This window comes from Bos mutus, chromosome 29, assembly GCF_027580195.1.
Source record: "Bos mutus isolate GX-2022 chromosome 29, NWIPB_WYAK_1.1, whole genome shotgun sequence".
NCBI lineage: Eukaryota > Metazoa > Chordata > Mammalia > Artiodactyla > Bovidae > Bos > Bos mutus.
The window spans coordinates 28,375,398-28,446,996 of record NC_091645.1 but is presented as its reverse complement, the minus strand read 5'-3'; the positions used below and the strand labels follow the sequence as shown (position 1 = coordinate 28,446,996).

The window sequence follows — 71,599 nt, the reverse complement described above, 5'->3', positions numbered from 1 at the left end:
AAGAGTTGGACAAGACTGAGTGACTTTCACTTCTCTTGAGAAAGAACTAAAGGTCCTTGACATGACCATATTATTATTATTTTGGTCTCTGTTGACTGTTTTCCTTTATTTCTGGATTTCTCATTTGTCTGATTAAACTTATTCTTTGACTAAAGTTTCCCACAGACAAAAGGCAGACAGAAGACATGGAGGGGTGTGTTGGGGGAAAGGACCATAGGGTCCTGCCCTGTTTCACAAGTGACCCAGAGTTTTCATTATTTTTTTAATCTCATTTTTCCTTTTTAAATAAAATTTTCTTTTCTATTCTGGATGCTGGACTACAGCTAGTGGAGAACTCACTTTCCAGAATGGTGTCAGAAGAAAATCTGCTGACCCATCCCCACACCATCCAATGAAATAACTAACTGGCAAAAAGGATCTTAAATACAACCATTCTAAATCTCTGAAAATTGTCATAACGGCATACAGCAAATCAGGAAACTATTTTTTTTTCCAAGAAAATCTACTAAATCTCTGTAGGAACAGTGAGAATCTGGGCAGGTGGTGCCACCAAAAGTGGGATCCAGAGGCTTGCCACTCAGAAGCCACTGAAGAGGCCAGGTTGATGGAAGGAAAGTTCGCTTTAGCTGGGATGCCAGTAGTCCATAAGAATATAAGAATCTGAAGCTCTCCCCCAAAAGAACAACCTTGATTTTAAACAGAGTGTGGGGATGTTCAAGAAAAAGGGCACCCTCAAAAACAATGGAGATTTTGGTGATAAGTAAAGAAAAGACTCTTACCTCCCTGCAAGGACCACCGTAAACTATAGGTTAGCTAGTTTACCAGAGAGACCCAGAGAGAGAAACAGCTAAGAAAACCCTACTTGGGGCAGAACAGATTTGAAAGACTGGCCTGAAGGTTGACCTTTGCAAAGGGTCAACCCTTTGAAAATAATTGGATCAGACTCTGAAGATTTTCATGTCCCAGGAGGCCATCAGCAGGTAAGCATGAAGTCCACAGCTTGGTGTAATGACAGTTTCACAGAAAATCAGGGAAAGATCTGGCATACCCTTCTCATCCCAGGATGACTGTGACCATGCACTGAACTGTGCCCTCTAAGAGTGACGTCAGAGCTGACACACTACAGGAGAAATAGATTTCACTACATTTGAAATAGATTTCACTACATTTGAAACCGCTGGGGTGTCATCTCGGGCGGCTCTGAAGAGCACTGGTACTATAGTCCCTCATGTCTCAGCACAAAAAGAATTCGGTGACCGGCAGAGTGATAGATGAGGTTCCCAGGTGGTGCGGTGGTAAAGAATCGCTCTGCCAATGCAGGAGATGCAAGAGACGCAGGTTCAATTTCTGGGTCAGGGAAGATCCCTTGGAGTAGGAAATGACACCCTACTCCACTATTTTTGCCTGGAAGATTCCATGGGCAGAGAAGCCTAGTGAGCCATAGTCCACGGGGCTGCAAAAAGTTGGACACAGCTGTACTACTGCGCACACACAGCAGAGTGATGGATAAGAAGTGATGTATTAGAATAGGATGCTTGTGAGGCTTACAAGTAGTGGACAAGAGGGTACCATGCCTTGAGAACTTATGGGGCTACAGTTTTATAATCAAAGGAAAGGTGGGGAAGTGGAGAAGAACTTCTTGGTCTTTCTTGAATAGACATGATGTTTCTGTCATCAGCTCCTTCTCCAGTTGACCAGGGGAATTTTCTTGTTTCTACATGGTCAAGCTAGGCTCACAAATTACTGTTTCTGTGTGTGAGAGCACATGCCCTAGGGATCATTAATTTACTGAACTCACCTGGTAGGCTGTGGGTCTCATGCCTCCATTGTTTTATTGTTTCGGGGCATGTCTCATGCTTCTGTTTCATGGTTTTGTTGTTATGCAAGCCTGCTTGGTTTTGTGATTAAGCAAACCTGCTTTCTTGAGTAATCATTAGCTTAGGGGGTCTCTCACATTTTTTTCTACTTACAATCCTCTAGTGGGATTAACTAATCACCGACTTTGTCCCTTTGTGCTGTCCCTGTCACAGTAGTCCAACCAAGTCACTAAGCAAATAAACAGAAAATCACAACAAAATAACAAACGCTGGGAGGCAAGGTGAAAGAGCAGGAATCAATAGCCAGAATTGCAGTGATGATTTATTTAAATGTTCAGTTTTCAACCCCATATCATGAGAAATGCAAAGAAACAGGAAAGTATGACCCATACACAGAAAGAAAATAAAATAGGCGATAAAAACCTCCTATGACTGGGGGGTGGGAGGTGTGGAGGGGGAGATGCTGGTCAGAGGGCACAAATTTTCATTGTAAGATGACTAAGTTCTGGAGATCTAATGTACAGCATGGTGACTATACTTAACAAAACTGTATCGTGTACCTGACACTCGCTAAGAGAATAGATCTTGAGAGTTCTTACAACATACACGCACACCCAAAGATAACTATGTAAGGCAGATTTTAAAAAATAATTTTTTTATTTATCATTTGCTTTTGGCTATACTGGGTCTTTGGTGCTGTGTGCTGGCTTTTCTCTAGTTGTGGCAAGCAGAGGTTACTGTCTGGTTGCAGTGCTCTGGCTTCTTATTATTGGTGGCTGCTTTTGTTGAAGAGCACAGACTCCAGGTGCATGGGCTTCAGTGGTTGCAGCACATGGGCTCAGTAGTTGTGGCTCCCAGGCTCTAGAGCACAGGCTCAGTAGTCATGGTCCATGCACCACATGCTCCGTGGCATGTGGGACCTTCCTGGACCAAGACTGAACCTGTGTCTCCTACATTGGCAGGCATATTCTTTACCACTGATGCACCAGGGAAGTCCCATAGATGTTTTAATTAGCTTGACTGTGGTAATCATTTCACAGTGTGTACATACATGAAATCATCACACTGTATCTTTTAAACATACATAATTGTCATTATCGATTATACCTCAGTAAGGGCTTCCCTGTGAAACTAGTGGTAAAAAACCTGCCTGCCAATGCAGGAGACATAAAGACATAGGTTTGATCCCTGAGTCAGGAAGATCCCTGGAGAAGGGCATGACAATCCACTCCAGTATTCTTGCCTGGAGAATCCCATGGACAAAGGAGGCTGGCAGGTTACAGCCCATAGCGTCACACAAACTCACACTATAGAAGCAACTTAACATGCACACATACCTCAATAAAGCTGGGGTAGGGGTTTCAGCTGAAAAAAAAAAAAAAAAAGCGCAGTCTAAAAGTTGAGTTGTTGTTCAGTCACGTAGCTGTGTCCAACTCCTTTTTGATCCCATGAACTGTAGCCCAACAGGCTTCTCTGTCCATGGGATTTCCCAGGCAACAATATTGGAGTGGGTTGCCGTTTCCTTCTCCAGGAAATCTTCCTGACCCATGTCTCTTGGATTAGTAGGCAGATTCTTTACCACTGAGCCCCTGGGGAAACCCATGTTGAAAGATATGTCAAACGTTTACTGATACTTAAAGAAAATCAGATATCCCAAGTTAAGGAATTTCGTGCTTTTCTATGTATGGGAAGATCCAAGAATCTGAGCTCACTGAAATCTTTCCTTTGCTATGCACCTCAGCTATCTGGGGCTAGTATTACATCCTAAATTCCCTCAGGGCTCACCAGTGTTGCAGAGAAGAAGCCAATTGTGACTCCATGTTGGAAGCCGTTTCTTTGACTTGCTTTTCATTGCTGCTGTTATTACAATCATGCATAATGGCTTGCCTCATAGGACCCTACCTCTATGCCTGAATGTTAAACTAAAGTGCCTTTGTTCAGCTCACAGAGAGATAATCTGACCCTGCCCATGTGTGAATGGCTACAAAAAAAGAGATTAACACACCCCTTCCAAAGGCTGGCCCTTCCCAGAGATGTTTTGTAAGACTGAAGACCCTTTTTACTTCCTCACTGCCTCTCTATTCTGCCTTTTGACTTTAGTTCCTCATTGCTTCTCTCTCTCTGACTCTATAAAAGAACCTGTCATCCAGACCCTGACAAGATGGTCGCTTTGAGACATGAGTCTGCCATCTTCTCGGTCAGCCTCGGATTTATTGGCCTCTCGTGCAGTGAGCAGAGAGAGCTTGGACTCGGTAACAAACTTGGAAAACCAGCCAATAAAACTGAGAGATGAGATGTTGAGGCAAGGAATACGACTTTATTTGGAAAGTCGGCTGACTGAGAAGATGGCAGACTAATGTCTGAAAGTAGCCATCTTGTCAGAGTCTGGATGCCAGGTTCTTATAGAGCCAGAGAGAGAGAAGCAATGAAGAACTAAAATCAAAGACAAAACAGAGAGGCAGAGGCAGTGAGGAAGTACAAAGGGTCTTCAGTCTTGCAAAACATCTCCAGGAAGGGCCGTCCTGTGGAAGGGGTGTGTTAATCTCTTCTTTTTGTCTAGCTATTCACAGGTGGGCAGGGCCAGATTATCTCTCTATGAGATGAACAAAGGCTCTTTAGTTTAATAGTCAGGCACGCAGGCAGGGTCCACTGATGCAGGCCATTGTGTATGACTGTAATAACAAAAGGAACAAGAAGCAAGTCAAATGAATAGTTTCCAACATGGAGTCAGAATTGGCTTCTTTATAACAATATGGTTGGTTCTGTTTCTCTGCGGAACCCTGACAGGTACATTATCCAGAAAGCTCAACAAATTCTTAATAGGGTAAACCCAAGAGAGATTTACACCTAGGATTATCATGGTAAAAAAGTTTAAAGATCAAAAACATCGTGTAAGTAGCATGGAAAAAAAAAATGACCCATGACATACAAGGGACTTCCTAAATAAAGTTAAAAGCTGACTTCTCTTCAGAATTAGTGGAGGCCAGAGGACACCATGACACTACCCCAAAGTGTGTGCAGAAAGTGAAGAAGAACTGAAGAGCCTCCTGATTAAGGTGAAAGAGGAGAGTGAAAGAGTTGCCTTAAAACTCAGCATTTGAAAAACTAAATCATGGCATCTGGCCCCATCACTTCATGGCAAATAGATGGGGAAACAATGGAAACAGTGACAGACTTTATTTTCTTGGGCTCCAAAATCACTGTGGATGGTGACTGCAGCCATGAAATTAAATTCTGTGTCCCCTTCCCTGAATTCCAAAGGGCAGGTTCAGGCAGTTGCCAATCATGGAAGGGATGAAATGCAGAGATAAGGGAGGAACAGTCAGAATGCAATAGTTGTAGCCTTGGGAGCAAGGCTCTGGTCCCCGCTCAAGGCATACACAAAACAATAATTTTGAGCTGTTTTTCAAATAGAGAAACCCCTCCAGGTGGGAGAGGCAAGCTGCCCAGAGGCACATAGACCCAGACAGCTGGAACCAGAGGCTAAAGATGACCACTCTCACTGACCTCACCACCATCCAATTAGAAGAATGTCCATGAGCTGATCAGACCCTGTTCCTTGAACACTATAAAACTCATTAGTCCCTCTAGGTTGGAACACACAGTTTTGATGGCTCTGGACCCCTTTGCCTGGCAAGACAAAGAAGCTATTCTTTTCTACTTCACTCCAAACTCTGTCTCTGAGATTGAATTCGGTGTTGGGGCACAGATACCTATTCAGCTTCACTCTCTTCTGTCCTCCATGAGCATACTGACTGAAGAAAGCTGCTTTACCAAGTGGTTTTTCTAGTCTCCCGATTATGTGGTTTCTGGGGGCCTCAGGTAGGAAGAGGGACCTTCAGCTTAGCTCAGCCCTGTGGGATTCAGTCCCTGGGAGCTTCTCTACAAAGAATCCAAGTCTAGGGAAGCTTCCAGCTCAGTGGGTGTTACAATCACATACTGCTCTCCTTGATGGAGAGTGCTGACATTAGGCGGGGTTCGGGGGGGACGGGGAGCACAACATGAGGGTTGTGGTTGGTTTTATTTGGGGGGAATGAGGACTATAGCCCAGGAGATTGCATTTCAGATAGCTCTGAGAAACTGCTCTACAGAGGTAGGGTGGAGAAGGTCAGTATACATGTGATTTGGTGTATACTTTGGTGAAGAGGGAATTCATGCATTCAAGCACATTTTTTTTTTCCCAGAAGATTTCTGCTAGTCAAGAAATTTTTGCTACATCATCATGAAGGATTCTAGTACTTTTCTAGATATGGGGAGATATAAGAACTGGGCTCATAAAATTGGCTCCTGAAGATATCTATCTAAAGACCTGTTCTGCCAGTTTTCCCCAGAGAACAGAATGTCTCATTTCTGTTCTTCACCCTGAGCTTTTCAGGGGGGTATTCAAAGTCAGCAGCTGTAGCAGTACATAATTTAATCCTCGTAGAGGTAGATGGCAAGTGCCCATGGCAAGTGCTGATTTAAGAGGGAAAGATCTCCACCTTGGGGTTATGAAGATGGCTAAAGACACAGCAAGTAACAGTCGGACAGGGGAGACTGATAGCAGTTTATTAGTCGTGTGTGAGTCTGTGTGTGTGTGTGCTCAGTCGTGTCCAACTCTTTGCAGCCCCATAGACTGTGGCCCACCAGACTCCTCTGTCCATGGGATTTCCCAGGCAAGAACACTGGAGCGGGTTGCCATTTCCTCCTCCAGGGCATCTTCCTGATCCAGGCATAGAAGCCATATCTCCTGCATTGGCATGCAGATTCTTTACCACTGCACCACCTGGGAAGCCAGTATTAGTCACACAAGATGCCCCAATTATGTGGCAGGATAACAAACGGACACACTCAACTCTATCCTTTCCCCCTTATCCTTCCCTGAAGAACTCTAATTTCTTCTAAGAGGCTTCCAAGCTTTTTCAAAACCTGGCCTCACAGAGGGTTTTTGGCAAGCACAAACAGAAGTCGTCTAGGACAACTTCGGGCTTCTCAGCTGGCTCAGTGGTGAAGAATCCACCTGCCAATGCAGGAGACACAAGAGACATGGGTTTGATCCCTGGGTCAGGAAGATTCCCTGGAGGAGGAAATGGCAACCCACTCCAGTATTCTTGCCTGGAGAAATTCATGGACAGAGGAGCCTGGTGGGACCCCCTGTCCATGGGGTCCCAAAGAGTTGGACATGACAGAGCAACTAACACTTTGGAACTTGAGGTCTTGTAGACTGGTGAGGTAAAGTTTCATTCATTGTTCTTTTAGGGGATTTTCCTCCTTCTCTTAATTGAGAGTCATTCCTCTGCATTTTCATTTTACCGAACTTCATCTGTCTCTATGAATTTTGGAGAAACTATTGTCTGCTGTGGTGTTGAAGGAGTATTTCTATGTGGGAGCATCCCTGTGTAGTCTGTGTCCAGTATTTTTGTTACAAGGGCTGGTTTTAGTGTGGATGCCAGCCATGTCTTTCCTCCAAGTGCGCTGGCCATATGCCCTTGGTAGACTGTGTGTGTTGTGTTGGGGTTTTAGAGCCTGTGCAGGATATGAGGTGGGGCTTCCTGTCCACACTGTGCTGTCCCTGCTCTGGCAAGGGTGGGGTCTGCTCCCCAGTGGCTGAAGTAGAGGTCCAAGGGTCTGGTTTGATCAGGCTCCATTGCTGTGGAATGCATTCCTGGCCCCAGAGGAGAAGATTGCTGAAGCGAGTGAAGCCTGTGTAGGCGCAGAGGGTCCAAACGTTCCTGCCTAGGTATCCGTGGTTCCGTTCAAGTCAGTTCCAACTCCAAGCCTTTTCTGTTGTGTTGATCTCAGATCTAGGGTATGCCTACGGTGCGGAGTGGTGGTGTAAGTTTGGAGGTCGGGGTGTTGTGGCTGCAGGAATTGAGGTGACTGACATTTCCCAAGACCTGTCTTCCCCAGACCCTGGGCTGTAGCTAAACCAAGTCCTCTCCCAGGGCCTATCTGATGTTCAGCGCTTAACCACTGCACCCTCTGTGGCACCACCCAGCCTCTTGTGAAGGTGGTGGCCACTAAGGCCTATCCGAGTCATAGGCCAGCCACCCTCATCTGTCTGTGCTGAGCGCTTAGTCACTACGTCATGTCCGACTCTTGCAACCCCTTGGACTGTAGCCCACCAGGCTCCTCTGTCCATGAGGATTCTCCAGGCAAGAATACTGGAGTGGGTTGCCATGCCCTCCTCCAGGGGATCCCTCCAGGGGATCTTCCCAACCTAGAGACTGAACCCAGGTCTCCCTCATTACAAGCGGATTCTTTACCATCTGAGCCACTTATGCACGCTTGTTCCTTGGAAGAAAAGCTAAAACCTAGACAGCATATTAAAAAGCAGAGACATTATTTTGCCGACAAAGGTCCGTCTAGTCAAAACTATGGTTTTTCCAGTAGTCATGTATGGATGTGGGAGTTGGACTATAAAGAAAGCTGAGTGCCAAAGAACTGATGCTTTTGAACTGTGGTGTTGGAGAAGACTCTTGAGAGTCCCTTGGACTGCAAGGAGATCCAACCAGTCTATCCTAAAGGAAAAGACTTTCCTGCCGGGGTCCAGCCCCGGTGGATCCAGGGAATTCGAAGCAGGGACGGCGTCGGCGAGGATCAGGAAACAACTGCTTAATTAAACTTTAATTAAGGATATAAAGAGTAATGGAATAAGGATAGCTCAGTGAGGAAATTCAGTGGAGAAAAGAGGCTGAATAATTCAGCCAGAAGGTAAGAGAAAGAACGACATGGTGAGACCAAGTTTCGGTGAACAAGGCCCGCACTTTATTTTCCAAAGTAGTTTTTATACCTTAAGTTATGCATAGAGGATAATGGGGGAAGGGGTAGAGTCAAGCAGCAAGCCAGGCTTTCTTCCTGCAAACTTATCATATGCAAAAGCTTAGGTGATTTGCATCATCTTCTGGCCCGGAGGCCTGTTAACATTTTAAGACCCTTTCTTCAGAAAACTTATTTTTCTCTAAAGGTGATAAGTCAAGCGCCACCCTCCAAAAGCATTAGATAAAGTTGCATTCCTACAGAGCAAAGGTGTGGTGGGCTATAACAAGAAAAAGAATTAACTCAAGGGTCCCAGGTTACAAACATTAAAGCTACTATTTACACCAATTATATTAATCAATACACTGCCAGGGACACAGCAGGTAAGGGATATGGAGACTTAGCAGCAAACATTGGCCCAAGAAGTGAAAATCCCTTCACCAATACAATTTCTAATCAATCTTTTAACTGCTCAAAGGAATCTGTATTTAGACAGTTTAGAACATCTCATGCCTCTCACAGTTTGGAGGCTCTGAGCAATCACATGTGGCCGGAAAAACCTATTCAGGCAGGCTAGAGGACTTCCAAGGGAGTTTGTAAGTTGAAACACTGTCACACCCAGGAATTATTAACTGGAGCTGTAAGCTAACTCTTTTTTCAGAGAGAGGTAGTGGGGGACAGCCCCCCGTAAAGTCAGAGGTGTAGGTGAAAGCACAAAGCAGAAAGTAGGCAGACTCTGGTTTTGGGGGTAGATTGCTCGAGAATTTCCAGGGAGACTCCTGAGGCTTGATCCCGCCTTTGCCTATGCCAAGCCTCCTTCCTCATGACCTTTGCCAGGGACGGAGCTCGCTCCCCGCACTTTCCAGTGATGCTGGGATAGATTGAAAGCAGGAGAAGGGGACAACAGAGGATGAGATGGTTGGATGGCATCACCGAATCAATGGACATGAGTCTGAGCAAGCTCCAGGAGTTGGTGATTCACCGGGAAGGCTGGCGTGCTGCAGTCCATGGGGCATGGAGTTGGACACGACTGAGTGGTTGAGATTCGGTGCTTAGCGGCTGCGCCCTCTTGTGGCGTCTCCTAGTACATACTCTGACGTCAGCTGTGGCTAGAGACTTGCTGCCCACTCACTGTTTATGGGCCCTCAGTGGACTCTGTGGCTCCCGACCAATCACACCCCAGGCGCCCTGGTCTGTTTTTGCAGAGCTAGAGCAAATCTTATCCCAGATCTCGTGTCAGCCTTTGGTGTGTTGTGAGTGGGCTAGGGTGTTTGCACCTTCAGGTTGGGAAGTAATGCAAGCAACAGCAAGCCAGCATGCATGCATTTCTCACAAGTACAGTCTAGCCTTCTCCAGTCCTTGGTCTGTGTCAGTGGATTTCCTGGGAACCTGATGGGATGCCCTAATTTCAGCTTTCCTTGCTCACCCCCCAGGGCAGGAGTCCATCTGTATGGACCTTCTCTTCCTTACACATCCCGTCAAGCGTGCAGGTTCCGAGGCAATGCCTTTGTTTTCTATCCTACTAGGTTACATGAAGATCTTTTTTACAGCTTTGATTGTATAGTTCTTTTGCCGGTTTCCAGTTTTAAATGGAATTTTTTTTTCATTTCTCTTTCTCTTCATTATTGGTGTATAGAAAATCAACAGATTTCTGTATGCTAAGCTTATACTCTGCAACTTTACTGAATTCATTTATTAATTCTAACACCTTTTTGATGGAGACTTCAGGGTTTTCTTTATAAAGTACTGCAAACAGGGACAGTTTTACTTCTTCCTTTTGTAATTGCTGTGGCTAGGACTTTGAACACTGTGTTAAACAGACACCAGCCCCTACTATTTTCTATTTTCTTAGAGTTCATCTGAGTTGCCACTTGAATCTGCCAGCTCCCTGATTGGAGCCCAACCTCAAGTTCAAGTTGGAACTGATGCCTGAAGGGCAACCGCTAGGAGCTGGGAGACTCGGGGAAAGGATCTGCAGAGGATCCTCTAAGAGGAGGAAGATGACAGACAGGATGACAGCTGGCTACTTCAGGGATGTGGCCCTCTATAACACGGGTGATGGAATGAAGGAGTAAACAGCTATGTTACATCTGTAAAGTAATAATAACTTTATAACTTATTATAACATAATATTATAACATTATAACATAATAACTTTATCGCACCCTTTTTCTGGGTTTTGGGGGGGAATGTTTTATCTGATACTCTACATGGAAAGTACAGGTATCTCCAACTTCTGGACATACTCTGAACCTGAAAGTGCATGTGGAAGTGGAAATGTGGAAAGTAGCCTCTCTGTTGGACTTCCTGGGTGGTGCTGTGGATAGGAATCCACTTGCCAAGGCAGGGGACATGGGTTTGATCCCTGGTCTGGGAAGATCCCACATGCCTCAGAGCAACTGAGCCTGTGTGCCACAACTGCTGAGTTCTAGCTGCACCGACTGAAGCCCGTGCACCTGGAGTGTGTCCTCTGCAACAAGAGAAGCCACCACATTGAGAAACCGTCCCACCGAGAAGCCCAAGCACTGCAACAAAGACTAGCCCCTGCTTGCTGCAACTAGAGAAAGGCTGTGCGAAGCAACGAAGACCAAGCACAGCCAAAAATAAATATTACTGAAAAGAAAAAGTAGCCTCTGTGTTACAACCAGGTCTTCCTTCCTAGTTAACTAAAATACTAAAATCCTAATTGCATGTCATCATTTAGAAACAAACTATAATATATTTACTTTCCGAGTTCAAACCTATTCCTTATGTCCAGTGATCCTCACAACTGTTCATGTGTGAAGCCAACTGGATTAAGTCCAAAGAGCATCCAACTGAGGTTCAGGGTCCTAATTCTGGTGCAATTGTTTTTCATTTGTAGATTAAATACTAAGTTTATGGAACCTAACATTCTTATTTCTGGTACCACCATTTTTGTTTTTCAATTTCCCACTTTATTTTTGCAATCAGAAGAAGCAAAATGAAACAATTTTGGAGTAACCTCCCGAACACTGCTGAGACCAAGCTGCCTGAGTTAAGTGAGGTGGGGCTGGTCAGTGGCTCCCTCTTGTGTCAAATGTGAGCATTCTTTGTCAGTAGCTCACAGAGTCGGACACAACTGAAGCGACTTAGCAACAGCAGCACCAGATTCAGCATTTAATGTTCAAAAGTACAGATTATGTAGTAGCTCAGCTGGTAAAGAATCCGCCTGCCGGAGACCCCAGTGTGATTCCAGGATTGGGAAGTTCCTCTGGAGAAGGGGATAGGCTACCCACTCCAGTATTCTTGGGCTTCCCTGATGGCTCAGAAAGTAAAGAATCCATCTGCAATGTGGGAGACCTGGGTTCCATCCCTGGGTTGAGAAGATCCCCGAGAGGAGGGCATGGCAACCCACTCCAGTATTCTTGTCTGAATAGAGGAGCCCAGCAGGCTACAGTCCATGGGGTCACAAAGAATCGGATACGACTGAGCGCCTAAGCACAGCGCTGAACGAAAGTAGAAATGCATAGGACTGCCGGCATGTCAGTTTAGTGTGTTTCAGCAGCCAGCAGTCTGACAAAATTCATATAAGAATTAACTGTCAGAACTAGACTTCTGAGCTTTTCCATAGGTGTGAGCCATCAGACTTAGTCTAGGACTTCCTCCTCAGATGTACAGAAAGCCCTGTACATAGCCAAAGTTCAAAACTGTTTTCTGAATGCCTGCTAAGAAGTCTAGAGAAATCTACTGGCAGAAATGGGTATTATAGATTAATGAGAGGAGCATATTATTCGTGTAATGGAGAAATACAATCATTGCAAACACTAATTCTAAGTGAATTGGCATCTCTTGGATGGATTAAGGTCCCTACTGATGATGGCAAGGAAAAAACAACAAACTTTTCCAGTTCTGAAAGCTAAGGCCTCTGTTTTTGTAGAGAAATGGTGGAATCTGTACATCTGTGAAGGCAGAACCAATGGTAAGATAGGGGTTGGAGAAGAAAATTGTTCTTCCTAAGGATGTGAGGATGACTGGGGGAGATTTGTGGTTATTAGGGCTCCAGGGAAAAGAGAGAGAGGTGTGGAGAGGGAAGAGCAGCTGTAAACAACGCAGGTTGTCTACATCCTCAAACCCCAGACTCTCAAAAACCCTGGGCACAAAAATGTGGTGTGTTTTTTTTGGTCACACCACACAGCATGTAGGGATTGAAACTACACCCCTTGCATTGGAAGCGCAGAGTCTTGAGAGAGTCATTTCCTAGGCAGGTTGATAAGAAGTCTAGGGGTCTGGAATTGTTAAGGAGGAAGAAAGGACAAAACATTTTTTTCCTTCTCTACATTCCTTAGGATTATATAACAATAATGTATCCTGCCTGAGGACAGCCGCTGGATTAAATCTTATGGCTAATTCTGTTATCGTAAAATGTAAATGATGGGAGTTCAGTTCAGTCGCTCAGTCCTGTCTGATTCTTTGCGACCCCATGAATCGCAGCATGCCAGGCCTCCCTGTCCATCACCAACTCCCGGAGTTCACTCAGACTCACGTCCATCGAGTCAGTGATGCCATCCAGCCATCTCATCCTCTGGCGTCCCCTTCTCCTCCTGCCCCCAATCCCTCCCAGCATCAGAGTCTTTTCCAACGAGTCAGCTCTTCGCATGAGGTGGCCAAAGTACTGGAGTTTCAGCTTCAGCATCATTCCCTCCAAAGAAATCCCAGGGCTGATCTCCTTCAGAATGGACTGGTTGGATCTCCTTGCAGTCCAAGGGACTCTCAAGAGCCTTCTCCAACACCACAATTCAAAAGCATCAATTCTTTGGCGCTCAGCCTTCTTCACAGTCCAACTCTCACATTCATACATGACCACAGGAAAAACCATAGCCTTGACTAGACGGACCTTTGTTGGCAAAGTAATGTCTCTGCTTTTGAATATGCTATCTAGGTAGGTCATAACTTTCCTTCCAAGGAGTAAGCGTCTTTTAATTTCATGGCTGCAGTCACCATCTGCAGTGATTTTGGAGCCCAAAAATAATAAACTCTGACACTGTTTCCACTGTTTCCCCATCTATTTCCCATGAAGTGATGGGACCAGATGCCATGATCTTCGTTTTCTGAATGTTGAGCTTTAAGCCAACTTTTTCACTCTCCTCTTTCACTTTCATCAAGAGGCTTTTGAGTTCTTCTTCACTTTCTGCCATAAGGCTGGTGTCATCTGCATATCTGAGGTGACTGATATTTCTCCCGGAAATCTTGATTCCAGCTTGTGTTTCTTCCAGTCCAGCATTTCTCATGATGTACTCTGAATATAAGTTGAATAAGCAAGGTGACAATATACAGCCTTGACGTACTCCTTTTCCTATTTGGAACCAGTCTGTTGTTCCATGTCCAGTTCTAACTGTTGCTTCCTGACCTGCATACAGATTTCTCAAGAGGCAGGTCAGGTGGTCTGGTATTCCAATCTCTTGAAGAATTTTCCACAGTTTATTGTGATCCACACAGTCAAAGGCTTTGGCATAGTCAATAAAGCAGAAATAGATGTTTTTCTGGAACTCTCTTGCTTTTTCAATGATCCAGCAGATGTTGGCAATTTGACCTCTGGTTCCTCTGCCTTTTCTAAAACCAGCTTAAACATCAGGAAGTTCACGGTTCACGTATTGCTGAAGCCTGGCTTGGAGAATTTTGAGCATTACTTTATTAGCATGTGAGATGAGTGCAACTGTGTGGTAGTTTGAACATTCTTTGGCATTGCCTTTCTTTGGGATTGGAATGAAAACTGACCTTTTCCAGTCCTGTGGCCACTGCTGAGTTTTCCAAATTTGCTGGCATATTGAGTGCAGCACTTTCACAGCATCATCTTTCAGGATTTGAAATAGCTCAACTGGAATTCCATCACCTCCACTAGCTTTGTTTGTAGTGATGCTTTCTAAGGCCCACTTGACTTCACATTCCAGGATGTCTGGCTCTAGGTGAGTGATCACACCATCGTGATTATCTGGGTCATGAAGCTTTTTTTGTACAGTTCTTCTGTGTATTCTTGCCACCTCTTCTTAATATCTTCTGCTTATATTAGGTCCATACCATTTCTGTCCTTTATCGAGCCCATCTTTGCATGAAATGTTCCCTTGGTATCTCTAATTTTCTTGAAGAGATCTCTAGTCTTTCCCATTCTGTTGTTTTCCTCTATTTCTTTGCATTGATCACTGAGGAAGGCTTTCTTATCTCTTCTTGCTATTCTTTGGAACTCTGCATTCAGATGCTTATATCTTTCCTTTTCTCCTTTGCTTTTCACTTCTCTTCTTTTCACAGCTATTTGTAAGGCCTCCCCAGACAGCCATTTTGCTTTTTTGCATTTCTTTTCCATGGGGATGGTCTTGATCCCTGTCTCCTGTACAATGTCACGAACCTCATTCCATAGTTCATCAGGCACTCTATCTATCAGATCTAGTCCCTTAAATCTATTTCTCACTTCCACTGTATAATCATAAGGGATTTGATTTAGGTCATACCTGAATGGTCTATTCTTGATGAAAGTGAAAGTGGAGAGTGAAAAAGTTGGCTTAAAGCTCAACATTCAGAAAACGAAGATCATGGCATCCAGTCCCATCACTTCATGGGAAATAGATGGGGAAACAGTGGAAACAGTGTCAGAGTTTATTTTGGGGGGCTCCAAAATCACTGCAGATGGTGACTGCAGCCATGAAATTAAAAGACGCTTACTCCTTGGAAGGAAAGTTATGACCTACCTGGATAGCATATTCAAAAGCAGAGACATTACTTTGCCAACAAAGGTTCATCTAGTTAAGGCTATGGTTTTTCCTGTGGTCATGTATGGATGTGAGAGTTGGACTGTGAAGAAGGCTGAGCGCCGAAGAATTGATACTTTTGAATTGTGGTGTTGGAGAAGGCTCTTGAGAGTCCCTTGGACTGCAAGGAGATCCAACCAGTCCATTCTGAAGGAGATCAGCCCTGGGATTTCTTTGGAAGGAATGATGCTAAAGCTGAAACTCCAGTACTTTGGCCACCTCATACAAAGAGTTGACTCATTGGAAAAGACTCTGATGCTGGGAGGGATTGGGGGCAGGAGGAGAAGGGGACACCAGAGGATGAGATGGCTGGATGGCATCACTGACTTGATGGATGTGAGTCTGAGTGAACTCCGGGAGTTGGTGATGGACAGGGAGGCCTGGAGTGCTGTGATTCATGGGGTCGCAAAGAGTTGGATACGACTGAGTGACTAAACTGAACTGATACCTGAATGGTCTAGTGGTTTTCCCTACTTTCTTCAATTTAAGTCTGAATTTGGTAATAAGGAGTTCATGATCTGAGCCACAGTCAGCTCCTGGTCTTGTTTTTGTTGACTGTATAGAGCTTCTCCATCTTTGGCTGCAAAGAATATAATCAATCTGATTTTGGTGTTGACCATCTGGTGATGTCCATGTGTAGTCTTCTCTTGTGTTGTTGGAAGAGGGTGTTTGCTGTGACCAGTGCATTTTCTTGGCAAAACTCTATTAGTCTTTGCCCTGCTTCATTCCGTATTCCAAGGCCAAATTTGCCTGTTACTCCAGGTGTTTCTTGACTTCCTACTTTGGCATTCCAGTCCCCTATAATGAAAAGGACGTATTTTTTGGGTGTTAGTTCTAAAAGGTCTTGTAAGTCTTCATAGAACCGTTCAACTTCAGCTTCTTCAGCATTACTGGTTGGGGCATAGACTTGGATTACTGTGATATTGAATGGTTTGCCTTGGAAACGAACAGAGATCATTCTGTCGTTTTTGAGATTGCATCCAAGTACTGCAGTTTGGACTCTTTTGTTGGCCATGATGGCTACTCCATTTCTTCTGAGGGATTCCTGCCCACAGAAGTAGATACAATGGTCATCTGAGTTAAATTCACCCAATCCAGTCCATTTTAGTTCGCTGATTCCTAGAATGTCGACATTGACTCTTGCCATCTCTTCTTGTTTGACCACTTCCAATTTGCCTTGATTCATGGATCTGACATTCCAGGTTCCTATGCAATATTGCTCTTTACAGCATTGGACCTTGCTTCTATCACCAGTCACATCCACAGCTGGGTATTTTTTTGCTTTGGCTCCATCCCTTCATACTTTCTGGAGTTATTTCTCCACGGATCTCCAGTAGCATATTGGGCACCTACTGACCTGGGGAGTTTCTCTTTCAGTATCCTATAATTTTGCCCTTTCATATTGTTCATGGGGTTCTCAAGGCAAAAATACTGAAGTGGTTTGCCATTCCCTTCTCCAGTGGACCACATTCTGTCAGATCTCTCCACCATGACCCACCCCTCTTGGGTTGCCCCATGGGCATGGCTTAGTTTCATTGAGTTAGACAAGGCTGTGGTCCTAGTGTGATTAGATTGACTAGTTTTCTGTGAGTATGGTTTCAGTGTGTCTGCTCTCTGATGCCCTCTTGCAACACCTACCATCTTACTTGGGTTTCTCTTACCTTGGGCATGGGGTATCTCTTCACGGCTGCTCCAGCAAAGCGTAGCCGCTGCTCCTTACCTTGGACGAGGGGTATCTCCTCACCGCCACCCTTCCTGACCTTCAACGTGGGATAGCTCCTCTAGGCCCTCCTGGGCCCTCGCAGCCACTGCTCCTTGGGTGTCTTTACAAGGATTATATAACAATAATGTATCCTGCCTGAGGACAGTCTCTGGATTAAACCTTCTGGCTAATTCTGTTATCTTAAAATGTAAATTATGGGAGTAGACCTGGTCTTTACAAAGATTATACAACAATAATGTATCCTGCCTGAGGACAGTCTCTGGATTAAACCTTCTGCCTAATTCTTTTATCTTAAAATGTAAATTATGAGAGTAGGTCTGGTGAGGTCTTCACAACCTCCAGACATTCTTTGGATTCATTGGAGAGTATATAACTTCATTGTTAACACTAGCAACGGGGTATTCTTTCTGCACCCTTCTGATGCCTATGTAAGAAGCTTTCTCTATCTCCTTTATACTTTAGTAAAACTTTATTACACAAAAGCTCTGAGCGATCAAGCCTCGTCTCTGGCCCCGGGTTGAATTCTTCTCCTCCGGGGGCCGAGAATCCCAGTGTCTTCGCATGATTCAACAACAACCTTTCAGTCTTAGCCACTGGATTGCAGGGAATTCCCCTATTTTTGTTGTTGTTGTTGGTTGGTTTTTCTTTGTGGTTATATTTCTTTGTTTGGCTGGGTCAGGTGTTGGTTGCCCACAGCATGTTTTGAGCCATATATATCTAAGCATGTACAATCAGGGTAGAACATTTAGCATTTTGCAACAGTTCATTCCCCTAATAATAAAAACTGAATGAAGTTTATAGTCCAATGGGAGATGAGGTGAAGAGCTGGGCTTCCTCAGGATGCAGTAAACCCAGTGTCTGATGTCCTGCACACAGCCTCTGCTCACCTCCACCTGCTCTACAGAAGAAGCCATGTTCTTTCCTGGCTTCTTTTGCTCTCATTTTAACTAGCTTTGAATTTTTTTAAATAATTTTATCTATATATTTATATTTGGCTGTGCTGGGTCTGTGTTGCTGTGCACAGGCTTTTCTCTGATTGTCGCCAGTGGGTACTTACTCTCCCTTGCAGTGCACCGGGCTGCTCCTTCTGGCGGCTTCTCTTGTTGCAGAGCACGGGGCTCTAAGTGGGCGGGCTTCAGTGGTTGTGGAGGGCTTCAGTAGTTGCAGCTCTCCAGCTCTAGAGCACAGGCTCAGTAGTGGCGGCGCACACGATAAATTCAGCATCACAAATGCCGAGTTTCAAGTGTTCTGGGATATTGAGCTGGAAGTGTCCAGCTGGTATTCCAGCTGGTATTCAGATGTATGGGCCTGAACTAAAAAGAGAGGAGTCTGTGAAACAGATTGGTGGATCTGGGGAGTCTCCAAATGGTAGGTGGTGACTGACATGGATTAAGAATTAATTCTTGTCAGGAAGTTGAGATGGAAAAGTACAATGTCAAGAAGGGGGAGGGGACCATAAAAATACAGAGGGCATTGCGTATTCAGAGAATAATTAGAAGTCGTGTATGAATGTAGCCATGAGAAGACTCTTGAGAGAGTCCCTTGGACAGGAAGGAAATCAAACCACCCAATTCTAAAGAAAATCAACCCTGAGTATTCATTGGAGGGACTGATGCTGAAGCTGAAGCTCCAACACTTTGGCTACCTAATGCAAACAGCTGACTTATTAGAAAAGACCCTGATGCTGGGAAAGATTGAGGGCAGGAGGAGAAGAGGGGTGACAGGGGATGAGATGGTTGGATGGCATCACCGACTCAATGGACATGAGTTTGAGCAAACTCTGGGAGACTGTGAAGGACAGGGAAGCCTGGTGTGCTGCAGTCCATGGGGTCGCAAAGAGTCAGACATCTCTTAGCGACTGAACAATAGCAATGGATGTGGCTCGGGATGGAGCTTGGGATGAAGGTGGAGGAAGGAAAGGGGAGGGACAGAAAGACAAGACAGAGGAAGGAAATGTCAGGACAGATGTTGCACAGTCTTGATGGCTTCCCTGGCGGTAGGACTCCCCAGATGAAGCAAAAGACCTGAGAATCCTCAGTTTTGTCCTCCAACTCCAGCCAAGTAGGGTAGGCCTCTGCAACCTCTGACCCCTGAGGTCCTGCTTTCTCCAACTGACCCAGAATCTTCACCCAGCCCACTCTCAGTTCAGTTCAGTTCAGTCGCTCAGTCGTGTCCAACTCTTTGAGACCCCATGATCACAGCACGCCAGGCCTGCCTGTCCATCACCAACTCCCAGAGTTCACTCAAACTCACGTCCATCAAGTTGGTGATGCCATCCAGCCATCTCATCCTCTGTCGTCCCCTTCTCCTCCTGCCCCCAGTCCCTCCCAGCATCAGAGTCTTTTCCAATGAGTCAACTCTTCGCATAAGGTGGCCAAAGTACTGGAGTTTCAGCTTTAGCATCAGTCCTTCCAATGAACACCCAGGACTGATTTCCTTTAGGATGGACTGGTTGGTTCTCTTGCAGCCTAAGGGACTCTCAAGAGTCTTCTCCAACACCACAGTTCAAAAGCATCAATTTTTCGGCACTCAGCTTTCTTCACAGTCCAACTCTCACATCCATACATGACCACTGGAAAAACCATAACCTTGACTAGACAGACCTTTGTTGGCAAAGTAATATCTCTGCTTTTTAATATGCTATCTAGGTAGGTCATAACTTTCCTTCCAAGGAGTAAGCGTCTTTTAATTTCATGGCTGCAGTTACCATTTGCAGTGATTTTGAAGCCCCCCAAAATAAAGTCTGACACTGTTTCCACTGTTTCCCCATCTATTTCCCATGAAGTGATGGGACCAGATGCCATGATCTTCGTTTTCTGAATGTTGAGCTTTAAGCCAACTTTTTCACTCTCCTCTTTCACTTTCATCAAGAGGCTTTTGAGTTCCTCTTCACTTTCTGCCATTAGGGTGGTGTCATCTGCATATCTGAGGTGATTGATATTTCTCCCGGAAATCTTGATTCCAGCTTGTGTTTCTTCCAGTCCAGCATTTCTCATGATGTACTCTGCATATAAGTTAAATAAGCAAGGTGACAATATACGGCCTTGACGTACTCCTTTTCCTATTTGGAACCAGTCTGTTGTTCCATGTCCAGTTCTAACTGTTGCTTCCTGACCTGCATATAGATTTCTCAAGAGGCAGGTTAGGTGGTCTGGTATTCCCATCTCTTGAAGAATTTTCCACAGTTTATTGTGGTCCACACAGTCAAAGGCTTTGGCATAGTCAATAAAGCAGAAATAGATGTTTTTCTGGAACTCTCTTGCTTTTTCAATGAGCCAGCGAATGTTGGCAATTTCATCTCTGGTTCCTCTGCCTTTTCTAAAACCAGCTTCAGAATCTGGAAGTTCACGGTTCACGTACTGCTGAAGCCTGGCTTGGAGAATTTTGAGCATTACTTTACTAGCATGTGAGATGAGTGCAATTGTGCAGTAGTTTGAGCATTCTTTGGCATTGCCTTTCTTTGGGATTGGAATGAAAACTGACCTTTTCCAGTCCTGTGGCCACTGCTGAGTTTTCCAAATTTGCTGGCATATTGAGTGCAGCACTTTCACAGCATCATCTTTCAGGATTTGGAATAGCTCAACTGGAATTCTATCACCTCCACTAGCTTTGTTCGTAGTGATGCTTTCTAAGGCCCACTTGACTTTACATTCCAAGATGTCTGGCTCTAGGTGAGTGATCACACCGTCGTGATTATCTGGGTCATGAAGCTGTTTTTGTACAGTTCTTCTGTGTATTCTTGCCACCTCTTCTTAATATCTTCTGCTTCTGTTAGGTCCATACCATTTCTGTCCTTTATCGAGCCCATCTTTGCATGAAATGTTCTCTTGGTATCTCTAATTTTCTTGACGAGATCTCTAGTCTTTCCCATTCTGTTGTTTTCCTCTATTTCTTTGCATGATGTAGAGAAAAGGCAACTTATTCATTCCTTCATGCAGGAAAAAAAATCTATTGGGGTGGCCAAAAAGTTCATTCTGGTTTTTCCATAACAGCTTATGGACAACCCAAGTGAACTTTTTGGCCTATGCAGTATTAAACACCTGTTGTGTGTCAGCATGCTCTCAGGTAGCGAGGACACAACAGTGATCAAGACAGACTGAAACACCACTTTCCTAGAGCTTAAAGCCTAATGGGGGAGAAGAGAATTCAATAATTATAAGAGTGACAAATACGTCTATTCTAGATCCAGCATTCTGTGGTATACGTAATGAAGGGTCCAAGAGAGGTGGGCAAGGAAGAGGGAGGAGATGGGGGCTAGGTAGACCTCTGCCACCAGTCGTGTCTGTAGCCCTCCAGGCTCCTCTGTCCATGGGATTCTCCAGGCAAGAATACTGGAGTGGGTTACTATGCCCTCCTCCAGGGGATCTTCCCGACCCAGGGATCAAACCTACGTCTCTTCCATCTCCTGCATTGACAGGCGGCTTCTTTACCACTGGCACCACCTGGAGGCCCCGTCTTCTGAAAGTTCCAGTGTTAATGCCAGGTAGATGCTTCCCTGCACCCGTCTTTTCAGCAGTCAGCTCGAGGCTGGAGATCCCTTTTCCATGTCCATATCAGGTACATTCTCCTGTCACCCATCTGAGTTTGCCATCTGTTTCCTGCCGAAACCATGATTGATATGGACCTTTATGAAAAGATGATTGACAGAAGTGAGCAGGATTAAGGAAACAAGAAAAATAAAGTTGGGGCATCCAGGTTTAGCAACAGTAAGAAATCATCATCCTCCTTAGGCCTCAGCGGGGAGGGGAAGGAAGCCATGCTCCCACAGCCTGGTGGAGAACCGGAACCATGAGGAGAGACACTGAACAGAAACTGTCCTGTCAAGACCCAGCCAGCGTCTGAACTGTGGTAGGAAGGTAATAGAAGGAATAAATACTTCAGTCTCAATCTGTGTGTGTTCCCTTCTCCAGTCTTCCACTGGCTGAACACAATCTGAAGCCAAACCCAACCAGCCTTCAAGGTGATCAGCTCAATAGAGATCAGCCTTCTGAGGCCCCCGACCCAAATAAAAGGGCTCATACAGAGAACCAAATAAAAAAATAACCAGCTAATCACACCTCACTGTCATGAACACTTTAAAAAGCGAGTAGATGGCTTTTAAAATTTATTACAGAGAGTATATATGTTATTTTGGCAACTTGATTTTTTAAAGAAAAGGCAGAGAGCCACAATAAAGTGCCAAGCACAGGGCATATCAGCCCTCACAGTATGGTTTGCTGGGGGTTGCCAGAGCGTCAACATGCCGGATTAGGCACCTGATCAGCACAACCCATTGTGAGGAATCATGGATTGTTTCCGAGGTTCTAGAATTTGCAGACTCTGTGGCTCGGCACTGGAAGCCTCCGCTCACAGGTTTTCTTCACTGCTCTTGGGTGCCCCACACCAGGGTCCCCTCTTGCCCAAAATCCAGATGAAGAATTTCCTTCTACTAGTGAGTCTGTGTTTCCTTGGATCTGCCAGAGGTGAGTCCTCTCTCTTGGTTCCAGGTGGACATGGAAGAGGCCTGTTTAAGGCCCTTGAAGAACGAAGACCAGTATCTTAGTTACCCAGACCAATCTGAAGCAGGAGTGGCTGAACAAGTTCAACTCTGAGAGTTGCTGAATCGGTTGATTCCCCCTAGTTAATGGCTTCACCATCACAGACTAGCTTGGCACAGCTCATTCCTAATACTTTCAGCCCCTTGACGTTGTACCTGATGCTCTGTGAAATGAGAAGACAGGTCTAGGGTTCTGGAAGTCTGGGAAGGTTTGCCCCAGTGAACTGAGTGTGTGGGATCCTCGTGTACTTAAGGTAGAAGGAAAGACACAGGAGAAAGGAGTGAGGTATGCCTGAAAGTCGTCCCGGGGCCAGAGATCCTAGAAGCCTCCCCTTCCCGGTTCTGGTCTATCTATTCAGTCATCTGTTTCTCCTCTCTCAGGATGCCCATTCAGGGTGAGCTCTATTCCCTTCTTCCTCCTGCAGAAGCCAGAGGCCATGAGTTTCTAGCTCTCCATTAAATGAGAGTGTTTTCTGTAATGTTGGTTCTCTGAGATTTTGTCTTTTGCCCTCTTCGGTTTTCAAAAATTGACTCAGAAACAAGCTACATACCAGATGGTAGTATGTGCCAGCCACTTGGTGAGGCAGTGAGTCATAAATGATAAGAATGACTAAGAAAGGAGTGTGCTTTTTCAAGCCTCTTTTTTTTGTATTAAAAATCTTTGTTAAAACTTCTGTTCACTTTTGAAGAATCAGTCAAGCAGGTAGTATTTCTGTAACAACTTTTTAAAATTAAAAACTCCTAAAAGCCTTAGTCAGATTTCCCAGGTGGCACAGCGGTCAAGAATGCCCACCTACCAACGCAGGAGATGCAGGTTCTATCCCTGGGTCAGGAAGATCTTCTGGAAGAGGAAGTGGCAACCCACTCCAGTATTCTTGCCTGGAAAAATCCCATGGGCAGAGGAGCCTGGCAGATGCACAGGGTTGCAAAGAGTGTACACAACTGAGCACTTATGCAAAAGCCTTAGTCTATCTTATCTTTCCTTTATCAACGTATTCTAATGTTAGTCTTTTGAAAGTCATTGGTTATAAGGACTTCAAATCACTCAAGATACACACACACACACAAATTCTTACAGGATTATAATCAGGATGATACTGACTATATTATATTCCTCTCAGCTTTTTGATAGGATTAATAAAATACTCATCATTAAAGTCTATTCCCCACCCTCTTCTAGGTTATTCAGCCTAAATCAGTTACTCAAAGAGTAATAATAATTTAAAAAAGAGTAATGATCAAATTGTCTGCATGATGCTGCACTTAATAAAATAAAAGCTGTACTTAAGGAGTATTCGTCTGATGGTCATTGATAAACTGGATTAAATGTAGGAGAGACAAGTCAGAAGAGAGTGACCAGCTAAGAGTTTTGGAATTCCAAATGCAAGGTCAGGAGAAGGAAAAATTAAAGTTAATTGAGCACTTCAGCAATGGACTAGGCACTTCACAATTTATCTTATTGAAGACTCATGACAACTCCATGAAGTAGGAGTAAATGGTACATCAAAAGGAGTCTCAATGCAGAGATATAGAAGTATATAATATTTTTATCTTAATAATTCATGGCAACTTGGTTTTCGGTTCCCAACCACATGGATAGGGGATTGGGTGTGGGAAAAAACATGAACTTGCCAAATAAAGGTCTTAATCCCTTCTGGTAATTTTCGTGGCCTCATTATATATTTGTCCTCTCTAGTTTCAAAATCATTTTGTTTGGAGTTTAAAATCTTCCGCCCTTGGTTTCAGCTAGAATTACTCAGTTGCTGAAACACTGCAGAGTCTCTCTCCGTTGTATCTCCATTCCGACCTTTCACCCACAGGGGAACCGGAGGGAGGCGAGCGGTGGAATCCTGGTTACATGAACGATGGGACGTTGATTTCCTGATGCTGTCTTTGTCAGGGAGGCACAGGTGCTTTTGGTGCCCTGTGCCCACTCAGGGTACACAGATCCACACAAATACTGCGGATCTTAAAATTCTTCCCTTCAATCACAAAGGTAGCCTCTGCGGCTCCTTAACACCCCTGGCCTTCACGGTCCCTCGAGCAACCGGTTGACTGCCTCCAGCCTCTGCAGTATCTTCAGGTGCTTGACCAGACCCCCAAAAACCCAGCGCTCCCACAACATGAGCCTTGCTTCATAGGAAAGGACGCCTTACCGGGGCATCCTCTCTCACCCTCACCATCTCTCTTCTATTACTTCTCCACCCCAGCAGCATCAGCTCAATCTGATGAGTTTCTTGGCTCTATGGATCATCAAGCATCAGTTCAGCAACTCTCAAGTGACTACTTTTCACTTGCAAACCCTTTGGATGAGGCTTTATATGAGACTTCTTCAATCGACAACACTTTGAGTGAGCGTGGCTCAAGTGAGACCGCTGCAGCCCAACACGCTTCCGGTGAGCCCTTGGCAGTTGAACACGCAAGTGGGCCCGCTCCAGTTGATCACGCTACTGCGGTTGAGCATGCTCCAGGGGAGGCTGCTGCAGGTGAGCACACTCTGAATGAGCACACTCCCGGTGAACAACTTTCTGTGGAACAACCTATAGGTGAGCAGCCTCTAGGCGAACAGTCTGTCGGTGAACAGGCCGTAGGTGAACAGCCCACAAACGAACAGGTTGCAAGTGATAAACCTGCAGGAGAACAGTCTGCAGTTGAACCGATCTCAGCCGAACAGGTCTCAGCCGAATCATCAGGGGAACAGCCCTCAGAACTCCCACCTTCAAGCACATTCTCAGGTGAGTCGTATTTGCATGGGTGCCCTTCCTTGACTTGCGGGGGGAAGCAGGTGACACATCAAGAAAGCCAGTTTTAAGACATTCAGAAGAAAGAACAGTTCAGACGGAACGATCAACTCTCTCAAAGAATCTCTTTACATTTCTTTGCAATAATCCCCAGAGGCAGAATTCAGGTGTTGTGGGGCTTTTGAAGGCTAAACAGTTCAGAGGGCCCTCTTTAAGAAAAACAAAATACAAACTGCCAGCTGTCCCTGCAACTTCATTCCACATTAGAAATTAGGAAAATGAATGCCCACAGCTCCACTGGAAGAAGGGGCTCATGGAAGACAACCTTGGTGAGCTTCAGGCTAAATCAGCCTGTTCACAAACTATGTTAAAATCTTTGCAAATCCTCCAACAACATGGCTAGCACCAGACAAGTAGCTCTGGGCTTTTTTTGTCTGAACATGATGTCAGTGGAAATAATAAACAATCATTAATAATAGAAAAGTTTTATTTGAGCCAAACTGAGGACTAGTTGGCTTCGCAGATTAGTCTGAGAAACGGCCCTGGAGAAGCAGTTTTCGGCAGTTTTATATCTCGTCCAGACAAGGCATATTGAACAAGTCAGGGTTATATTTCTTCACGGTTTTAAAAAAACACAACAGACCAGTTCATACACATACAGCACGTACAGTTTGGGCTCCCCACCTGGAAAGGGAGTTTAATCATCAGTGGAGGACTTGAATCGGTGTCCCAGAAAGAAGGGTATTTAATCTTTATTTTTAATATGAACTTTTTTTTAACTTCTTGTCAATGTGACGTTTTCTTTACTAATTAAAAGAGATGTACAATGTATGTTTGATAGGCCACAAAGAAGCTATTGTAGTTAGCAAAAAATTCAAGTTAACTCATGTATAAGCCAGAATGACTTCTCTAGACCTCAATATGTGACCGTTTCTTTTATCATTGGAAAGTAAAGCATGCCAACACTTTTGTCTGCAAGATACAGAAATAAGTTCCCAGGACAACTGCAGCTCTTTGGCTCTTACAAGGGTTTGTTCAGGAAGAAAAACAAGATTTAAGATTATCGTCTCAAGTTATTACTAGACATAAACACTTTATGTTCACCCCATTTGTGTAAGTAGCAGTATTCCAAATTTTCAGAAGAGAGAGTGAGGTTTACCTCATCTGGCTAGAAAGAAGCAAAGCTAAGATTCACACTGAAGTATGACTCCAAAGCCCATATTCTTTCCACTTTATGCTTCCTTAATTAGGAAACTGCCAGTGGAAATAGGCAATATTGAGTCATTTCAGAGAGGCTCTGCCCTTTGTGACAAACTGCCCTGATTGAGGTGAATTTGAGAGTAGCAAATTGATACAAACACTTTACCAGGTTTGCAACATTAGAACATTCCAACGTAGTTTTTTTTTTTTTAAAGCAATTTCTCTTTTCTTTGTTATTTACTTTTGATGCATACTATTTAAAAAGTCTTTATTGAATTTTACAGTACTGCTTCTGTTTTATGTTTTGATCTTCTGGCCTTGAGGCATGTGGGTTCTTAGCTCCCCAACCAGGGATTGAACCCTCCCCTCCCCCTGTATTGGAAGGAGGAGTCTTAACCACTGGATCACCAGGGAAGTCCTTAACACAGCTTATTAATCAGACAAATTTTACTGCAAGTGTCTGTGCCTTGTGGATAACTGAGAATATCGTGAGGAGTATGAATGTCATATGAAAAGTTCCATCGCTCCTATTGAGTTAGACACAGCAGAAGGGCATCTAATGATCAATGTCCAGGGAGCCACTGGGCTATGAATTAAAGTCAGTACTGGAGGGAGAAAGGTGGGATTCATCAGCAATGAATATCATAGATGAAGCAGTAAGGATGAAGTCATTTTCTCTGGTATGGAAGGGAAAAGATGCTTTCTCAGACCTACAAAATGGTTCTACTTATTGTCCATCATCCCTTCCCAGATGTGTGACTCAAGGCTACACACCTGGATCACAGGGTTATTTCATCAGGCTGATCTTAAATTTTTCAGGCCCACCATTAAGCTGCCACACATGCTCTTATATGAATGACCAAGGGAAATGTCTTCGTGGAGAGGGAGTCTGCTCCACTCAGAATTCCCAGCAGTGCATGTTAAAGAAGATCTTTGAAGGTATGTGAGGACTTCATGGGCTGGTCTTTGACAGAGAACTCATCAGCCAGCTTGAGTACTGATGGGGGAGGGGGTGGTTAGGGTGGCAGGGGCTGGAGGAGGGATCAAGCTGGGATTCCCTAGAAGCTTAGAGATTCAAGAGGACCTCAATTCTTACAAGAATCAAGAGTAGAATTCCAGCTATTGAGGGAGAGGCCCTTCCCCAAAGGCCTCTGATGTCTTATAAGAAGACAGGGAGATTGTCTCTTCCTATTAATGTGTGAGTTGCCCCTTGAGCCAGTGGGACATTGACTGCAAACTCAGGAATGTGTCTATCTTGTTCATGGCTATATATTCCTAGCACTTAGCACAATGCCTAGTCCATGGCAAGCATTTAGTAAGTATTGAATAAATGAATTAAATAGTCAACAGTTGTCCACTAGTCTGTGTTCACAAGTTGCCAGGCCTGAGTGTATTCCGACACCCCTCCACCCTTACACTCAGTCCTTTGTGCTCGGTTGCTCAGAGGTGTTCAGCACTTTGTGACCCCAGGGAATGTAGCCCACCAGGCTCCTCTGTCCATGGGATTCTCCAGGCAAGAATACTGGAGTGAGTTGCCATTTCCTACTCCAGGGGGTCTTCCTGACCCAAGGATCGAACTTGCATCTCCTGTGTCTCCTGCATTGGCAGGAAGGTTCTTTACCATAGTGCAACCTGGAAAGCCCGTATTCAGTCCTTATCCCTCAAATAAGGGAAGGGATCTTGGTTACTTTATCCTGTGAACCCCATTGCCTGACTTCTCTTGTGGTTTGTCTGGTCCCTCACTAAAAGCGTAGGCAACTGATGGGGAAACAGCCCAGAAGAAGCAGGTAGAAGGGGAGGGGAGAAAGAATATGCAAGTTGGAGGACTTGGTCATGCCTATGCAAGGACTCTGGGGACCATGATGAAAGTAAGATTCAGCAAGGAAGCTCTGTGCTCTTTACAGTCTGTTTCTGCTTCTTCCAGGTGGAAAACTTCAATTCATGGTTCAGGGCTGTGAGAACATGTGCCCATCCATGAACCTCTTCTCCCACGGAACCAGGATGCAAATTATATGCTGTCGAAATCAGTCTTTCTGCAACAAGATCTAGCAGCCTATGCCCTGGCTTCTTGACCTGACTCAGGCAGCAAAAATCCTCCACACTAATGGACTCAATTTAGTGTCTTCCCCAGGCAACTGCTAATGACATCTTTCTCTGCCTGTCAGACCAGAAGCCCTAATATCCTCTTTCCTCTCCATGCCATTACCCATCCTTCTCTGCCCTCCGTCTTTCCTATTCCTTCACCCTATCTCTCAACATTTTTCTTTCTCAATAAATTTTGCGTAATTAAAGAGTACTGACTCTAGGCAGACATCTTTTCCCATCAACCAGGGGCAGGGTCACCCTGAGCTTCCTTTTGCTCCACACACTACAGTGGTTGCAATTTTTAAAAAGATTTATTTCATTTTTTGGTTTGTTTTTGGCTGTGGTGGGTCTTCGCTGCTGTGTGTAGCTTTCTCTAGTCGCAGCTGCGGAGCACAGGCTCTAGGCACGCAAGCTGAGTAGTTACAGCACACCGGGCTTAGTTGCCGCGTGGCGTGTGGGTTCTTCCCAGAACAGGGATTAAATCTGTGTCCCTTGCATTGGCAGGTGGATTCTTTACCACTGGACCACCAGGGAAGCCCCAAAGTGGATGCATTTTTAAACAATTCCACATTCCTCAAAGTGAAGGGGTCCCCCAGGGCAGGGACCATGAAGAGGAATGCAAAGTAGGTGCTAACATTTTAGGAGCTTAAAATAATATTGCAAGTCCTTGTCTCTGACCCCAACCTTTCCATCCCTATGGAAACCAAACTCACTTCTACTTACCACAATGTTCAAAACCCACCCTTTCTTGGGACCTTGAGAGTTATAAGTGGAGACTCTATGCTTAACAGAATTATAATAATGATTCCTTTTAATTTATCTACTACATAAATAGAACAGGTCATAATTATCTTAACTAAATCTTTTTCTCACACACAATGTCACTGGTTTGTCTCAGCATAGAGGGCAGGTGGAAACTGTATACAGCCCCTTTCATCTTGTATTAGAGTTACACTCTTCAAAGTGTTTTTACATCTAATCTACTGAAAAGGGCCCAGAAAGGCAGACAGGAAAGATAGCATCATCCTGAGTTCACAAGTAAGAAAGTCTGACATAGAAATGTTGTATATATTCAGATTCCATGTCATTCCAAACATATCAAGATTACAGAGCAGCAGTGAGCCAGGGCCAGATTGCATGATCTCAATCTGAGCAAATAGCACAGTATAAATATTAGGTAAAACAGTTCTTTCAACGCCAAAACCAAACCTCTGTCCCACACAAGCCCATTTCTTATCAGCCACTGCTCCCACACCTCTGTTTAAAAGCCCCTGAAAAATCAATGTTTTCGCTCTGGTTCTTATCAAGGATTTTATGTGTGTGTTTGTAGGAAAGATTTACTTGAAGAAATATTACAACATATAAAAACTACATTAGGTCTCAATTTCCACTCATACAGTGGTAAATTTGATATGATACATAATAAAAAACTTAAAAAATCCAGAGTAGACACAGTACTGCACAGTTTGATCAGTAAGTCAAATTAGCTAATAAGCAAACCTCACAGAACAATCTCAGCCAAGGTCAAAAACACCATGTACAACACATCTGAATTGACAGATTTTAAAATATATTAAAAATATAACAATGGTAGTGCATGTTGGGAACCCCTGGTGTCAGAAACAAAGAGAAATAAAATCCTACTAACATTATAGATGCTATTTTTTTGATGGAGGGAGATAAATATTAGCTAAATGTATCAAACATAGCTAAATCTACTGTGCTGTGCTTAGTCATTCAGTTGTGTCCGACTCTTTGCGAATCCATGGACTGTAGTCTGCCAGGCTCTCGTGTCCATGGGATTCTCTATGCAAGAACACTGGAGTGGGTTGCCATGCCCTCCTCCAGGATCTTCCCAACCCAAGACCCCCGCATTGCAGGGGGATTCTTTACCGTCTGAGCCACCAGGGAAGCCTAATCTATTAGCTATGTATTTTGAGGAAATAAATTCAAATATGTTGTAACAACTGAAGGGTGGGGGAGTTTCGGCTTCCAATAATGCTGGATTATTCAATATCTCAGTATTCAATATCCAAGTCTATGCCCCGATCAGTAACGCTGAAGAAGCTGAACAGTTCTATGAAGACCTGCAAGACCTTCTAGAACAACACCCAAAAAAGATGTCCCACTCCAGTATTCTTGGGCTTCCCTTGTGGCTCAGCTGGTAAAGAATCTGCCTGCAATGAGGGAGACCTGGGTTCGATCCCTGGGTTGCGAAGATCCCCTGGAGAAGGGAAAGGCTACCCACTCCAGTATTCTGGCCTGGAGAATTCCATAGACTATACAGTCCATGGGGTTGCAAAGAGTCGGACACAACTGAGCAACTTTCACTTTCACTATAGGGGACTGGAATGCAAAAGTAGGAAGTCAAGAAACACCTGGAGTAACAGGCAAATTTGGCCTTGGAGTACGGAATGAAGCAGGGCAAAGGCTAATAGAGTTCTTCCAAGAGAACGGACTGGTCATAGCAAACACCCTCTTCCAAAAACACAAGAGAAGATTCTACACGTGGACATCACCAGATGGTCAATACTGAAATCAGACTGATTATATCCTGTGCTGCCAAAGATGGAGAAACACTATAGAGTGAACAAAAACAAGACCGGGAGCTGACTGCGGCTCAGATCATGAACTCCTTACTGCCAAATTCAGACTTAAATCGAAGAAAGTAGGGAAAACTACTAGACCATCCAGGTATGACCTAAATCAAATCCCTTATGATTATACAGTGGCAGTGAGAAATAGATTTAAGGGACTAGATCTGATAGACAGAGTGCCTGATGAACTATGGATGGAGGTTCACGACATTATATAGGAGGCAGGGATCAAGACCATCCCCAGGAAAAAGAAATCCAAAAAGGCAAAATGGCTGTCTGAGGAGGCCTTACAAATAGCTGTGAAAAGAAGAGAAGCAAACAGGAAAGGAGAAAAGGAAAGATATACCCATTTGAATGCAGAGTTCCAAAGAATAGCAAGGAGAGATAAGAAAGCCTTCCTCAGCAATCAGTGCAAAGAAATAGAGGAAAACAATAGAATGGGAAAGTCTAGAGATCTCTTCAAGAAAATTAGAGATACTGATGGAACAATTGCATGCAAAGATGGGCTCAATAAAGGACAGAAATGGTATGGACCTAATAGAAACAGAAGATATTAAGAAGAGGTGGCAAGAATACACAGAACTATACAAAAAAGATCTTCATGACCAAGATAATCACGATGGTGTCATCACTCACCTAGAGCCAGACATTCTGGAATGTGAAGTCAAGTGGGCCTTCGGAAGCATCACTACACACAAAGCTAGTGGGGGTGATGGAATTCCAGTTGAACTATTTCAAATCCTGAAAGATGATGCTGTGAAAGTGCTGCACTCAATATGCCAGCAAATTTGGAAAACTCAGCAGTGGCCACAGGACTGGAAAAGGTCAGTCTTTGTTCCAGTCCCAAAGAAACTCAATGCCAAAGAATGCTCAAACTACCACACAATTGCACTCATCTCACACGGTAGTAGAGTAACACTCAAAATTCTCCAAGCCAGGCTTCAATACATGAACTGTGAACTTCCAGATGTTCAAGCTTGTTTTAGAAAAGGCAGAGGAACCAGAGATCAAATTGACAACATCTGCTGGATCATCGAAAAAGCAAGAGAGTTCCAGAAAAACATCTATTTCTGCTTTATTGACTATGCCAAAGCCTTTGACTGTGTGGATCATGACAAACTGTGGAAAATTCTTCAAGAGATGGGAATACCAGACCACCTGACCTGCCTCTTGAGAAATCTGTATGCAGGTCAGGAAGGAACAGTTAGAACTGGACATGGAACAACAGACTGGTTCCAAATTGGGAAAGGAGTATGTCAAGGCCGTATATTGTCACCCTGCTTATTTAACTTATATGCAGAGTACATCATGAGAAACGCTGGGCTGGATGAAGCACAAGCTAGAATCAAGATTGCCAGGAGAAATATCAATAACCGCAGATACACAGATGACACCACCGTTATGGCAGAAAGTGAAGATGAACTAAAGAGCCTCTTGATGAAAGTAAAAGAGGAGAGTGAAAAATTTGGCTTAAAACTCAACATTTGGGAAACTAAGATCATGGCATCTGGTCCCATCACTTCATGGCAAATAGATGGAGAAACAATGGAAACAGTGACAGACTATTTTTGGGGGCTCCAAAATCACTGCAGATGGTGACTGCAGCCATGAAATTAAAAGATGTTTGCTCCTTGGAAGAAAAGCTATGACCAACATAGACAGCATATTAAAAAGCAGAGACATTACTTTGCTGACAATGGTCCTTCTAGTCAAGGCTATGGTTTTTCCAGTGGTCTTGGATGGATGGGGAGAAGGAAATGGCAACCCACTCCAGTACTCTTGCCTGGAGAATCCCATGCACAGAGGAGCCTGGTGGGCTGCCGTCTATGGGGTGTCACAGACTTGGACATGACTGAAGAGACTTACCAGCAGCAGCATGTATGGATGTGAGAGTTGGACTATAAAGAAAGCTGAGCGCAGAAGAATTGATGCTTTTGAACCTTGGTGTTGGAGAAGACTCTTGAGAGTCCCTTGGACTGCAAGGAGATCCAACCAGTCCATCCTAAAGGAAATCAGTCTTGAATATTTATTGGAAGGACTGATGTTGAAGCTGAAACTCCAATACTTTGGCCATCTGATGCGAAGAACTGACTCATTTGAAAAGACCCTGATGCTAGGAAAGATTGAAGACGGGAGGAGAAGGGGACAACAGAGGATGAGATGGTTGGATGACATCACCAACTCAATGGACATGAGTTTGAATAAACTCCAGGAGTTGGTGATGGACAGGGAGGCCTGGCGTGCTGCAGTCCATGGGGTCAAAAAGAGTTGGACAGAACTGAGTGACTGAACTGAACTGAATGGTGGATTAGTTTGGGTGAACTAACCTTCCTTCAGATAAGAATTAAAAACTATGAACCAAAAGTTAGAAACAACTACTTAAAAATTCCTCGAAAGGGAACCAGAGAGAAGTCACCCCTAAAAAGACTAGGACAGCACTGGGTGAGACAGACAGTTCTGAGGCTTTATGCCTAAGGGTATTCTCAATCCATATGTCATAGGGTGGCAAAAATCCAGTTTACTGGCTTGAGGTCAGAGAACATAGGCTGGAGCTGGCAGAGCAGCTGTAAAATTAGGGGGAAATCCTGGAAAGGGAAACACAGAGGGGATAAACTCCAAAACTTGAGTATAAACTGTGACCACATTCTTGGTTGACACTGATCCGAGGAGGCTCAACAATAGCACCTGGAAGGAGAGAGAACTGAGCAGAGATTTCAGCTATTGTCCACCTCAAAGACCAACTTTGGAGTTCAGGTCAACCCAAGCTACCTATCTACCAGAACAAATGTCAATACTCTTCAGAGGAACAGAGTCCAGAATCTCTCAAATGCATCATTCACTATGTCCACCACATAATACAAATCATCAAGCAGAAAAAACAAAAAACAGGAAAATGTAACTGATAGCTAAGAAAAATTTTTTAAAAAGATACTGGCCCCAAGATGAACCTGACATTGAAATTAGTGAACAAAAGCAATAAACAACTATTTGAGATATGTTCAAGAGCTAAAGGAGAGGATTAAGAGGTGCAAACTTCCAGGGACAAAAGAAGTCAGGGGAATATAATGTACAGCATAGGAAACACAGTGAACAATAGTGTAGCAACTTTGTATAGTAAGAGATGTTAACTAGACTTATTGCGGTGATCATTTTGTAATGTATAAAAAACACCAGGGACTTCTCTGGAAGTCCAATGGTTAAGACTTCACCTTCCAATGTAGAGAGTGAAGGTTCGATCCCTGGTGGGGGAGCTAAGACCACACATGCCTCATGGCCGAAAAAACAGAACATAAGCAACAGAAGCAATACTGTAACAAATTCAATAAAGACTTTAAAATGGTCCACATAAAAAAATCTAAGAAAAATATCAAATCACTATGTTGAACACCTGAAAATAACAGAATACAAGTCAATCATGCTTAAAGATAAATGAATCCAAAATTTAAAAATTAATTTAAAAGGAGGGAAAGAATCTAAAGGAAATTAGAGTCATATGAATAAACAGATTCCCAAAGATTTTCTTTGGGATTTTCTCCCAAGATTTTTATGTTTGGAAACATAAAAACACAATTCTAAATGATCCATGAGTCAAAAAAATAAAATAATTAGAAAAAAAATTTGAGCCAGGTAACAAAAATCCAACACATGAAAAGTCGTGGCATTAAGTACAGTGAAACTTAGAGAGAAATGCATGATTTTAAACAGTTATATGCATAAATACTTATGTGCGACACACAGGGCTTCCCAGGTGGCGCTAGTGCTAAAGAGCCTGCCTGCGGACGCAGGAGACAGGAGCCCCCGGTTCAGTCCCCAGGTGGGGAAGATTCCCCTGGAGGAGGGCACGGCAACCCACTCCAGTATTCTTGCCTGGAGAATCCCCGTGGACAGAGGAGCCAGGCCGGTTACAGTCCACGGGGTCACAAAGAGTTGGACATGACTAAAGTGACTTAGCACACACATGCAACACATAAAACTGACACAGGGCTAGTATCCTGAAAGTAAAAAGTGCAAGTGTTAGTCGCTCAGTCGTATATGACTCTTACTGATCCCATGGCCTGTAGCCCGCCAGGCTCCTATCCATGGAAATCTTCAGGCAAGAACACTGAAGTGGGTATTCTTGGGGAAGGGAGAAGAGTCCCTTCTCCAGGGATCTTCCTGACGCAGGATCAAATCTGGGTCTTGTTCACTGCAGGCAGATTCTTTACCATCTGAGCCACCAGAGAAGCCCAAATGTCTCTATTTACAGAAAACACAACGGGCAGTTGAAACATGTAGAAACTGAACCACAGTGATGCAAATTCAGACTAAGAATTAGATAGTCAACCAGCTGGGTTCTTCTACCAATAAATTACAAGGAGAAAAAAAATCAGACAGAGGGAGAACAAAGGGGGAACTTGCAACCAAAAGCAACTTAGACATCAGTCAATTTCTAGTATGGACTTAATTTCAATCCTGATTCAAAAAACTGTAAAAAGTAAGAATTGGAAATCTGAACACTGGATGGATATCAATGAAGACCCATGGGGAAAGGATAATCTTCTCACCAGTGCTAAATTAGATAGCCATATGGGGAAAAAAATGCTACCTGACCTCCTATTATACACAAAAATCATTTTCGGGTAAACCGTAGATCTAAAGGTGAAAGCCAAAACTATAAAGCTTTTGGAAGATAACATAAAAGAAAATCTTCATGATTTTGAAGTAGGGAATGAGTGTTTAAGTAGGAAACAAAAACTGCTAGACAGAGGCAAGTCTTAAACTACATTAAAACTACAATCTTATATGAAGTGTGAAATAAGTCACAGAATGGAAATACACATGTTGTTGTTGTTCAGTGGCTCAGTTGTGTTTGACTCTGTGACCTTATGGACTGCAGCCCACCAGACTCCTCTATCCATGGGATTTTCCAGGCAAGCATACTGGAATGGGTTGCCATATGCCCTCCTCCTCCTCCAGGGGATGTTCCCAACCTAGGGATTGAACTTGAGTCTCTTATGTCTCCTGCATTGGGAGGCAGGTTCTTTAACAGTAGCGTCACCTGGGAAGCCCTATTTTGTACATATTTGCTGAATTAAATAGGAGCTGCTGAACTGAATTCAGAGTATGAAAACCATATCAAGGATGATTTCTAGAGTTTTGGCCTAAGAAACTAGGGGGCTAAATGTAGCACTTATTGAGGTGGGGGGAACTAGGGAGGAGTAGGTTGGAGGACAGGGATCAAAAGTTGTATTTGGTCAGGAGATGACTATTAGTCAAGGGGAAATGTCAGGTAGACCATGGCTGTAAAAGTCTGGAGTTCAGGGGAGAGGTCAAAGCCAGGGACAACTTTGTTTATGAGAGTTACCAATGGTTGGCTGACAATTTTCTCTCTTCTTTTATTCTTTTGGCCATGCTGTGTGGCACGTGGGAACTTAGCTCCCCAACCAGGGATCAAATCCTCGCTCCCTGCAGTGGAAGCTTGGAGTCTGAACCACTGCACCACCAGAGAATTCCCTGGTTGACAATTCTCAAGAACACAATTTCTTATTTGAGAATATACTGGCTTAATTCTTAGAAGTTGCCTGTAGGTTTAAATTTATTCCTCCTGTGGGTTGTTGTTGCTCAGTCACTCATGTCTGACTCTTTTTGACCCCATGGACTGCAGCACATCAGGTCTCCCTGTCCTTCACAATCTCCCAGAGTTTGCTCAAACTCATGCCCATTGAATCAGTGATGCCATCCAATCATCTCATCCTCTGTTGTCTCCTTCTCCTCTTGCATTCTATCTTTCCCAGCATCAGGGTCTTTTCAATGAGTCAGCTCTTTGCATCAGGTGGCCAACGTATTAGAGTTTCAGCTTCAGCATCAGTCCTCCAATGGAATATTCAGGACTGATTTCCTTTAGGATTGACTGGTTGGATCTCCTTGCAGTCCAAGGGACTCTCAAGAGTCTCCTCTAACACCACAGTTCGAAGGCATCAATTCTTCGGTGCTCAGTCTTCCTCATGGTCCAGCTCTCACATCTGTACATGACTACTGGAAAAACAATAGCTATACGACAATAATACCATTTACCAAGATATACAATATATGATAAACTCTATAAAGTTTCATGTTCTTGGCTTCAGACTAGAATAACTGGCTAATATTTATAAATCACCAAGAAACGGGAATACTGGGACACATTCAAATGTTAATATAAATTTCATTGAAAGAACAAAATCTTACTAAAATTAACAGGTGAAAAAAGCCAGGAATCAGATCAATTTCCATTACTTTCTTACATTTCCAACCTCTTTTATTCCTCACCATCTAGAAGTTTAGTCACCAATGAGTTTACAGAGTTAGCTATTCATTTTCAAAATAGAATTTATTTATGTAATAAAGAATTAAAATATGGCTGTGAGAGTAGAAAATAATATAGAAAAATATTTAATATGTGCAACAGTAATTCCAAGTAAAGGTAGTTAAGCACTAGAGTTTATGCTCAACTTCTATTTGAAAGACCAATCATACAGATTAACTATACCAGAAAAAAACATACGTACTTGCAATTTTAATTATTGTTCAAAAACAGCTTTATATACCTGGTCAGGCCCTTTTAAGTACAAATCTTGGGGTATACATTTTGAAGCTGGCTTCACTTCACAGACTGACTGATAAATTTACTGTCCCACAAATAACAAGGTGTTTTTTTTTTTTTTTTTAATTTATCCATGTGATTAAGTCAATGTGCAGGAAATATGTACTTTTTGGATGGAACCAAATGTTTTGGTAGAATGGGACAAGAGTATCGTTTTTCATTATATTGGTATAAAAGCTGGTAAACTCATGTAACCCCAGAGCATGGTTTCCACCAGGCGGGTCTCAATTCAGACGCTAAATGCAAATGAAGGAATATCTAAATGAATTCTATCTACCCTTTCCCCAAAGTTTCACTTACAGTTAGGATATAGATTATTATTTGTATGAAGAATATACAAAAGAATTGGAAAATGTTTGGCTAGAGGGAAGACAACTCTTCAGGGATTATTGTTTGCAGTTTGCAGAATAGATAATCTTCTCTAGGAAGAATAATGTCCACATAGCAGCACTATATTCACCAGGAATCCCAGAGCCAGTGGATCTATCATGTGACAGGAAGCCAAACCTTCTGGCTGCTCACAACATCACTCAGCTTCCCCTTGATCTTCAGGAAGTGTCTCTTGAATTCCAATCCATCACCCTATATTAGGAATATCCAAAACTCATGTTAAAAAAAAAAAAAAGACTATGCCATAAAATCAAACTTTCTTTAGTGGTACATAGAGACAAACATCCATAGATATGTCCAGCTATCCTCATCTTCAGGTCCTCTTACAAAGACAAAACACCTTCATAGAAGAAAAGTGAAAGTGAGAGTCGCTCAGTTGTATCTGATTGTTTGTGACCCCATGGACTATACAGTCCATGGAATTATCTAGGCAAGAATACTGGAGTGGGTAGCCGTTCCCTTCTGCAAGGGATCTTCCCAACCCAGGGACTGAACCCAGGTCTCCCGTTTTGCAGGCAGATTCTTTACCAGCTGAGCTACAAGGGAAGCCCATGAAGAAGAAATGGCTACATAAATAATTCTGACTTGACTTTGGGCCCATTACACTGGGCCCAGAGAGCAGAAACCAATGGCATCTTGTTTGTTTCAACTGTTGATAGCTCTGGACCTAGGTCACTGTTTTTCATAGGTACTGGGAGTTTATAAACTAAAAATAAGCTACACAACTACACTTAAGTCTTGCCAAAACACTGTGGCAACAAAGCCAGTGATTCAGTTATGAGAAGGATTTCACTACTCTAGTATCTTAATTTAATTCCATATCAAGCATCTGGACAATAGTATTGCAGCAAGCTGCCAATATAAAGAAAGTGACCAACTCTTCCAGCCTTGTTCAGAGCCATGTACAATCTTTCAGGAAATATAGAAAATGCTATTTTGGTCTTATGTATCAAGGGCTTTAAAACTATAACCTCAGAACCACTAATTTCTACAGAAAGAATCAGAAATGTGAGTAAAACTCTGTATATGATTATGAATCACAAAGTAGCTTGGAACAGATAAAGGCTCATTAACTATAATGTGCAAACATTTTGACAAATCACAATTTTTATGAAAAATACCATATACAAATTCAATAAGGAAAAGCTTAAAATGCTACAAAATGCCAAAGGTAATTAAAGATAAAAATAATCTACAACTATTTTTATTTTGTTATTTACAGATTACACAAAAAACAAAAACTTTTATAATAAAGAATATTATTTGAAAAACTGTTTTAGAAGACTAGATAATGACAAGAACAAATGTTCATAATATTAACTAAAAAAAAACAAGTTAACATATATCTAAAATATAATGCCAGTAAAAACCTCCACATGAGTATTTCCATATAGCATGTATTACAAGTAATAGGTTGCTGCTGCTGCTAAGTCGCTTCAGTCGTGTCTGACTCTGTGCGACCCCATAGACGGGAGCCCACCAGGCTCCCCCGTCCCTGGGATTCTCCAGGCAAGAACACTGGAGTGGGTTGCCATTTCCTTCTCCAACGCATGAAAGTGAAAAGTGAAAGTGAAGTCGCTCAGTCGTGTCCAACTCTTAGCGACACCATGGACTTCGGCCTACCAGGCTCTTCCGTCCATGGGATTTTCCAGGCGAGAGTCCTGGAGTGGGTTGCCATTGCCTTCTCCGAATAGTAAGGTTACCCTAATACAATATCAAAAATAAATCTGTTTTCTATGGATGATAAAATTAAATTCGATTCTTACTTTCTTCTTTACACTTTGTGTTTCTAAAATTTCTAAAATGAACATGTAATACTTCTTCAAAAATAACAAAACAAAGTTTTCTCTCTTAAAAAATGTGCTAATCTATATACCTTAGAAAGCCGGAAGTCAACTAAGATCTTCTCATCCATTTCTACCAGATTCACTTTGAAAATCAGCTTATTGTTTCTTCTATCAGTTGTTGATACAGTAACCTAAGACAATAAAAATAAGGTTAGAGCATATGTGTGGATAGAAAATACTCTAAATAAAAGCTGTAATCTCAGTTCAGTGATACTACTGGGATGCAAATTTGAGAAAAGCTTCTACAATAGGAGCTGTGCCGCCGAACATCCCATTCCTTCCAGGACTTTTCCTCTCCCGACGGGTACGTGTGTGACCACCGAGACCAACGTGTAAACAGAATGCAGCGCATCACTAGGGATTGAGTCTATGTGAATGGTTAGCAACAGAAGAAATTTAGTGTTTTATCAAAATACAATTGAAAGAAGAAACAATTGAAGAGAATGAAACCAGAATGAGAGGGAAAACAAGATTATTAAAACAGAAGAAAGAAAAAGAGAGGCTAGGTTTTTGGGTAAAAAGCTACAACAGTGATCAGAAGATGGCGAAGGTTCTAAGAGGTCTTTCAACTTCCATGTTCAGTGTTTTAGAAGCACAGGTTAGAAGACTGATACGGAAAGAAAGGCCCAGCCAACAGGCAGCACCAAGATCCCAAAAGTGGATGAGGCTGCCTTGGATCACCAGGCATAGAAAAGCCATCAACTTCAGCTGGATGGATAAGCCCAAGATCAGCAGATTTGTCTAGCTAAGCCCAGCCCAAAGTACAAAAACATTTTTAATAATTCTCATCTCACACAGGGAGGGCTTTCATTAAAAAGAGACAATAACAAGTGTTGACGAGGATGAAGAGAAATTGGAACCCTCATACATGGCTGGTAGGAATGTAAAATGGTGCTGCTGCTTTGAAAAATCATTTGGCAGTTCCTCAAAGGATAAACACAAGAGTTACTGTATGCCCAGCAATTCTGATCACAGGTATATACCAAAGAAACTGAAAACATCTTCTGGACTGACACTGTGTCCCCTCAAATTCAGATGCTGAAGCCCTAATTCCCAATGCCTCGGAATGTGACTATTCTGGAGATAAGGCCTTTAATGAGGTAGTTGTTGTTGTTGTTCAGTTGCTTAGTCGTGTCCAACTCTTTGCGACCCCAGGGACTATAGCACACCAGGCTTCCCTGTCCTTCACCATCTCCCAGAGCTTGCTCAAATTCATGTCCATTGAGTTGGTGACGCCATCCAACCATCTCATCCTCTGTCGTCCCCTTCTCCTGCCTTCAATCTTTCACAGCATCAGGGTCTTTACCAATTAATTTGGCTTTGCATCAAGTGACCAAAATATTGCAGCTTCAGCTTCAGCATCAGTCCTTCCAACGAATATTCAGGGTTGATTTCCTTTAGGATTAACTGGTTTGACCTCCTTGCAGTCCAAGGGACTCTCAAGAATCTTGTGCACCACCACAGTTCAAAGGCATCAATTCTTTGGTGCTTAGCCTTCTTTATGGTCCAGCTCTCACATTCGTACATGACTACTGGAAAAACCATAGCTTTGACTATACAGACCTTTGTTGACAAAATAATGTCTCTGCTTTTTAATATGCTGTCTAGGTTTGTCATTGCTTTTCTTCCAAGGAGCAGGTGTCTTTTAATTTAGAGGTGACTAAGTTCAAAGGAGACCATTCAGAGGGCCCTAATCCAATCTGACTGCTGTCTTCATTAGAAAAGGAAATCAGGATACAGAAAGTGACAGATATGGGGGATGTGTGCACAGAGAGGACAAAGCATAGGAGGGGACAGCAAGAGGGTGGCCACGTAAAAGCCAAGGTTCCAGAGGAAACCTGCCCTGCCAGAACCTTGGTCTTGGACTTCAGTGTCTAGAACTGTAGGAAAATAAATTTCTGTAAATAAACAAATAAATACCTCCTAGTCTGTGGTATTTTGTTATAATGGCCCTTGCAAACTAAAATACCTGTGTTCATACAGAAACCTGAATGCTCACAGCAGCATTATTCTTAACAGCCAAAAAGTAGATACATCGTCCCAAATGTCCATCAGTAGATAAATGGTTACACAAAACAGTCTATTCACATAGCGGACTATCATTCACCCATTAAAAGGAATAAAGTACTGATAAATGCTACAACATGAATTAACCTTGAAAATACTATGTTAAGTAAAAGAAGACAAACACAAAGGGTCATACACTATATGATTCCATTTATATGTAATGCCCAGAAATAGGTAATCCACAGAAAGTATATTAGTGATTGACAGGGAGGAAGGAACAAAGAATGACTGCTAATCGGTACAGAGTTTATTTGGGGGGCACTGGGAAGTTCTAGATTTAAATGGTGATAACTCCACAATCCTGCGACATACTTGAAACCACTAATTGTACACTTTAAAATGGTTAAAGTGATTTTTATATCATGTGAGCTTTATCTTAATAAATCTACCTAAATTAAAAAAAAAGTAAGATATCTATATAAGTGAAAGGATAATCAGGCTGGCTTCAGGTTTCCTCACAGTAACATTTTCCCCTAACTTTTAATTTTGAAAGTTTACAAATCTACAGAAAAACTGAAAGAATCCTACAATAAATAACCACAAATGTTTATTGGCCTTATAAACCTAGATAAGCATGTTTACTTCTTTTTTACGTGATTGTCTTTTTTTTTTTTTAGTTTTTAAACTAAGTTATAAGTTACACACACTACCATGTGTCTCCCGCAGACATTCTCTTACAAAGCACAGTATTATGATCACACCAAAGAAATCTGACACTGATACAAAAACATTATCTTACATAAAACTCATGTTCAAATTTTCCCAATTGTTCTAATAACATCATTTATAGCTTTCTTTTGGAGAAGGAAATGGCAACCCACTCCAGTGTTCTTGCCTGGAGAATCCCAGGGACGGGGGAGCCTGGTGGGCTGCCGTCTATGGGGTCGCACAGAGTCGGACACGACCGAAGTGACTTAGCAGCCGCATAGCTTTCTTTTTCTTTAAATCCATGATCTGGTGAAAGATCATGCATTACATTATTTATCAAGCCTCTTTAGTCTCCTTTAATACAAAATATTCCTTTCTCTTTGTTTTTCACAATATTAAGACTTTTGAAAAGCCTAAAGACAGATCAGAATGTCAGTATTATAAATATGCTATAACAATGCAAATAACAAAAATCGGCAATTGGGAGCAGGGAAGATGGAGGAAACATGGGATTGTTAATGGATCCATCTTTCACAGAAGGAAGCTCATTGCTGTTACAATTTAAGTATAATGCATAGTTTTAAAGAAAATAAGACTTGAATCTCTTAGTATTTGTAATAACCTTAGAGAAGTCTTCTTTTAAGAAATACTAGTTCTTAAGGAAAAAACATTGTACTTAAATTTCAATGGTTTCTTTTTCAAATTAAACTACTTTATATTTTTAATATATACATAAATGATAGCACTTTAAAATTTGTTTTTAATTGAAGGATAATTGCTTTACAGTATTGCATTGATTTCTACCAAATATCAACATGAATCAACCATAGAATGATAGCTCTTTTTTTTACTCAAATATTTTAAATTTTTCTTCAGGAAAAGATCTAACAAAAATCAATGAAACATACCTGATTCATACAACTTTTCTTCCACTGATAGCCCAATTTCTCACAAGTTTCTTTCAGGCATTGATAAGATTTGTCTGCATCCAATTTGGTAAAAAATCGTGTCATTCTTTTGACTAAGCGCTGCCAGGGGTTCTACAAGTCAAATAGAGGAAAGCTGAATAAATGATCAGATCTACCACCAAAAGTAATCATACTATAGCTATTTGGCCTGAAAATTCTTTTTTTTTGACTTCAGATTCTTATACATAAGTGTCTCCCCTAGGGAATTCCCTGGCAGCCCAGTGGTCAGGACTCTGCTTCCAGTGCCTGGGTTCAATCCCTGGTTAAGGAACTAAGAACCGCATGCCATGATGTGGCTAAAAAAAGAGAAAAAAAAGCCTTGAGTCTCAGGATTTCTCTGGTGGTCCAGTGGCTAATACTCTGCACTCTCAATGCAGTGGGCCCAGGTTGGATCCCAGGTCAGGGAACTAGATCCCACATCCTGCAATGAAGACTGAAGATCTTGTGTGCCACAAATAAAACCCGGTGCAGCCAAATAAACATTAGAAAAAAACGTCTCCCCTAATTCTCTCCTCCATGACCAAAAAAAAAAAATCTGTATCAAGTGTTAATACTGTATTTCTTAGATTGACAAAAAAAGACTTTAAGACAATAAAAAATAGAGTTGCCATTATTTATTTGAGGAACTAAATTCCCTTACCTGTGAGGATCCTGGAGTGCCGAGCAATTGACTATTCAGAAGCATGTGATCAGGACAAGTAGGCTGGGAAAAGCTGATCCCTTGTACCAGTTTGTCAATGTATGAAGGGCTGGTATCCCATAACGAAAGGCCTGTCCGTGGTTCTGGCTGAGAACTGGAGTACTTCACACTTTCTTCACTGAGGCATTATGATATGGAGAAAAATATAGCTTTAAATAAAGTTCTTTAGGCCTTTCTTATAAGGCATTATCATTCTCACACTGAAAAAAATTATATTCATCTTCAGAAAACCTTATGTACATGGATTATTTTTCATGGGGACTATTATATCCAACAACTACTTGATTTTTTATTAATTATTAACTGACCTTACCTAGAAGCACAGTTTACTGGAGAGAAGTCCAAGTTGGATTGAATGTGCTTAGAGAATCCACCAGGAGACTCTGATACACCACTAGAAGTAGCCCGGGGCCTCTTTGCCCCTAAAAAAGAGACCAAATACAAATGCTTTCCCAGTTGGCAACTGGAAGAAGCAAAACCATACCTAAATTCATTTCTTAAACACAAAATACTTATACAATAGATAGCGGCTTTTCCTACATGATTTTATGAGATATGTAGTTAGGAACTTCTGACTCGCACTCACTTGTCAAATTGCGCAAACTACACATTTCATAAATCTTGACCTATAAGTATGTCCCAAGTGCATAGTGTCAATGTTAAGGCAGTCATTTTAATGGTACCGTTTTTGGTAACAGAACAATGTTCTATGAAGACTGAGAGACCCAGCAACAGGATCAAAACCTTTTAAAATAAAAAATAATTCGTGATAATGACAATGAAAGTTATGAATCTGCTCTACCCAATCTTCTTTGCTTGTGAGAGAGTCAATTCCTAGGTAGGTTGATAAGAAGTCCAAGGTTTCCAAGGAGGAGAAAGGAATCTGGGGCTCTCAAGGAGAAAAGGTCAAACCTTCTTTCTACATTGCTTTGTCTTAGTCAATATAACAATGTTTCTTGCTCAGTGACATGTTTCTCCTCAGTAAGAACTTTCTGACTAATCCTGTCATCTTAAAATGTGTATTATGGGGGTGGGTGGTAAGATCTTTCTATTGTTCGTTCTAATCTTATTAATTTAAGATGTATGTTGTGGGAGTGGGTCTGATAAGGCCTTGATAAGACTAGCTGGCAGGGGTGGGGGGCGGGCATTCTCCCTTCTGATGTCTTTGTCATACACTTTCTTAGTCCATTTTCACTTTAATAAAACTCTGCTATACAACAGCTCTTGAGTGATCAAGGCTGGTCCCTGGTCCCAAAGTTAAATCTTCTTTGAAGATCACTAATCCAAGATGGTTCACCGTAAGCTATCTGCTGCTACTGCTAAGTCCCCTTAGTCGTGTCCGACTCTGTGCGACCCCATGGATGGAAGCCCACCAGGCTCCACTGTCCCTGGGATTCTCCAGGCAAGAACACTGGAGTGGGTTGCCATTTCCTTCTCCAATGCATGAAAGTGAAAAGTGAAAGGGAAGTCGCTCAGTCGTGTCCGACCCTCAGCGATCCCATGGACTGCAGCCTTCTAGGCTCCTCCATCCATGGGATTTTCCAGGCAAGAGTACTGCAGTGGGGTGCCACTGCCTTCTCTGAAAAGCTTTACAAAAAATAATCATTATAGAGAACAGGATGCCACTGTAAATTCACGGCTACTCCCCTCCACTGGATCCTCACCCCTAACACGCTATGCTACATTTCTCTAATCCATTTCCTCTTCCTTTCCCCATAATGATTCTTTCAAAACTTCTGTACTCCTGTCAAATTACCAAGACACCCTCCAGTACCTCATTACTTACATATATCTCCCATTTCAGTCATTGGAAGCTCCCTCAATTTGCCACTACCAAATCTAATTTACTTGTATTCCTACCTGTCCTCTCTTCCCTTCCATCCTCCCATCAAATGTTCATTTCTCCACTTGAAAAGGAGCCCATACCCTCCTTTCTCCTTAGGGACCTTGCTGCTTTTTTCTTTCCTCTTAGACTTTTAGCGTCTTCCTCCCAATTGGATCTGGTGGCTCAATGGTAAAGAATCTGAAATTCTAGAAAGATCTTTTAAAACCAAATATATAAGCATGTCATTTTCTTGCTTAAAATCTCCCAGAAGGTTTTCCCATGGCCTTCAGTTAAAGCCCAAGATTCTTAGCATGGGTTATAAGGTCCTCCATGGCTTGGTTCCTATCTACCACCTCATCTCAAATCTCTCTCCCTCCCCTCCTTCTCTACTCACTTATTCACTCCATGAACATTTATGAAATGCCTACAATGGACTACACACTGTACTAAGCACCGGTGATGCAATGCTGAACAAGCCAGACATGGTCCATGCCGCACCTGCCTTTTCCAAGCTCCTCAAATGCACTCCTTTCTAACCACCAGGTCATCCCTGATGCTGCTGCCATGTTTGGAATCTGCCACTCGTCTTGCTGCTACTCATCTGGCTAGCCCCCCTTTAATCTTCGAATCTTAGATTTAATGTTATTTCCTCAGCAAGGTAAGCGTTCTCTGTCACTTAAGATTAGGTCAACTACTGTATACCTCAGAGAACTCTGCTCAGTGTTTCGTGGCAGCCTGGGTGGGAGGGGAGTTTGGGGGAGAATGGAAACGTGTATATGTATGGCTGAACCCCTTCGCTGTCCACCTGAAACTATCACCACAGTGTCAATCAGCTATACTCCAATACAAAAGAAAAAGGTAAAAAAAAAAAAGACTTGGTCAAATTCTTAGCTACAGTACCCTGATTTTCTACTTTATAATTATTAGTGAACTAAAAATTATTTTTTTATATTTCTGTTTTTTGTACCAGAGGCTATCATCTCCACGAGGACAGAGACCACAGCTATCTTGTGTTGTTGCCTTATGCTGACTTTACAAGTACCTTTTCTTTCGCAAAAAAAAAAACACTTAAAAAAAAATTTGTATTTTAAGCATATTACCTTTCTTGAATGGTTTGTTGTACCATCTGTCTTTCTTAATGTCTGAGATGGTAATCCTTACTGATGGGTTCTCAACTAAGATTTTATGTAGCAGAGCTGAAAACAAAATATTAAGACAACATTACAAGAGTCATGCAGATTAGAAAAGCCTATAGCTTGTAGTGTACACACACATTCTCTATTGCTCTCCTTATGTCCAAATATTACTTCTGGGAAGAGAAAACAAAGCCACTAAATTTTTGCTTGAATGTCATGCAATTATTCCTTGCTACTGTCTATATCTTTGAATATTCTTCCCAGATCAGACTCTCAGTTGTTTGCAAATAGAACAAGAGCCAGGTGGAAATGTTTCTCTCCATTTGATGATATTTACACAAAGATAATAAAAAATAAATAAAACCCCTGAAAACCCCTATTTACACAAAGATAAAAAAAAAAACCTCATCCATTTTCAATACCAAACTTCATTGTTCTAACATATCATATTAAGTTCTCATTCACACAATTTTATAATGAAAATTTACTTTCCAATACCTTTTTAAGAGACAGTAATAAAAGCAACAATCATCCTAAAACCTTAATTTTATTGATAAAGAATTCATACACCTCCCAATACCAAAGAATCTTCTAATGGACCAAAGATTTAAATGGAAAACAAAACAAAACAAAAAAAAGCCATGAAAACACAGGTAATTTTTTTCTACTGTTGAGGGTAGAAAAGCGGCACCCCACTCCAGTACTCTTGCCTGGAAAATCCCATGGGCAGAGGAGCCTGGTGGGCTGCAGTCCATGGGGTCGCTAAGAGTCGGGCACAACTGAGCAACCTAACTTTCACTTTTCTCTTTCATGCATTGGAGAAGGAAATGGCAGCCCACTCCAGTGTTCTTGCCTGGAGAATCCCAGGGATGGGGGAGCCTAGTGGGCTGCCGTCTATGGGGTCGCACAGAGTTGGACACGACTGAAGCGACTTAGCAGCAGCAGCAGAGGGTAGAAAAAACCTTTCCAAACATGACAATATAGTCAGAAATCAAAAAGGACAAGATACTAGATTTAAATACATACAATATAAAACTTCTGTATGTTCAAATAGCATAACATAAAGTAAAAATACATGACAAACTGTCAAAAATACTTGTAACAAATGCAATGATATGACACTGATATTTTCTTAAAAACGTCACATAGAATAAAAGGAAAACTTCCTACCAAAAATGAGCAAAATAGACAACTCCACAAAAATAGACAAAAAAGCTAATAAATCCAAAATGGATGTACAACTTCACTGATACTAAATTTAAAATAAAAATTTTTAAGTCAGAATATATTTCTTATAGGTAGGCCTATTAGATCAGTCAAAAAGAAAAATGTGTAAGGGGCTTCCCTGGTGGTCCAGTGGTTAAGACTCACTGATTACACTGCAAGGGTACAGGTTCATTCACTGGTGGGAAAACAAAGACCCGTATGCCTCAAGGTGTAGCCAAAAAATAGCTTAAATGTAAACTAGGTAGACTGTGATGAAATGGTACAAACTTTCTGGAAAACAATCTGGCAAAGTAAACCATAATAATTAAACGCTGTATACATCTTTGACCCTGCAATTCCACTTCTGGGGTTTCACTTTAAATAACTGAGACGTATGTACAAAGATTAAGGTATATGGATGATAATCATCTCTCTTTCACAACAGTGAAAAATTAGAAAAAATTCTGAATCTCTAAAAAGGTGAACCGGAGAAATGTAGTAAGGCAAGTCCATATAGCAGAATACCATCACAGCTTTTAAAAACAGTGATGAATACTTACAAGTATAGTCATGAAAAAGTGTTCACTTAGCATTAACACACACACTCACACAAAGTTTACAAAATAACATGTATAGTGTGATGTCATTTTTTTTGTGAAAACAAATATACTTATAAATAATATACATATATAACAAACATATATACTTACATATTTTCTACTACAAAACACAGAAGCAGATATCAAAATATTAAAGGAAGCTATTTCTGAGTACTAGAATTATAGGGTTGGATTTTTAATATTTTATTTATTATTTTTCTACTTTATCTACAAAGATCATGTATTATTTATATAATGAATTAAAAGTTAAAAAGAAAAATATACATAAAAAAATTCAAACAGCACTAGGCTTCATTATCCAGGAAATCAGTACTTTATATCAAGATAACCCAGTTACCTAGAGGAGCAGAATCAATTTTTTTCCAAGGGTTGAGGTATGTTTTCTTTTCTTTCCAATCACAATATTCCTGACAACTATCACTAGGCTGGTCCCACGGCAATTCTAAAAAGGAAACAAGACTCGGTTTTCTGAATGTTCAAATCATTTTACAGTAACGATTTTAAGGGAAAATAATCAGTGACACAAATCCATTAAAAGTTTTCTTCAAATTAATTAAATTATGGTTTAAGAAATTTTAAAGACACTTCTAAGACAGATAATCCACTTCCGTCTTACTATTTCCAAAGTATTCACATAATTTTAAGAGAGAGCTACTGTGATATTTCATTTAATAGCTACACATAAATCATTTTTTTAAATCTTTGGGTTTAAAAGTTCCAACTTAGTTATAAATAGGTTAATATTAAAATACTATAACATAAATATGGACCTCCTTGATTTATTTCATTTATATTGGTACAGGAAACCTGGTTTTCCAAAGGACAGGAATTTCATCATGATTAAACAGCTCTTACCTCCAGCCAACATTGCAGTAAGTACTATTCCACAGGACCAAATATCGACTGGCTCTGCATGAAATTCTTTTCTCTTTAGAAGTTCTGGAGCAACATATGGTAAAGTACCACACATCTTGTTCAACAAACGCTCCCGATTATTATGCCGAAACACGGTTGCCAAGCCAAAGTCAGAGATTTTGAGGTTATCTAAGCCAAAGGAAAAAAGGATGGCACCGAATGAGAACGTTTTGTAAATAGGCATGCTTACAGGGGCTTCCCAGGTGGCGCAATGGCCAAAGAATACACCTGGCAATGCACAAGACTCGGGTTCATCCCCTGAGTAGGGAAGATCCCTGGAGGAGGAAATGGCAACCCACTTGGTGTTCTCGCCTGGAGAATCCCAAGGACAGAAGAGCCTAGCAGGCTACAGTCCATGGAGTCACAAAGAGTCGGACCCGACTGAGCAACTGAGCACACACAAATACTTAAAGGAATCAAGGTTTACTGGAAAACTGCTGGTGTTATTTTAGATTTGTGGAACTTCTCTACCTTAAAGTGATCAAAAATAAATTGTAATAAAGAAGAAATAAGAGACATCATCATATAACTAAAACTAGAAAAAGGCCTCATGACTTCTATTAACGTAAGACAAATACTGTCAATATACACACAGCATGGACCAGGTTATAGAAGATCCTGGAGTCAAAAGGGTCTTCTAGAAAAGAGCACTTAAACACTGAGAGCAGAGCCATGTCCTCACCCGGCTGTGCAGAGGCAGGAGGTATCAATAATACTCTAGGCACAACGTTCTCAGAGATGTAAAAACCCAGCTGGCTGGAAAGAAGCATATAAAGACACATAGAAACTCAAGATCCACAAACCTCCAGAGCTTCTCATCAAGGTGGCTATGTTTATAAAAGGAGGAGTAACTCTGTACAAAAAACAAATAAGAAGAGCAAATTTCCTCTCTAACTTCCCACCTTTACGACACACAAACCGTAGGCAGAACTTTCACCTTAACTATACTTACTGAATATTTACCGTAACTGAGTGGCAAATTAAGAAGCTGCCTTGAAATTTCAGTAATGCAAAAGCCTTGATCCTGCCTTTGTAAGGCTGTATTAAAATGATTTTGGTATAAGTGACAAAATGCTAAACTTACCCCTTTCATCCAATAGGAGATTTTCGGGCTTAATATCCCTGTGAGTTATTCCAATACCATGCAGATAAACCTAAAAGAGAAGCAGAGGGAAGCATATCAGAACTGAGTAACTTATTTCACTAAGACTAATTTTAAATAAAAGGAAAAGAGACCACTGTACCTACCACCCCTGCCATAAGTTGATGGAAGAACCTCTGGGCATCTTGTTCAGGCATGCCTATGTCTGGCTCTATAAGAATTAATTGTGAAAGTTAGTTTATCAGGTAAATATAGTCAGGCATCAACCACATAGTTTCCTAATTCTAAAGTTAAACATCTATGATCGTACTTTTGCAAAGAAAATCTAATGCTTACAGTGAAATGATTCTGGAGTCCACTAATAAATATATTGCTAACAATTCACATTTCCCCAGCTGTTAAGTGGCAAAAATAAGTTAACATCACAGGAAAATTAGAGAATAACAAAATATAACCCAAATCAAGAATGCAAGATATACCTTGAAAGCCCCGACTTATACTACTTATGATTTACTTTATATCCTTCAAATTCACCCCTAATTTCTTCTAAATGCTATGCCAATATTTTTTCTACTCCTGAAATGTAACTGTCAAAGCAGAAGCCTAGGCAAATCTGATTTCCTAAATATTTAACAACAAATTTAAATTTCATATAATTTCTCACACCACAAAGCCATGCATGTCTATGAATTGATTTCTTGTATACTCAATTCTTTTCTGAGATACATTTCTTTGGAGATTCTAATAATCACTTTTTAACTATTAATACATCTAAATAATAAATTTAGGTCCACAAAATATATTTTATGTACTTCTTGGTATTCTTTAACATCAAGACTTTTAATCTTTTAGTAGCAAAAACAGTACTTAATATATATATATAAATCCTATAAAATTCTCAATTATTTCACTTATATAACAACCTCTTATTTCAGATCTGTAAATAAATGCAACAATTTCATGAGACTAGAATATCTACAAAGAAAACAACTGCATAGGCATACAATACATTGCACTTAGGATACTTCACGCACCAAGAAACCACAGCTTATCATTCTTACACTCTGCAAAACAGAAATGCCAACCAAAATCACTTATACAACTTGGGGAAAAATTTCTTTGATGATTCTACCTATGTATTCAGTGTTGACATAAGTTGTAAAAACAAAAAAATTGACTCCAGTTTCACTATTGCATAAGCAATTCTGAATGGACAGTGAACAAACAGAAGCCCCAAGATTAAAAGACAAATTTAAAAACTTATTTAGCAGAAGAATTATCTGAAATTTTTTCCATACCTATTCTATCAAAAAGTTCTCCCCCACTGCAGTACTCCAAAAATAGATACTGGATATTGCCTTCTCTTCTGTGACCGTAAAATTTCACTACATTCTCATGATTTAACATTTTATTGATACAGATCTCTTTCTTAATATTTTCTGGACAGTCTATGGCACGTTTCATATCCACAATCTTCACTGCAACTGCTTCTTCAGTTCTTCTATTCACAGCAAGTTGAACTCTAAAAAGAAAAAGGAAGAAATATAATATTCCAGACATTTGAACTGTATTTCTTTTAAAACTTCAAAAGATTAAACATAACTCATCCAAAACTATTTTACCTTTATTACTTTTGCCACCTGGAAGAAACCATGGGAATGGTTTCTGCCATGTCCTCAACAGATAATACTCCTTTCTGAAATGTGAAGTATAATAGCTAATGCTCCAAAGAAGTCATTACGTTGTACATCCAAAAGTAATATATAAACACTTGATAAATTAAAAATGGAATAACAGCAATTCTGGGCCACATCACACATATACATGCTCTATTCATTTAATTTCTCTTCCAGTTTTACTGAGATATAATTGCCATAAAGCACTGAAATGATTACCACAATAAATTTAGTGACAATCCACTTTTTACAGATAAAAAATTTAAAAAATAGAAAAAATAACTTCCCTTGTGATGAGAACTCTTATTATTTACTAAATTTAATGTATAACTTATAGCAATGTTAATAATATTAATAATGTTGTACATTACATCTCTAGAACTTATTTATCTTATAACTGGAAGTTTGTAGCTTTTGACCATCTTCACCCAAATACCCCTCCCCCCACACCCTGCTCTGATAACCACAAATCTCATCTCTTTTTTTCTATAAGTCTGTTTGTTTTTGAAGTATAATTGACTTACAATGCTGTGTTAGTTCCTGTTACAAAATAGTGATTTGATATTTCTGTACATTTCAAAACGATGACCACTGTATGTCTAGTTAGGATATGCTACCATACAAAGATATTACATAATTACTGACTATACTCTCCAATTGTACATTTCATACTGGAGAGTTATTTTGCAACTGTAAGTTTGTACCAGTATTTCTCTCCCCCTCCCACCACCCTCCCCTCTGGCAACTACCTGTTTGTTTTAACTCTGTTTCTCTTTTGTTACTTTTGTTCATTTGTTTTGTTTCACCTAGTAAGTGAAACCATACAGTATTTGTCTTTCTCCGGCTGACTTATTTAAACTTGGCATAATACCCTCCAGGTCCACGTTGTCCCAAATGTCAAGATTTCATTCTTGCCCTAGTCATTTAATTTTAATAACACTACCTAACATTATGTCTATGGTAAATGTTCTAAGTACCTACACGATATGTACTATTACTGCCATTTTACAGCTGAAGAAACAGGCACACAAGGATATTAGGAAGCTCACCTAGGGACTTCCTTGGTGGCCCCCTGGTTAAGACCCCACCCCATGTTTCTACTGCTTGGGGCACAGGTTCAATCTCTGGTCCGCCTCCCTGCAAGCAGGATGGCACGGCCAAAAAAGAAAAAGCTTGCCTAAGCTTCACAAAACAAAGGCCAGTAATGTGGCTCCAGTCTGTTCATTTGCTCATTTAACCACTATGTTTAAATCCCAGGAAAGAATATATGGGAGGAGAAACCGACTTCAGAAATCTCTAAATTTTAGGGGGAAAATGCTTTGCTTTGCTGTTTTGCACCCCACCCCCCCAAAAAAGAAGAAAAAACAGTTAACCCTTACAAAAGACTGTGTAGCTTCAGTTTCCCAAAGTTTTGGAATTTGCATGCAAAGATCTGTTCTTTTGGGCGCCACAGTGTTAAAATAAACAATTCCAGAACAATGAATATGTACTCAAAGGAGACAGAAAACTAAACAAGTGTGAAGGCGGGTGAAATGGACTCGGACTCACTCTCCATAGGCACCTTCTCCCAGGGTTTGCACCAAGTCCCAGTCTTCCACAAAGGGCACTGCCATGACTCCACTCAGTCCCGCGGCTGTAAGAGCAGGAACCCAGAAAAGACGGTTGGTGAGGACGAGCCTCAATCATTTCTAAAGCCTCTGAGCTCCGCCTCTTGCCGTGATTCCCTCAAGATAAATCAGCTCCTGGTTTCACATCATCCGTATTTTATCCAAGTCTTTTAAAGCATGAGCAAATATCCTAAACTGCGGCATTTGATTGATAACTCACAAGCCCCACTGCCACGCAAACCCAAAGCTGAAACCCCTCTTTCTAGGCGGCAGAGGAAATGTACTAGCGGCGCCGAGGAGCTGGCGACCAGTGCTGTACGGTGGGGACTGGTGAAGGGGGTGAGAAGTGAAGTCTCGGGTTAGAGTAAGGGGGTGAGGGCTAGTGGAGGAGGAAATAACCGCGGGGACCGCAGCCACTCCTCCCCACCCGCTCACTCCCAATTCCCACCCCTACCCCGTCCCCCAAGGCCAGGAGGAGCCCGGGGCGGGGCCAAAACTGCCCCAAGAAGCGGAAGGAAGGGCTGGGTGGCACGCGGACCGCCGGGCCCCAAACCTTGGGGGCTCCCAGCCAGCAGAGGCGGCTTCTCTCCAGTCCCTGTACAACGGGGACCCCCGCCACCATATTCCTCCACCCTCCGAAACCACCCCTCCGAGGGAGCCTCTCCGATCCTTTGGGATCGGAACCAAGAACGTTCTGTCACCGTGCCCCTCCTAAATCATGTAGTCCCCGAACCCCAGCTCCAGGAGCCCTTCCCACTCTACCGGCCGCCCTTCCTCACCAGGCCGTCCTTTGCCCGCCACCACAGGAATCCAAATGCAGGGCTTTTCCCGCCAAAACTTGCTGGCGTCACATTGTCGCAAACGCGCGCTCCCTTGCCGTAAAGCAGAGAGGTGCGCGTTCCCGGCCCGGCGGATCTGCAGATTGGCAGCGCCTGGGGCCAGCGTTGGTCCTCCGTGCCGGCGGAGACCGGCAGGACCAGGGTTACTTTGGAATCGGGACGAGATCCTGGCGGAAGAGGTTTTGGAACTGCGGACTGCATCGGTTGCGAATGACCTCCGGGCCCAAACGCGAAGTGGGACTCGGCCTGTGACTCGGCCTCGCGCTCCCGGGGAGAGCGGCCCCGCGGGGCTCGCTGCCCGCCACCGAACCCCCGAGCACCTCGCCCCGTGGCCTGGCAGGGTAATCAGGAGCACACGCCATAAGAGCTGCTTCAATGACTTTAAAGCTCGGCCCAGGTAAAACTGGAGCCTAGAAGCTGGGAACAGCTGTCGAGAATTGATCCTGTTTAGAATGAAAGGAACTTTGTGATGTGAGCGAGAAGCATCGAACACTGGCCACACAGCAGTGGGGTGGGAAGGCATCCGGGTGAAGAAAGCTATTCTTTTGTGGCTTGAGATAATGTCAAGAAAACCAATTTTGCCCTGTCTTGTCCGAACAGGCACCAAAACAATACCTCCAACTCAACCTTTTTGAAGGAAGTGCAACTGCATAGCTTAGTTCTACCCACTGTCTTTAATGTATAAGAAACAGGCAAAACAGCGTTTTGTATAAGCAAAAACGCTGCGTTTTTATAATGCGTAGTTTAAAAGCATAATAACCAGTTTAGGTGGGAAAGTAAATTCTGGGAAAGAGATTGGCTAGAGAACAAAACAATGTGGAAAAACTGAAATAGATACTCCCTCTCGACAGTAAAGACTAGGAACTCAAGGCGCAAGTAAGGTCATCTTCATCAAATTCTCCAGTCCTTAAAACTGGGCCACATACATTTAACGTAATTAGCTCTTGATTGTGATACTGGTAAAATAAGTGTATAAAAACGCACACACTGGATTTAAAGTCAGGGACAAAAAACAAGTCAGAACACTTCGAAATTCAACCACGCCTGAGGTTTCATGTAAGTTTTCCAGGTTGTTTACTCCATTGTCTCTAGTTTCTGCACGGCCTGTTGCAAGTAAATATGAAGCGAAGGCCTGCACAGTTCTTTGTGTCTGGACACAGTAACGATATCTTACCCTGAAAAAAAATGAGGTATACACATTTCAGGCAGAGGATCAGCTAAAGACAGCATATGGGAGAATAGATACAAAAAGCTCTGTTCCTTTCTGAAACCTTACTAAAATAGTAAATTTTAATAGTAAATATTAAAATATTCCATTAATTTAGTTTAATATTTACTATTAAAATTTACTATTTTAGTAAGGTTTCAGAATGGAATAAAGTTTACTATTTTAAAGTAGACTTTTTAAAGGCAATAACCTACAAATATAGATGAAAAAATAAAATTTTAACATAGATGAAAGATGAATTCCATCTTAGAATTGCCTAAAGGCTCAAGTTCAATTAGTTATATGACAACATGTAATTGAATGGTGTTTTGCAGGTGGTGCTACTGCTAAAGAATCCACCTGCCAGTGCAGGAGACACAAAACACAGGTTCAATCCCTGGGTTGGGAAAATGCCCTGGAGTAGGAAGTGGCAATCCACTCCACAACTGAGCACACACATACATGTAACTGAATGAGGCAAAAGTGAAGTTGTTCAGTCTTGTCCGACTCTTGGTGACCCCATGCAGGCTCCTCCATTCATGGAATTTTCTAGACAAGAATACTGGAGTGGGTGCCATTTTATTCTCCAGGGGATCTTCCCAATCCAGAGATCAAACCCGGGTCTCCAGCATTGCAGGTAGACACTTTATCCTCTGAGCCACCAGGGAATCCCTGGTGGTAAATGAGGCAAAGGTGAGGCTAAAAGATGGTGAAGGACTATTTATGAAGCAAACAGATCCCTGGTGTCCTCCCTTTTCTCTGTAGGGAAGGAACTGCCCCTTTCTAAAGTAGGTCCTAGACTTGAGAGGGAAAATACATGGTTATCTAAACTGCAGAGGATCAGGCCCAGTTAAGTCTTGGGTACCTAACTGAAAACAAAAGGATTAAGTTTATACACTGCAGGTTATTTTCCAATCCCAAAGAAAGGTAATGCCAAAGAATGTTCAAACTACCATACAACTGCACTCATCTCACATGCTAGCAAAGAAATGCTCAAAATTCTCCAAGCCAGGCTTCAACAGTACATGAACCATGAACTTCCAAATATTCAATATGAATTTAGAAAAGGCAGAGGAACCAGAGATCAAATTGCCAACATTTGTTGGATCATCGAAAAAGCAAGAGAGTTCCAGAAAAACATCTACTTCTGCTTTATTGTCTACGCCAAAGCCTTTGACTGTGGATCACAACAAACTGTAAAATTCTTCAAGAGATGGGAATACCATACCACCTGACCTGCCTCCTGAGCAGTCTGTATGCAGATCAGGAAGCAACAGTTAGAAAAAAAGGAGTACATCAAGGCTGTATATTCTCACCCTGCTTATTTAACTTTTATGCAGTGTAAATCATGCAAAATACCAGGCTGGATGAAACATAAGCTGGAATCAAGATTGCCAGGAGAAATATCAACAACCTCAGATATGCAGATGACACCACCCTTATGGCAGAAAGTGAAGAGGAACTCAAAAGCCTCTTGATGAAAGTGAAAGAGGAGAGTGAAAAAGTTGGCTTAAAACTCAACATTCAGAAAACAAAGATCATGGGATCTGGTCCCATCACTTCATGGCAAATAGATGGAGAAACAATGGAAACAGTGACAGACTTTATTTTGGGGCACTACAAAATCACTGCAGATGGTGACTGCAGCCATGAAATTAAAAGATGTTTGCTCTTTGGAAGAAAAGTTATGACCAACCTAGACAGCGTATTCAGAGAAGGCGATAGCACCCCACTCCAGTGCTCTTGCCTGGAAAATCCCATGCACGGAGGAGCCTGGTGGGCTGCAGTCCATGGGGTCACGGAGAGTCGGACACATCTGAGCGACTTCCCTTTCACTTTTCACTTTCATGCATTGGAGAAGGAAATGGCAACCCACTCCAGTGTTCTTGCCTGGAGAATCCCAGGGACAGGGGAGCCTCGTGGGCTGCCGTCTATGGGGTCGCACAGAGTCGGACATGACTGAAGTGACTTAGCAGCAGCAGCAGACAGCATATTAAAAAGCAGAGACATTACTTTGCCAACAAAGGTCCGTCTAGTCAAAGCTATGGTTTTTCCAGTAGTTGTGTATGGATGTGAGAGTTGGACTATAAAGAAAGCTGAGTACCAAAGAATTGATGTTTTTCAACAGTGGTGTTGGAAGACTTGAGAGTCCCTTCAACAGCAAGGAGATCCAACCAGTTCATCCTAAAGGAAATCAGTCCTGAATATTCATTGGAAGAACTGATGCTGAAGCTGAAACTCCAATACTTTGGCCACCTGATGCAAAGAACTAACTCATTGGAAAAGACCCTGATGCTGGGAAAGACTGAAGGCAGGAGAAGGGGACAATAGAGGATGAAATGGTTGGATGGCATCACCGACTCAACAGACATGAGTTTGAGTAAACTACAGGAGTTGATGATGGACAGGGAGGCCTGGCGTGCTGCAGTCGATGGCGTCGCAAAGAGTCAGACACAATTGAGCAACTGAAGTGAACTGAAGGTTAAACCTCTGAGCCTTTTTTCCTCACTTGACTCCCAGAAGTCTGGCAGCCTGGCTTATATTCTTCCAAGGACATAAAAGCCATCTCAAGGAAATCTTACCTACACAGAAAAGATTTAAAGATAGCGATATCAGGGACTTCATAATGTTAACAACTCAGCCAGATCACAGGAGCATGAAGCCCACATTCAGTAATTCTCTACCCCACCCCCAACAGACCTTCCAATCAGCTTTTTGGGGTCCTTCTTTTTTTAAAAAAAGAAATTTTTATTCATTTGGCTGCACGGGTCTTAGTTGCAGTATATGGGATCTTTAGTTGAGCATGTGGGATCTAGTTCCCTGGCCAGGGTTTGAACCCAGGTCCCCTGCACTGCGAGCACAGAGTCTTGGCCACTGAGCCATCAGGAAAGTCCCAGGGTCCTTCTTTTTAAAAACAGCAGACAAGCAAGAATTTGAAAAGGACTTCAGTACAAAAGATGTCCAAACAAAGGAATATTCAAACACAAGAAGCTCTTGGATATTAAAAAAATACGATAGTAGGAAAAAAGGAAACAAAATAGATAGGAAAAAAAAGTTTAGGAGGTCTCCAGAAGGAAGAATAAACATAGAAAACAGAGGAATAAATATAAGAATATTGGAAGACTAATCCAAGAAGTCCAAAATCCAAATAACTTGTTTTTCAGAATGTAAAAGGGAGTTGGGGGAATCCAGAAACAACTGAAGGAAATTTCCCAGACTGAAGAACTTGACGTTCCGTATTTTTTTCGTATTTTTCCAAGTTTAAAGTACCCAGCTTTCTGGATACATTATTGGGAAAATTTCAAATTTTACATACAAAGGGAAGAATACTAAGAGTCTGGGGAGGGAATGAGATGGAATGGACACATACAAAAAAAATTATGAATCGGAATATCATTGCACTTCTCAGCGTTTGGAAGACAGAAAGCAATGGGCCAATGCCTTCAAAAATAATTCTAAGGAAAAGTTATTCCCAACCTGGAGCTCTACACCAAGCTAACCTATGATTCAAGTGTGACAACAGACACTCACGATCTCAAGAAATTACCTCCCATACACTTTTTCAGGAAGGTAGTGGTGATAAAGCAAGAAAGAAGTCAGGAGATTAACACACAATATGACAGTGAAAGGACACACGACACCAAGTCCAAACTGGAATACACCAAACAGAAGGCACTGCTAAGAATGAATACCTGGTGGATCTGAACACACCATAAGGAAGCCGGCACAAATGAAGGAGAACTAGGGGAGAAATTAGTGACAGCTACAGAACACCAATGAAAAACCTCGCCCCCTCAGAAGTTATACAGAAAAAAAAAACAAAACTTGTTGCAGTATACCACATGGTCTCGTTGTGAACAGCCTTAAGGTAAAAACTACTGAGTTAACCTCAACCATAACTGTAATAGAACCTTGAGATGCTAAGGATGTGTCCATGGGAATAGCAGGATGGTGAAAAAGAGCTAAATCCTCATTTTCCACACCAGAAAGTCAACAGATGATACTAAAAATTGAAGACCCAACACAGAGCAAAATAAAGCAAGTTATTTAATGATATAGAGGTAAGTAATGTGAGAATCAGCAGAGGTGAAAGTACCTGAACCTTTGGGTACCTCTGAGGGGGGTTGAAAACAGTGTTGTCTCTTTTTAGAATTAATGTTTTTTTACACTCAGTTCACTGTAAAGTGGAAATTACAAGTAATTAAAAAATATATATATAGCTTCATGTAGTCTAGAAAGTAACAAAATCATAAGAGCAGCAAGTGTGGTGATAAAGGGTTATCATGCTTACAGAGGAAGACACTAATGATCTCTGGTATCCCATTGGTTTAAAAACAAAAAAAAAACCACCTTAGAACAACCTCTTCCACTAGGAAGGAATTCTGTATATAAATCATGTATTTACATACAGTAAGTCAAGTCTTAACATCAGTTCTAAATCTCACCCACAGTTGAAGCACCTGATTCATAAATTGTCTTGGAAGGCTGCTTCCTGGGTACACAGGTACACCTTTAGGAACACCATTCTGACTTATCTGAAAGTCATGTCATTGCTCCTATTTCTTAAACAGGTAACAGAAAAGAGTTACCTTTTTCTTTTTTTTTTCAAATAACTAAGGGTTTATATATCTCACTGATGTAAGTCTTAAAATACCCTAGTATAACTGAACATAAGGCTATTTGTCCTGACATTAAATATGATGGGACTCCTGTGCTTTCTGTAGCTAACTTGGCAAGGCCTTCAAAACCAGATCACAGAGCTTCTTAGTAAGATGTAATAATAAAGAAGCTGAGACAAAGGGACAAAAGCAGCTCACCTTTAAGTAAAACCAACAGGCTGAGTGCACAAGCTAAAGGAAACGAGCAGAGACATGGACTATATCATGGATGGGTGAGAATGCTAAAAAGCGAGATTTCAAATAGCTATGTATGGTTACAAGTCAGCTAATTCAAGAACACCTACTGACCATCAAGTTCTATACATAATGTTGGAGGAGATTCTTCTGTTCCATTGAGAACACTGTACTGTTTGCCTCAAGTCTTCAAAACTATTGATTTAGTCTCCCTGGATGAACTCCTACTCAAAAATAAAAACACACAAAAATACCTAGGCTAGTCCCAAAGAAGACTGGTGTGATCAGGTCTGGGTAGCCACCTCCTGTCCCTTTGTAGTCAAAGCACCGCTAAGGACAAGCGATGTTGAACAGAGACATTATGGCAACACAGCTGCCTTTCCTACCCAGAAATGGCACTCCTCTGGTCCCGTGAACTTTTATTCATTCAGTAAATGCTTAATGAGCACCCACTATGTGCAAGGCATTGGGCTAGGTGCTGCAGTTTTTGAAATGACAAAACTGTGTATGTAGGATCGGCTAGTCCTTGATAGTTTTCCTGATTTGAGAGAGGGAGAATGACAGAATGCCCCCATACATGGCTCATTTAGAGAGCTAAGACCACAGATGAGGTCTGCTCTCTGTCCTTCTACCAGCCTGGCATAAACTTTAGGCTTCCTCAAATCAGTTATAAGTCAAAACAAATAAGGCACATTTAAAAAAAATTCCCCCCTTTAATTGACCAAAGTAAAGCCATGACATTTCATTTGGTAACCTGCTCAGAATTAAAAGATCATTCCATTTGGCCCAGCCCACACTGCCCAGGGCAAAACCTCCGGACAATTCTAATCTCATCGCGCTCTGTTCATATCAACTGCATATTTTTTAAACCATCTTCAGCGCCCTAAATGGGACGCACTCAGTGCGAAGCAGATCAGAACCAGACGTAACATTTATGTTCTTGACAAGCCTCGATTATCCAGGTCCTTCACCTGCAACACAAAGGTATCAGTTTAACGTTTATAATCAGGTCAGCACGGGAGAGCTTTTCTACTGAGTTGGGTTCACCCAGACAGGAAGGCGTTACACTGGATTCTGCTCCCTGGTTTGCCTCTGGTGTGAGACTAGCTATTCTCTGCTGAGCTTCTCAGGGTACCTTGTAAGGAGCTGTGTAAATGATCTATCCTCCAAATACAGCAAAGGTTCTCAACCTTTTCTTATGTAAGAGATATAACACACTTCTATGTGACTCTGAGCACTGAAGAATTGATGCTTTTGAACTGTGGTGTTGGAGAAGACTCTTGAGAGTCCCTTGGACTGCAAGGAGATCCAATCAATCCATCCTAAAGGAGATCAGTCCTGAGTGTTCATTGGAGGGACTGATATTGAAGCTGAAACTCCAACACTTTGGCCACCTGATGCGAAGAGCTGACTCATGTGAAAAGACCCTGATGCTGGGAAAGATTGAGGGTGGGAGGAGAAGGGGACGACAGAAGATGAGATGGTTGGATGGCATCACTGACTCGATGGACATGAGTCTGGGCAGACTCCAGGAGTTGGTAATGGACAGAGAGGCCTGGCGTGCTGCGGTCCATGGACATGACTGAACGCCTGAACTGAACTGATGTGACTCTCTATGCCATAAATTCTTCAGTGGGAGAGAAGAAAACATAGTTCGAACAACACATACACTCTCCTACTACCTCCCCCAAGCCTGAGAATTACTAAAACAGACCAAGCCTAACTCCAACTGGGAAAATATCACTGTAACCACTGCCAGAATGACAGCAGACTGGGGTGTCTACTAAGAACAATCTAAAATGAAAGAAAAATTCCAAGCAGGCTATTTTTCAGACACAGAAATATCCCTATTTTAGAAATACGTGGCCTATTTTTAAGCACTAGAGATGCTTTCACAGTGTAACACCTGCTCACCTTGTATATCCTGACCAGCCAATGTTCTGTGGTGTATGCTTCTTCTAGGACATCAAGCTCGAAGTCTTTATTCCCAATCTCAGCATTCCGGACACGGTCATAGCCTAGTGGACGCTCTAGAAAGGCAAGAAAAAAGACGATAAATTTCTTTCTACAGTGCTCATTTCCTAAGGAAACAGTAAGTCCATGTGCTAAATCATCCCACTGGAATGTTACTCCCTAGCATGCAGTTTGTGTAGAGAGTAGGGCCTACAAAAAAGGACATCAGTCAGGAAGGTCAAATTGAGTGCTAGCCTAACTCACATCTTCCTCAAGATGGTGCTTGGCAGAGTCCACGGCCTGACCTCCAAGCACCTCTATTCCTGAGGACTACCACCCAGGACCTCTGGGACACACCAGTAACCCTTCCATGGGACAGAGAAGAACTTTCCAGATGTCACAGCCTGCATCCACGAAACAGTCCCAATTGCAGAGCCAAGAAATTGTGAGTCAGAAGGAAAGACTTAACCTAAGCACATTCCTTTCAATTTATCTGAAGAAATGTAAAGTCCTTTATCATACTCTATTCCCTTTCATAATCCTTTCTCCGGTAAAACACCTTTTACTGAGAGGTAAAAAAAGTAATGAATAAAAGCACAGACTTTTCTAGAGCCAGACTGCCTGAGTTTAACCTGACTCAGCACTAGTTATAGGACCTTGTGCAGTTAAGGAACCTATTTGTACCTCAATTTCATCACATATAAAATGGGAATAATATTAGCATCAACCTTTTGGACTGCTGTAAGGATTACATGAATTAGTAGAAATAAAGCATTTAGAGCAGTGCCTGGAATATAAAAAATATCCTGTATGTGTTAGCTACTACTCTTCTTACTGTTGTTAAGGTTCTCAGGAATCACTTACTGGCTTCTGTGTAAACCTGTCCAAATCGGTAGTAACACATCTTGTACATAAGGCAGTTGAGCAGCACTGGAGAGCCCTCACGGTCCACACGAAACTCCCCAGTTGGAGTATAATAATCGTGCTCCTTGATGTGTTTCCCTGTATCTGTGCTCCCTCCAATCCGGACCATCCACAGAAATTTGTTGATGTCTAGAAAAAGAAAAAACTGCTTTATACCAAGGTAGCTACAGCTAAATCACATAATGAAAGTTCATTATTTCTAATCCTTTCCTAGTGGCATACAGTACCATATAACTCTAAAGTTATAAAAATAAGAAAGCTACTAATGAGCATTGTGATGAGGGTGAAAGAAGAGAGTGAAAAAGCTGGTTTAAAACTCAGCATTCAAAAAACTAAGATCATGGCATCTGGTCCCATCACTTCATGGCAAATAGATGGGAAAAAAGTAGAAGCAGTGACAGATTTTATTCTCCTGAACTCCAAAATCACTGCTCATGGTAACTGCAGCCATGAAATTAAAAGATGCTTGCTCCTTGGAAAGCTATGACAAACCTAGATAGTGTATTAAAAAGCAGAGACATCACTTTGTTAATAAAAGTTTGTATAGTCAAAGCTATGGTTTTTCCAGTAGTCATGTAAGGATGTAAGAGTTGTACCATAAAGAAGGCTGAGTGCCGAAGAACTGAAGCTTTTGAATTGGAATGCTGGAGAAGACTTGAGACTCCTTTGGACAGCATGGAGATCAAACTAGTCCATCCTAAAGGAAATCAGTCCTGAATACTCATTGGAAGGACTGCTGCTGAAGCTGAAACTCCAATACTTTGGCCACCTGACGTGAAGAGCTGACTCACTGGAAAAGACCATGATGCTGGGAAAGATGGAGGGCAGGAGGAAAAGGGGGCGAAAGAGGATGAGATGGTTGGATAGCGTCACCAACTTACTGGACATGAGTTTGAGCAAACTCCAGAAGACAGTGAAGGACAAGGGAAGCCTGGCATGCCCTACAGTCAACGGGTCGCAAAGACTCGGACACCACTGAGCAACTGAGCATGCACGCAGGCAAATCAGAACTACAATGAGGCATCACCACATACCTGCTAGAATGACTCTTGTCAAAAAGACAAAAGTCATGCTGGTAAAGATGCTAAATAAAGGGAATCCTTGTGCACTGCTGGTTGTAATCTAAATTGGTACAGACACTATAGGAGTCAGTAAGTAGGTTCCTCAAAAAATTCAAAATAGAACCACCATGTAATCCAGAAATCCCATTTCTTGGGATATATACCCAGAAGAAATGAAATCACTATTCCCAAGAGAAATCAGTATTCACTGCAGCATTACTCAAAATAAACAAGATATGGAAATAACCTCAGTCTATCAACAGATGACCTAATAAGAAAATGTGGTAGACAGATACATATATGTCTCATGGAATACTAAAGATTTTAGGGAACCATCTATTTCTACCACCTATGTGTATACATTCACACATATAAAAATACATATGCATACAAACACATAAGCACACAAACATACATACACAAAAAACTTTCTGTACTTTTTGCATATATTATTATTATCAATAAGAAAAAAACCTAGAGTCACACATAACCAAATAGTGCCGAAGCAATTGTTTGTGAAAGTGCAAGTCCACGGGAACACATCCCGGCTATTGTCATTCCTCCTCTGCCTGTACAAGACACACATAGAAACTAGTCTTACTACATTATACTGACACTTTATACTTTCAATCCAGGTGAATCCGGTAAGTCTGTCCATATCAGAAGCCAGATATAATCTAAAATTTGAACATCTCTAAGAAGCAACCATATAGTCAAAGAAAATTAAGATAGAAATAAGAGGTAATTATTAACTGCAGGAAAACAAGTTATTCTAGATAAGAATGTTAACCCCAGTGTACAGGTTGACTCAGCAGTGCACAGTATTTATTTAGTCATGATTGTGAAAACGCTTTATCTGGATTTAACCAAAAACTGATCATTAACTCTAATGAGAAGATTCAAGATGAGAAGGGGGAGAGGGAAATACAGAGAACTAAATTCCTTATCTAGTACAAGAAGTTGATAAAGCGTATCTAAAATGATCGATCTGTGAATAGAATATACATATTATTTAGAAATATGAATATAAGTACTAGAAGAAATAACTGAAGGAATAATTTTCCTGGGAACTGATATTATAAGGTGGTTTAGAAGCAGAAGCACCATTTTTATTATAAACTTTCAGAAGTGTTTAACCTTTTAAAGTTGAAACAGGTATTGCTTTAAGTTTTTCAAGGTTTTTTTGAGGCAGAGAACTGTATTTGGATGATTCTTCTAACCACAGGATTTGCTAATAATTATAAGGAACATGGTTAACATATGCCATATATATATATGTATATATACACACACACAAACACACACACACACACATATATATATATATGAGAAACATTTTAAGTTGGGAGATGATTCTATGGCTTAAACCCACTAAAAAATGCTAATTCTTAAGTTCATTTTCAGAGGCCTTATTTTCTATATTGTTCACTGCTTGTGGAACTATTCCTAGGTCTTCAGACAATTATAACATGCCATACTTACAATGGCACCCAACTCCAGTGCTCTTGCCTGGAAAATCCCATGGGCGGAGAAGCCTGGTAGGCTGCAGTCCAAGGGGTCACTAAGAGTCAAAGACGACTGAGCGACTTCACTTTCACTTTTCACTTTCATGCATTGGAGAAGGAAATGGCAACCCATTCCAGTGTTCTTGCCTGGAGAACCCCAGGGACAGGGGAACCTGGTGGGCTGCCGTCTATGGGGTCGCACAGAGTCGGACATGACTGAAGCGACTTAGCAGCAGCAGCATACTTGCATGGAGCTTCCCTGGAGGCTCATGGTAAAGAATACGCCTGCAATGCAGGGGACCCAGTTCAATCCCTGGGTTGGGAAGATCCCCTGGAGGAAGAAATGGCTATTCTTGCCTGGAGAATCCCATGGACAGAAGAGCACAGCAGGCTACACTCCATAGGGTCACAAGGAGTCAGACATGACTGAGTGACTAACACTTTCACTTTTCATACATGCACGAGAATTCTTTACATCTACTTCCTACTTGTTTGAAACAAAAATCAAAATAACCAAACCTCAAGTTGCATATATGTATCAACTAAGAAAATATGTTGATAAGATTAGTGAAAGGATAGAAAAGTAGGAGATTTCATCTAGTTTTCTTAGTCTTGTAGCTAGAAATATAATCAATTTCATTACCATCTGAAGAATACCCAGTGAGGCCTCCAAAAATGACCAGCACATAGCTGACATCAAGCTCCCTCATGATCTCATAGGCTTTTTCTTCTGTGGATGCCATTGCCTAGAAAAACACATGCACATTTCTCAGAGCGAAATTCCAGGCCATATGATCCCTGGTGGAGAAGTATTTCCCATGAGACCCTGTGCATCAAACACTCAAATGACCCCTTCACCTTACCTGCCCTACTCGAGATATATGGGTATTATTCCACGTGTTATTATCCACTAAAATCGTCCGATTCGCCATAGCTGTAATCTGGTAGCCATAATCCCACCATGACATGACCTTCGCATCCTGAAAAGAAGAATGAGAAACAGAAATTACAAGTGTCTCACCAACTCCAAAAATAAAATACTAGTAGTGGAAGGGCATTTGACAGGAATTAACATACAGCTAATTAACATCTTTACAGAATCAGTTCAGTTCAGTCGTTCAGTTGTGTCTGACTCTTTGCAGAATAACGCGTGCCTAACAAGAAAATAAATCTTGGCACCTGGTCCTACCTTTGTATACCATAATGAAATCTTAAGGCAAATTACACAATCCAACATTGCCAATACTTTCATTCCAGATAATCTTATAAAAATAAACATAATGGCATGGGAGGTGTAGGGAGCTATGTAATATTTCCAAATAAACAACTTGGTGTCATCAGAGAAATGATCATCATAAAAAATGATCATAAACAATATCATAAAAATCAGCTCCTATAAAGAAAGGAGGTAGGAGGTGGGAGGGGATAAATCGCAGGATATGACGAATAAAGAAAAAGAAATTCTTATAAGAATCTAACTCACAATTGCCAATCTCAGTAACTACTGGAAAGGAAATGCTCCAAAGGTATAAACCAAAATATTAAAAGTGGTTATCATTAGGTGATCCTTTATAGAAAATTTGTGTCTTTGTTTTTTGCTTCTGTTTTCTGATTTTTCTACAATAAACATGCATTACTGTTAACCTTTCTCTTTTATAATTGGGATGGCCTACCTCACAATAATGTCACCATGCTGTCAATACAAATGTCCAAGCAGAGTGCAGATAATCTGAACCAGGAAGCACTGCTACAGAAGACATCCTAACTTGAGTGGAGGTTGACCTTTAAGGCCCATTCAGCACCAGGTTCTATAGTTTCAATTTCTCCAAACTTTCTACCATCTAAAAGCTATTTGATTCACTGTAACAGCAAATGTCTTTCCCGTCCTCCTACCCCACAATCCCACACCTCCCAAATTTTCACCTCTGGAGTATTGTGACGAAGCCAATAGTACGCTTCTCGAAAATCATCAAAAATGATCCTGCTGCCATCTCCACCACGAGCAGACAGCACAATGGAGGGAGAAGAGTAGGCCTCACTGGTCACCCAGGTCGAGTGGAAGGTGTAGGTAATGAGAAAGAAAGCCATGACCAGTATCATGCCACTTGCCACCTAGACAAGAAGAATTGTGTCTAAACCAAATTAAATTTACAATAGCACAGAACAGCTTCTTACAGACAGTCAATGATTTAGAAAAAATGAACCAAAATAAGTCAGAGGCTATATGAATTAATCCTAACTTCTGGTGACAGTGTTCCACTTTACTCCCCCTCACTCAAAAAACACCCCACAGATGCTTGCACACGTGCGTGCACACACACAACACACGCAGTTCCCCCAGCCTGTTCTATGTGTCGCTTCTCACTTCATTCTTAATAGGGTAAGTAGAATCCTGCTGTTTCTTGCTCTTCTTGTCTTGTCGACTTATGTCCAAATTCTTCATGTAAGTGGACAGCACCTGAGAGACTCCAATGCCAGAAAGAATGCACATAACAGGCGCCAACACCAGCATCAGACGCACCTAAAAAACAGGAAGTGAGATCACAATCTAATTGGTGTTTTACAAATTACAGGTTTCAACCTATTAGTAGATGATGACATCTGTTTAGGGGTTTTCAACAAACATGGTCTGTCAATGGAACAGAACAAAAAGGAGAGAAAATACTTGACACATCTAAAATAGAAGTTATGTGGGTTTTTTTTAAACTTTTTTTTTTCCCCCTAGTTCTACATGTATGAATGTATGTACATCTTGAGTAATGACAGGCTATAAAAAGTATTTCTTAATCGTGGTTTGGAATCAAAAAAGTCTGAGAAGCACTGTCTTTAACTGCAATATATAAAATCTCTCCTCTCTCCTTTTAACAATCTGGCACTCAGCACCCAAGCCTTTAAGAAAAAAACATCATCTCCCTTTTTGAGACTCCAGGAAGACGGGGGAAAGAACCTGCACAGGGCCTCTCCCTGACACAAGGGTACAAATCCAAGAAAGGTGGGCCTCACAATCAGAAAATGTGAGTACCCTGTACCTTCCCGGGAAAGGTCAACAACAGTGAGCAGCTTTACCACGCAGCCCCTCAAGTGCTCAGAAGGAAGCCTCTGCACAGCTGTCAGCACTGACTCCTCCCGTGCCGGGGGAAGAAGAAAACCCCCGGAGTCAAGATGGAAAGCTGCACCAGGACTGAGGGCATTCCAGCACTGCATCCTCCCGTGCTGGGGGAAGAAGAAAACCCCCGGAGTCAAGATGGAAAGCTGCACTAGGACTGAGGGCATTCCTCACCATTACAGCTGAAAAGTACATGCTGGTCACACCATACATGATGATGAAAATCCGGGCATCAGACAGGTTGCTAAAGCAGTAATAGAGACCAACTACAAAAATAAAGGGAAAAAAGAAGTGAAGAGCTGGAAAAACAATCAGACACATGCAAAGATGTTACTATGGCACTCTAAAATAGCACAAAATCTGAAACCACCTAAATGTCCAACATAAAGGAGGTATTTAACTACAGAATATTTATAAAACAGAATAAAACACATCAATTAAAATTTTGCTTTGGAAGTTTATGGACCATTTGCCACCTTCTTTACATACCTCTGTACTTAAAAAATTAACAAATGCTGTATCTTAAACACTATTTCACTGACGTAATCCTAAATAACAAATTATGATTATAAAATTTTAGAAGTCAGGAGAAAAACTCTATCATCTGACTTTTAATCAGTAAACAACTGGATGAATATACATTCCAACTGTTAACAGGAGCAACAGGTGTGTGGTGAGAACTCCTGAAACTTTAATATTTGTCTCTATTCGTATAAAAGACAACTTATTTTCATAGTAAGAAAAAATATAGTTATTTCAATTAAAAAAAAAAGTTCCCTACCAGTGGTAAATTCTTATCTCTGAACTGGCCAGAAGGTAAGTTAGATGAAGAAGCTTTACAATCAGCTATGCCTACTATCAAAATAATATCAAGAAGATAAATGGGAAGGAGTCAGGGATGAGGGGTTGGGTACACTAGAAGTACTAAAAAAAAATCTGAATTAGAGTTGAATTTTATAATACAACTGAACAGAAAACTGTGACACTCTGAACTTGCCAGTATCTGCAATTGTTCAACTTCTGATTTCCATTCTGCTTCAAATATTAGAAAAACGTGTTTAGCCATCTTCTGTACCACATAAATACACAGGCAAAAAACAAAAACAATAAAAATATATGGATGGGGGTATTTTACTTATTTTCAATCAAATAATTCTTGCAAAGAAGACCACTTCAGAACAAGGCAGACAGACCTGGAAACATGAAGACAAGAAGCTGTAGGTCGAAATAGTACGAGGACCAGGTCGTAGGCTGATGCTCAGACACGGAGGCGATGATGGGGATGTTGTTCTTAGCATAGGAAGGGTCCAACAGTGAGTAGAAACGCCCCGTCCAGGGAGATATTTTTCCTAGCAGCAAAGAGGCAACAAATATTTCACAATTACTTCTGAAACAAAATAACATCTGATCCTAACTAATCATAACTTTCCATTTTAATAAGATTCTCTGAGACAAAGCAAGACTAGGTTTTTGTCTAAATGTCACGAATACCTTGAGAACTTCACTGATTCCTTTCTTTCAAATTTGAGAGTACTTATGTCAGCACAGTCAGCAGAATAAAGTCAGGCTGTATGATAAACTCAGAGAAGGAAGGTGGAAATGCTTCCTGGAAGGGTTAGACTAA

The 71,599-nt window shown here is 41.7% G+C and overlaps 3 protein-coding genes across 7 annotated transcripts in view; 1 reads left to right on the top strand and 2 right to left on the bottom strand.

Moving 5' to 3' along the window:
• The first annotated feature begins 22,449 nt into the window (after positions 1-22,449).
• Positions 22,450-28,565, top strand: ACRV1 (acrosomal vesicle protein 1). 4 transcript variants are annotated; one of them, XM_005904822.3, is made up of 5 exons: positions 22,450-22,501; positions 24,786-24,849; positions 25,087-25,310; positions 27,336-27,455; positions 28,441-28,565. In XM_005904822.3, exons 1-5 carry the CDS (start codon positions 22,450-22,452, stop codon positions 28,563-28,565), a joined length of 585 nt encoding a protein of 194 aa, XP_005904884.1. The 4 variants fall into 4 exon arrangements, with proteins under 4 accessions (XP_005904884.1, XP_005904883.1, XP_070221257.1 ...); XM_005904821.3 differs by having other exon boundaries at positions 24,786-24,854; positions 25,047-25,310; XM_070365156.1 differs by adding an exon at positions 27,095-27,114 and having other exon boundaries at positions 24,786-25,249; positions 27,349-27,455.
• A 1,267-nt stretch (positions 28,566-29,832) lies between these two features.
• CHEK1 (checkpoint kinase 1) lies at positions 29,833-55,677 on the bottom strand. Its single transcript, XM_070365260.1, has 13 exons — positions 55,307-55,677; positions 54,469-54,553; positions 52,543-52,766; positions 51,391-51,455; positions 51,227-51,296; positions 50,083-50,271; positions 49,565-49,669; positions 47,366-47,461; positions 44,754-44,862; positions 44,381-44,558; positions 43,681-43,812; positions 40,087-40,188; positions 29,833-38,402 (listed from the first exon to the last, which is right to left on the bottom strand). Exons 2-13 carry the CDS (start codon positions 54,531-54,533, stop codon positions 38,307-38,309), a joined length of 1,431 nt encoding a protein of 476 aa, XP_070221361.1. The 5' UTR covers positions 54,534-54,553; positions 55,307-55,677; the 3' UTR covers positions 29,833-38,306.
• A 6,437-nt stretch (positions 55,678-62,114) lies between these two features.
• The window catches only part of STT3A (STT3 oligosaccharyltransferase complex catalytic subunit A), a 21,289-nt gene continuing 11,804 nt past the window's right edge, over positions 62,115-71,599 (bottom strand). For both annotated transcript variants that reach the window (XM_005894362.3, XM_070365259.1), the window contains exons 10-18: positions 71,169-71,324; positions 70,150-70,241; positions 69,235-69,390; positions 68,793-68,981; positions 67,733-67,849; positions 67,513-67,615; positions 64,244-64,432; positions 63,341-63,456; positions 62,115-62,397 (exon numbers count right to left, since the gene is read on the bottom strand). In XM_005894362.3, coding sequence (XP_005894424.1) covers positions 62,359-62,397; positions 63,341-63,456; positions 64,244-64,432; positions 67,513-67,615; positions 67,733-67,849; positions 68,793-68,981; positions 69,235-69,390; positions 70,150-70,241; positions 71,169-71,324 — 1,157 coding nt within the window. In that variant the 3' untranslated portion in view covers positions 62,115-62,358. The remainder of the gene's footprint in view (positions 62,398-63,340; positions 63,457-64,243; positions 64,433-67,512; positions 67,616-67,732; positions 67,850-68,792; positions 68,982-69,234; positions 69,391-70,149; positions 70,242-71,168; positions 71,325-71,599) is intronic.

Bases quoted from the DNA above. Each gene is read 5' to 3' on its own strand.
- CHEK1 (XM_070365260.1), bottom strand. From the start codon at position 54,533: ATGGCAGTGCCCTTTGTGGAAGACTGGGACTTGGTGCAAACCCTGGGA. The intron at 50,272-51,226 runs GTAAGTTTAGCA...CCTTTGGCTTAG, and splicing joins TCTCCTATTGGATGAAAGGG to ATAACCTCAAAATCTCTGAC. The intron at 44,559-44,753 runs GTAAGGTCAGTT...ATAATGCCTCAG, and splicing joins CCAGTAAACTGTGCTTCTAG to TGAAGAAAGTGTGAAGTACT.
- ACRV1 (XM_005904820.3), top strand. From the start codon at position 22,450: ATGAAGAATTTCCTTCTACTAGTGAGTCTGTGTTTCCTTGGATCTGCC. The intron at 25,311-27,335 runs GTGAGTCGTATT...TAAATTTTTCAG, and splicing joins ACCTTCAAGCACATTCTCAG to GCCCACCATTAAGCTGCCAC. The intron at 27,456-28,440 runs GTATGTGAGGAC...TGCTTCTTCCAG, and splicing joins GTTAAAGAAGATCTTTGAAG to GTGGAAAACTTCAATTCATG.